General features: G+C 46.4%; 3 protein-coding genes across 3 annotated transcripts in view; 1 reads left to right on the top strand and 2 right to left on the bottom strand.

Annotated features, from left to right (window-relative positions):
* The window catches only part of PIGM (phosphatidylinositol glycan anchor biosynthesis class M), a 5,018-nt gene extending 2,108 nt beyond the window's left edge, over window positions 1-2,910 (bottom strand). Inside the window, exon 1 of the mRNA XM_039839987.1 lies at window positions 1-2,910. This exon is cut by the window's left edge and continues 2,108 nt beyond it. Within this exon, the coding sequence (XP_039695921.1) occupies window positions 1,423-2,694 (1,272 nt within the window). The 5' untranslated portion in view covers window positions 2,695-2,910 and the 3' untranslated portion in view covers window positions 1-1,422.
* Window positions 2,911-10,865: 7,955 nt separating this feature from the next.
* KCNJ10 (potassium inwardly rectifying channel subfamily J member 10) lies at window positions 10,866-38,864 on the bottom strand. The gene is made up of 2 exons (XM_039839986.1): window positions 38,652-38,864; window positions 10,866-13,314 (listed from the first exon to the last, which is right to left on the bottom strand). The coding sequence occupies exon 2, from the start codon at window positions 13,312-13,314 to the stop codon at window positions 12,175-12,177; it is 1,140 nt and encodes a 379-aa protein (XP_039695920.1). The 5' UTR covers window positions 38,652-38,864; the 3' UTR covers window positions 10,866-12,174.
* An 8,804-nt stretch (window positions 38,865-47,668) lies between these two features.
* KCNJ9 (potassium inwardly rectifying channel subfamily J member 9) lies at window positions 47,669-51,946 on the top strand. Its single transcript, XM_039839985.1, has 2 exons — window positions 47,669-48,518; window positions 51,098-51,946. The coding sequence occupies exons 1-2, from the start codon at window positions 47,669-47,671 to the stop codon at window positions 51,427-51,429; spliced, it is 1,182 nt and encodes a 393-aa protein (XP_039695919.1). The 3' UTR covers window positions 51,430-51,946.
* The last annotated feature ends 1,691 nt before the right edge of the window (window positions 51,947-53,637 follow it).

Below are 53,637 nucleotides of genomic sequence, written 5' to 3'. Positions count from 1 at the left end.
TAGAAGAAAGGTCACTACTGTACTCAACAATTAATTCTCTGCCATTTTCACCCAAACAGCAACCCATGCAAAGCCACCCATTCTTCCCTTCTAATGGCAGGTCTCAAAGATATCCATCTAAATGGTGTCAGTAACAGCATTCTTAATTATGACCAGCCTACAGACATCTTGTTCTCAAAGGCTTTTGTAGGTCTTACCCAACGTGAAACATACTTCTCTGGAGTTTTTTTTGTTTCGGTTTGGTTTTTCACTGTGAAAGAACAATGTTATTAAATTACTCAACTTTAAAAATCACAACCATAAAATCAAACTCACATATTGCTATTACAGTTTAGAGTTAGGGAGTCCCCAATCTAATGGGCAAGATTTTAAAAATTTTTTTAGGTTGTTTGGTTGAAAGCACTTTTTCCCAGAAATATTATAGTAATAAGGGAAATGAATCTGCAAAGCCTTATTTCCACAATCTCTCCCTCAATTTCCTGGTCTAGAAGACTAATGCATACTTAGGATGCCTCATGTTTTCCAGGGGCCTCCCAAATAAGTCTTCATTTCTACCATGAAATTTTTTAAGTGGGGTAATTTTAAGCTGTGAAATGCCTAACAATTTGATTTTTTTATCACCTAAAATCTGCTAACATTCACTTTTACAACACAAGTAACACCTGATGGGCTTAAATTCAAGATGAAAAATATTTTTTTAACAACCAGAAAATTAAAAACAATGGGGTATAACATGAAAATGTCCTAATCGTTTGTGGACCTCAAATATCAAAAGCGAGACGCTATTTTAAAATATCTAATAACTCAAGTTTAAAGATGGATGAATTTAATCTTTTTATAAAACCAAATGTTAGTCTAATTCCACTGGGACTAAGTGCTGAAGAACTAAATTATAAAGCAAATACATGAAACATGATTACAATTTAAATTCTTTGGATTCTTTATCTATGCCTCCGCTTTTAATACAGAATTAACTTTCTCAACCTAAGCACAGTAGTATTATTTAACACTTTATATCTAAAAGCTGTACTTTAGGAATATTTTGCGTCTTCATAGCTATCAGGAAAACTTTAAAAAGATAAGAGCTTCAGACAGTAGCATACCATAAATGGAACAAATACTGGCTTAGACCTTATGTCTCTGACTATATTGCTGTATTTTCCTACAAAAACCTTTTAGCATCTGACAGCTTCATCAGCTCTTCCACTTTCAAACAAGTAAGCTTTACTTCCCACCATTCCCAGATAAATGGGTCCTAAAATTTCCTAAAGGATGGACCTCAATTATTAAGTCCTCTTTGTGAGGCAAATACTCATTTTAATTTTCGTCAGAAGTTAAATAAAATTTTTTCCAAGCATTCTTCTGGTCCATTAAGAACAATCAGAATGTAATAGAAGTGGCAGAAGAACTGGAGTATATATATTAGTCATATTTGAGTCTCTCTGTCAGGGGTTCCTCCTTGTAATGGGAAATAATTTGAATTAGGATGGAACAGTTGATAAGAAGGAAGAACAAACCAGCTAACCAGATAAACAGAAAGGTATTCTTTCCTTGAAACTCAAGAACATATGCAGGAGCCAGCCATAAGGCCTGCCCTATAAACCACAACATCAGGAGAACTACAGCTCTTTTCCAAGGCATTCTCACTCGTGGCATCACAATGGGCAGTAGGCAGAGGTACCAAAGAAAGTACTGGGACGTGCAAACTTTGTTAAAAGTCACAAAAATGGAGGTATGAAGAAAACAACAAAAGACAAGGTCTCTATAATAGGCGAAAGACACAGCTGAAAGCAAGATGAACTGTGGTAGGAATGCAGCAATTCCCAGGGAAAAACTCCACTTGCTCTCTGCGGTCAAATACAGCATGTAGAAGTATGGAGAAAAGTTGTGACGGATATCCCGCCTAGTCAAGTGATAAAGGTAAGTGTGCTCTAGAAATTCCCAACCATATTTATGGTAAAAACCGAAACTCAGGGCAAAAAATGTGAGTCCAGCAACTGCTACAAAGAGCAGCACAGCCCGATTACACAGCCTCTTCAGGAATTCGTAAAAACGAGCCTGGAAGCAATACCGGGATCGACAGAGGCTTTCGTCATTGTCGCGTTCCGGAAGCAAGTGGAGAGCTATGGGAAGGATATAGGTCACTGGATACATCTTCATATGCACTGCGAAACCGTAGAATACAGCGGCACACGCGACGAGTCTTTTTTCTATTAGGTACAGGGCCATAAGCACCAGGGAGGCGACGATCGAGTCCGCATTGCCTCGGCTGGATACCGCCATAGGGAGGGGGTTAAGAAGCCAAAAGACACAGTAACCGCAAGCCTGGCGTCGACCCAGCTCCTTAAGAAGCAGCAGACGGTATAAGAGAAAAGCGGTGAAGAGGTCGCAGCTGATGAAGAGAAACTTTCCAAAGAGTTCACTGAGGTAGATGTTAGGAGTGAGTAGCCACGCCAACAGTGGAGTGTAACGATAGGTCGCCCTGAGATAAGGGGAGCGCCCCTCGGTGACGAAACGCGCGGCGTCCGTGAAGACTTGATAGTCGATGTCTGTGTACCTCACGAGAAGAGTCCGGTCCTGGAAGACCCCATAGAAGACCAAGGCGACTCGGGCAAGAAAGGCCACACCAAATACCCCGGCGGGGGGCACCCGCAGGCTCAAGAACCATTCTCCCCAGTGCTTGGTCGAGCCCATGATCTGGCTGCGAGGCAGCCGCAACGCCCCAGCACCAAACTGCCTTCGAAACGCAAACTTTCACTCCGTTTCCGAGCCTCAGGTGGACGGGGCATCTCCCACCAGCCACGCTGCCAACAGAAACAACAGCCTACAAGCACTTCCGGCATGAAGTCCCGCCCCCGCACTGCTTCCGGTCGCGGGCTCCACAGTGGGTTCTCAATCACCCGAGCCAGAAAATTACATTCCTCTGTATTGGCTGTCTCGCTTTCGCTCCGCCTCCGAAGGGGCGAATTTCCGGTCGTTTTCTGGAAGTGCCGCAATGACTGGCGTTTTACCGAGGGAGGAGAGATTTTCCCGTGTGAATGAACCCTTCATTCTCCCGCCCCAACTTCAGTCAGTGGAGCCAGAGCCCTGAACGCAGGGAGCTTCGAGTTATATCCCTCAGGGCTGGGAAGCAGACCAAAGCGTGAAAAATGTAGAAGTGAAGGAAAACTAAACCTTTGATAGTCTCTCATGCTTTACTCACCGCTCGCGGGTAATCCTGGGGAGTTGTAGGCCCCAGGGCCGACTGGAATGAGTTTAAGGGAGCCCAGAGTGTAAACGTTCCGTGCAATATTTGGGACATAGTTATACGTACTTTGAAATTATTAGTTGTATATCTAAATTCGAATTTACGCAACCCTAGGTGGAGGGGTGGGAAGGAGGACCGGGAAGCTTCATAACGTCCCTAAACTGCGTTGGGCCTTTAAGCCGCTGTGCCATTGTTTTTTGCTGTTCTGCCGAGGTTGCCTTCCCCTCCCCAGTCCCTACTTAACCCTTAAGGCCTCGGCTCAGGCGTTAACTATGTCTTAGATACCAGCGACAAATAGGCTCTAAGCTCTGGCAAGTCATTCACACAGAAGACCCTACCTTGCTACATGAAAGTCCTGTCCAGCTCCCGCTGTCCCAGTGCTGCAAAACTACCTCTTGGAATGACCATCCTTTTATTATAGCATTTGTCACAACTGATTTTTTTTGTTTGTTTCTCTCTTCTAGTGTCCCATCAGGACACTTTGAGCTCTTTAAGAAAAGAGCTAATCCTTTTCTGTACCTCAGCATCTAACACATTACCAGACCTATAGTAGGCATTCAATAATAGTTGAATAGATTTTAGATGTTCCCGTTACCAAAATACCTCTGGAGTGGCATCCTTGGAATGCCCCCAACTCCCAATCCTTTTTTCTTTCAAATATCCTTTACCTGCCTCAAGTTCTGCCCCCTTCAGCCACCCCACTCCAACCCTACTTCCATGCATTTTTCACCAAGGACTCTAACCTATTAGTTCTTTCCCTTCTATGGGCACTTAGTGCACTTACAGTCTACATTGTAGAATTTTATATTTTATTTTAGATTGTAGGGTTTTTGAGGTAGAGATTATATCTTATCCTTATTTTTTTTTTAATTACTCATATTTATTGCAGTCTTAGGCACAGAGCGAATGGTCAGCAAATACTAATTTACTTGGTTTTACAGATGGATCTTATTTCCTAGGAGGAGTCTTCTAAACTAGCATAAGGAGAGTAGGAGATTCATCCAATCTGAACATGCAGCTCCCAAGACTACCCTCCATTATCCATCATACAATTTATAGTTAGTTATCCTTTGGAGGAACTATGTTAATCTTTTACATTCCTTATTCATATCCTGATATCTTTTCCCTTTTATATGCCTTGGTGTAATTATATGCCTTATATTGATAATTCCTTTCAACCTTTTTTTTGGCAGTGTGATAGCCATGTATGCAATGGCAGCACATCACCATTTAATGAATAATAATGCTGGTGTTGATTTCTTAATAGCCAGCTTTGTCAAGGAATTATTTGCAATGTGCCAGGCATTGTGCTAAATATCATGGATGGTTGATAGTCTGACCTTTACAAATGAAGAAATCAAGGCTAATGGATATTAAGTAATGTTTCTAAGTCATATAGTGAACTAGTGATAGGTGGAACTCAAAAGCAGGTCTCCAGCCCAGAGCATTCTTTTTATTTATTTATGTATGTTTGTTTATTTATTTACTTGTTTGTTTAAATTTGTTTCAAGTATACAGTACATTGGTTAGACATTTATATAGTTTATAAAATGATCCCCTTAATTGCTCTTTCTCTCCTCTGGTTTTCCACCTAGCCAATATATTAATGGTAACTGCATTCCCTATGCTGTGCTCCCCATCCCCGTGACTATCTATCAACTACTAATTTGTACTTCTTTTATCCTTAACCCCATTGTCCCAGCCTCCAACCTCCCTCCCCTCTGTCCATCACCAAATTGTCCTCTATATTTGTGAGTCTGTTTTTGATTAGTTTTTTGTTCCTTAGATTCCTCATATAAGTGAAATCATATGGTATTTATCTTTCTCTGTCGACTTATTTCACTCAGCATTAGAACCTCTAGTCATCCATGTCATTGCAAATGGTAGGATTTCATTTTTTCTAATCAGCCCAGAATATTCTTAACCACTATGTGACAAACCTACAAATAAAATGTTGATGATGAATTCTAATTTCTGCCTCCTCTCATTGATCTCTTATCCGAATCTTTCTGATAGTCTCTCTGTGACTCTATCTCTGACTTATTCTTTTCCTCTGCCATAAAAGTGAGATTTAGTCCCAGAAGGTAGAGGATGTGGGAGATAAATGTCTGAGGATTAACTAAGAGTACCCTTGGCTGGGTTAGTTTAGGTGTTATGGCAGAAAGGCCTCAGCCAATTTGTCCCTGTAGAGCCGACCTAGTAAAGAAGGGAGAGGCACCTAATTTGAACAGATAAAAAAACAACTAAACAAGAAACTAAGTTTGAGTCACTGAAGTCAAATGAGTGAGATGTAGATAGTAGTTGCGGGAATGAAGAAGGGACTTAAGTCCAGTAAAATAAATTGGACAGGGAGGTCTGATTTTCTTTACTTTCTAGGTGATACAGAAGTACCACAGAGTCTACGGACCCCATATTGAGCTTTTTGCATTGAGCTTAGGAATTCTACTGACCTTTCCCTGAAAGGGCTACTTCGTTTCATATGCTCAACTGTTCATTACCTCTTGAACTATTACAGTCCTAATTTCCCCTTTCTCTGTCTACCTCTAGGTTTCCATCCTTTTAGAGCCAGTGACTAGGGAAGCACATGTGAATAGCTCATCCTTAGCTAGCAACCTCACCTAGGACCTTGATCTTGGTCACTGCTATATATGCTCTCATTACGTTTCCAGATCCACTGTCCATGTCTATGCTCTACGTGGTTAACTTCTATGGGCAACATCACATGGTCTCCCTTGCCCTGGGCCTTCACATTAGAATAGACCGATGGGAGGCACTAGCAGGTCTTTGTTAGTGGCTGAGTTCCTCTACCTAAGGCCATGACTTCCACTGAAGCCGTAACCCTCTCCCTTGTCGACAATTCCCACCAGAGTCCAATAACTGTCCCAGTCGGTTTAAGACTTGTAAAGGTTTCCTACCGTTTAGAGTTCCTGGATGCTTTACTATCCCTTGTTGATTTATTAACCCAAGCCACACCTTTGTACATAATCTCTTCATTAAACCATGTCCAGTTAGCCCTTTGAGTGTGCCATCTGTTTCCTGCTGGAGCCCTGACTAATTCAATCACTTCTTTTTTTTTTTTTCTAGATCTTGCTTATATTTCCTGTAATTTCCTTTGACTCTACTTCTAATTCTTTTCATTCTCAGCATCGTTAGTCCAGACCTTCGACAACTCAATTTAATAGGTATTGAGCACTTATACTATACTAGGATCTGTGACAATTACCTTTCCCACAAACTTTTGCAAGTCTCTTAACTGGTTCAGTGTCTCCTGTCTCTGAATTCCACTGCCAGATTGATATTCATAAATAATACTTTAATTAGATTCTATCCTTCCTCATACATCTTCAATAGTTCCCAAGTGCCTATAAAAAACAATAAACTATTTAGACTGATATTTAATCCCTCCACTACCCTATCTTTTCAATCTATAGATGAACAACCTATAAAGCCCTTAATTCTACATTTATTAACCATCCCTTAAATTTGCCTTGTGTTTTCTTCCTACAGTACTTTTGCTCATGCTTACCACCTACAAGTTATTGTATTTCTCTGCATTTATTCAAATATTATTTGTCCTTTAATGCTGAGCTTAGATCTCAACTCTGTAAATTCTTTCCAGACCTTAACAAGTAGAAATGATCTCTCCCTCCCCAAAATGGTGTTTATTGTCTGTTCTATTTTTTAACATTTAATGATGTCATGCCTTATGAAATATATTCTCTAAACTTTTTATGGTTATTTAACAATTATACAAACTCTGCTGCATACTAGCTGTGTGAACTTTCGGCAAGTTCCTTCCCTCTCTCTTTTCCTTTTGTTGTATTTATTGAGCATCATACATGCCAGGTGCTTGGTATTTAGCTTGGTCACCTTGTCGCTGGGTCCCTGGTGACCAGACATTGACATGAATCCTATTCACATGACCTTAAGTGCCATGAGACACTTACTGTCTGAGCAAGACAGACATTAGTCAGATGCACAAGTAATATAAAATTGCAGCTGTGGTAAGTACTATGAAAGAGGAATATGGGTACATTCATAGCTTTTAACAGGGGTTTGCTCAAAGATAGGCATAGTAAGAGTTGGGGATTGGCAAGTAGTAGAGAGAGTTTCACAGAACAGCAGGTGCAAAGCCCAATAAGTCTCTATGTCCCTTTATGGTATGTATCATGTCTTCTATATCTGTTACCTGAATTGTACCTTCCACCTAATAGGAACTCAGTATTTGCTGATTTTTCTTGATTCTCATGTCAAATGTGTTCAAACCAGAGTACTTAGATTGAAACCATCCCTTGCTTAATGCCTATCCCTATAAAATATTTTCCAAAGAGATCTCACTCATTGAAACATGTTAATGGTCTATCTCTCCCTTAGTGTATGCTGCTTGTTATTTTATCTTGTTTTCTTCACAGATTCGTAAGTTTCTTCAAACTTTAAAGGACTACATATTTCATGTATCTTATATATCTCACATGTCTTATGACTCAAACTAAACTAGTGTTTCCCACATACTATAGATAAGTATTTACTGATGATGATGAGAGCCCCTATTTTCTCCCCCATCCTACCTCAGTCCTTCCATTTCTGGGAAACAAGAGTCGGTGACTGGAATCTGTTGCTTCTTGTCTGAGATAATTCAGGGCTAGATACTGACAACCAGGGCTTTTTCAGGCTAGTGACAGATATGAATAGAAGACAAATCCATTTATTTGAGAGTTGGGGAAATAAACACCCAACAATGAAATGAGTAGGCTTGTAGAGCCTTGAGGATAATAAATAAGGAACGTCTACATGATAGCATGGAAGAGAAACTGGCCATGCAATCACTGGCCACAAGGGACAATGCGTGGGATCCAAAGAAACTTGACTTTCCTGGATTAACTTGAGCCAGTTTTCGGATTTCTGGGTCTTAATTTTTTTTCTCCATAAATCTTGTCCTTTTAAAACTGAGTTTGAAAGGTTTTTGTTAAAGGATCCTAAAATTAATGAAAGGAGGTATGGGAAAGGAGTAAAGGGAATGGATGATAACAGTAAAGGGAAGGCTGGCCCCAAGATCAGAGTTTCTTCCAGCACAGCCTCCTTTCCCATACATAGGCCTATGAGTTCAGGTCTTAATAATAGGACTGGTTTGGATTTCTGAAAGAAGCTAGAGTGAAGGACAGATTCATTCATTTTATTTAGTAGCTCGTTCTGAACAGACTAAAATAAACCAAAAAATCTCACACGTCTTTTTCCTAGGTAAATTTGACCTGGTTTAGTCTTTAATGCAAGGCATGGGAAAACTATCCTTAACTGCTTTTGCTTCAGTAGATTTGGCCATTACCTGAGTCTGGGGGCCAATGCTAACTTTATAGCAAAGGTAGAGTGTTATTTTACAAATAAATTAGGTTAACTAGCAGGACCAGGGTAGCAGCCTTGGAGAAGGGACAGTGTCCTGGCTTGTAGCAATAGTAAAACTGGCTTCCTTTGCTCAGGCCTCATAGAGAAATCCCCAGATGATCTTATTAACTGACAGAGGTCAGAGAATAATGAGGTGAAGCATAGAATAGGGATTTTAGAAGCCTCTCATATAACTGCACCATCTCCTAGGGCATCTCATTTTCATACAGAAGCATCAAAGCCAAAGCACCGTGCCCCATGCCCAAATGCCAGGATTAGGACCCCTCTAACACAGACAGCATTCACTTTGGGCTGCTCACAGCCACACTGAGAGCTGGGCCTCTGCCTCTCTTTGGCTCAACATCACTTTCATCCTGGTCTTTGCTTTCTAGGGTCGAGGCTCCTTTTTAGTGCCTCCACACACCAAAGTGTTCAGCTTCTCAGTTGAATAGCCATTACTTCCAGGGGCTGGAGCTGCAGTTGCCCCTACCCCCGTGGAAGAAGGAAAATACAATGTACTTCAGGAGGGAAACAGAAGGGTGCTTTTATTTAACATTTTTAAAAAGTGCTACAGTGACAGGACATTTCTGGGGATGGGAGCACACAGAATAAGTAGGGCTTCTCCTAGATTTCCATGGATGAAGTGTCTCCCTTTTCCTCCCATCTTCCTGGTCCTATCAGCAGCACAGGGTTTATAGAAAGCCTCATGAATGCCTCTTTATTTCTGAAGCTTCCACCACTCACTTTCCCATTATCAAACCTGAAAGCCTTCATCAAGTATCTCACTTCCATTTTGAAACCAGGATCACTGGTTGTAAGTTTGGAAATCTGGGGAGCCCTACCCTGAAACCATATCTGCCCCCATGCTAAGATCTCTGAACACTTCCTTTCTGTACATTCAGTATATTTGGTCCTATATACATCTCTCTAAATATATATATTATGTTTCTTTCTTCTTAGATAAACTTTTTCATATATATCATATTCTAAGTCCCCAAGCTTCTACCTACCTTCTTGTTTGCTAGCCAAGTAAAACTCGGGATGTCATCATTTTCACTAAGTTCCTCAGTAGTGGCCTTTCTCATCTTTTGTTTTGCCTTTATCAGTTGTTTTGCCCATCCTCTGAAATCTACCCCCTGAACATCTGTGCCTAGTGCTCTCCTGACATGCCAAGTCCCTGGTTGGTATTGTCAGGGGCCCCATTTCTCACTAGACCTGGCTGCTTCTGAAGCCCATCTGATAGCCTAAAAGAGGATTTCAGTTCAGAGGAGATGTGGGCTACAGTCTAAAGAGCCATTTGGGTTGGGGGGATAGGCGGGTTATGGGAGAATAAGCCAAGCTGGATTAAAAGGACAGTATGATTTAAAATGCAATTTAGAGCAAAGTCTGGGATCGTGGTGGAGAATCAGAAAGGGTAAGTCAGAAAATGTTTTAATTTTGTCATCCAAGAATGTGAGGAGAATCTGGGGGCTTAGAATAGACATCAGAGGGTGGGAAGAGTAATTCCCTCAGGAGGGAAGCCGCTGTGTACAGAAGAAACTAGATGGAGGATAACTTGCTAATAGATAAGAATACATACACACACACTGCAGTGCTTTTTGCCCTTGCACATTGAAAGAAATCAGGTAAGTTTAACAAACAAAGTTAAGAAACCAGAAGCTGGCTCTTTGCCTTCTGTTCTCTGTTTCAAGGTTTCAAGTTTTTCCGGTTTTTGTTTTCTTACAGCTAGGGAGTAATGGTGGGGTTTACAGTAAGTGGAGAATAAAGGGTCTTCATTTTCAAGGTATAATTAGAGTTCAAAGAGAGATCAATATAAGAGGATCTTGTGCCATTGTAGTAAGTGGTAACCGTGGTTTCAGCCTCAGAATTTTGTGATTTTCTCTGCATGGCTCTGCACACTGATGCAGCACACATTCTAAGTAAGTGTGTAGCTTATAACAATTGGCTGAGTCCACCTTAAACTGCCACTTGATTCATACAGGGATTCTATGCCAAACCACTTTGGGGCATGGGAGGTATTTCCCTGGTTTATAAATGAGACTGGGAAATACTCTTGGGATTTGAGGTGTTAGAGAAAGTTCTAGTACCCATATACCCTTCCTGACCCCTACTCCAGTCCCCAAGGAGAAAAAGGAACGGCCTGAGTCTGATCTTTTAAAGTATGCCTTTAACTTGCCTGAAACTGGCCTTATGGCAAAGGAGAGATGATACTGCTACTCATTTTATACTAAATCTCGGAAATAGCCAAGGGAGACCATAGTTATTTGATCAGGAGGTTTAATTTCCTTCCCTCTCAGCATTGCCAAATGAAATAGCTGGCACTTTTCAGAGGGCACTGTAAGAGGTAACAGGGAGAATAGTGTCTGCCGGCCACAGAGCCCTGCCTCTGCCCAAACCTTAACAAAGCATTCCCAATTCCCAGAGGCTCTATAGAGCAGTCTGGAAATCTGAGAATTTACTCATTCCCAGTGGGGTTGGTTTAACTTTCCTGGGAACTTTGTGCCCTGTGAGTCTAGTTTTAGTCAAACATCAGTATTAAGAGGGAGATGCCCTTGCATTTTCACTCCTTCCCTCTGAAGTTTTGGGGTTAAGGGAAGAATAGACTGAGCAAAAGAGAAGCCAGGGGGAGTGTAATCTGGAACACCATTTCCAGAGCTTTCCATGGGGTCTAGGTGCTGGACTCTTTCCAGGGAAACATATTGACGAGGAGCATCCCATTCACAGGACACAGGGAAACCAATCTTCCCAGGGCAGCCTGGAGGACAGGTTTAAGGATTTGGACAACAGCTCTGCACTGGTCACTCCACATTGAAGAGTTCAGAATCCAAGATGGATGCAGGTGTGGTTGTGACTATCAGTTTTCTATTTCCTGGGTCAACCTAATTCTCTGAGAGCACAGGAATCTGTGAGAGAACTGGGTATCCTAAGAGAGGGTTCACTTTAGAAAGAGGAGAACAGAGGTAACCAGGGTCCTAGGTTATAGTCAGGAGGTCCCAACAGAAATTCGCCATGAAAAACCCTGACTTCTTTCAACAGGTTGGCAGAGACCCCAGGATAAGTTGATTGCAGATTCCTATATTTCTGAGGACACAAACCCCAAAGGGACCATCAGAGAATCTTGCCTTAAGGAACTTGCTAGATGGAAAGTTAGAGAGGGAGGGGGCTTCATCCTCAAGTCAGCAAACTTTCTGCTGGTGGTGGGAGGTGGGGGGAGTCTCTCCATCCAACTGCATGGTCCTCCTAACATGAGTCTCCAAGCATGGCTGAGGCCTCTAAACCACTTCAGCCTAATCTTCCCTCTCCTTCCCCCATCCTGGCTTAGGAGAGGTGTGTATAATGCGGTGGAAGTGGGGTACAGTGAAAGGAGAGAATGGGAGGAAAATTTGGACTCCAGTTGGCCTAGACTACCCACAGGCCACTGGGTTAAAGGAGAGGGAGTAGGGAATGAGTGCTTCTGGAACTCTCCAGTAAGCCTGGGTAATATCCTCACCCAGCGTACCAAAAGGGGAAATGAAACCAGAGGGATAGGGAGGTAGGAAACCAAGCTATCAGACGTTGCTGATACGCACACTAAGGGCACTGCCCTCCTTCTCAGCTTGTTCCCTTAATGACTCCTCCAGCTTGAGCTTTTCGGGGTCTCCATAGCGTACAGTGCTGTCACGGAGGCCACTAGGAGGGGCCACTTTCACAACTTGGTCAAAAAGGCTAAAGTCAGCTACGTATTTGCCACTGGCTGACAGTGAGATGGCAGGTGTGAACTCATAGCCCCAAAGGATCTCCTCTGGCAGGTAAGAAGTACGCACTTGGCAAGTTGCACTGGTGGATTCCACTGTCCCACTTAGGATTAGCACCAGCTCAAAGTCACCCTCACCACTGCGAAGCGGGAGGTCTTTTAAGGGACTGGTTTCATCTACCACATGGTAGAAGGTAAGGGGTAAAATGAGGAAGGGGCTGTCAGAGGCCGTGTCTACTTGGAAAGTCACGTTGACCTGGTTGAGCCGGATATTCTCGCCCTCCTTGGTCTGGTGTGTCTGAAGCAGTTTGCCTGTCACCTGGCAGCCAATGAGGAGGCTCTTACGCATATTGGCAACTCGGATCATAAGGCAGGGCTTCCCATTGTGGGCTGCTACGACTGCGTGCTGGCTGAAACGAATGGTCTCAGCCCGCTTCTTGGGACGAGCAATCTTTGCCAGGAAGGTACCTGTGATGAAGATTTCCAGGATGGTGGTGAGTACCAGCTGGGCAATCAGAAGCACAATGGCCAGTGGGCACTCCTCACTGATGTAGCGGAAACCATAACCAATGGTGGTCTGGGATTCGAGGGAGAAGAGGAAGGCCCCAGTGAGTGTGTGTACCTGTACCACACAGGGGGTATGGTTGGCTGGGGGGCCCAGCTCCAGCAGGTCTCCATGAGCTACAGCTACCAGATACCACACCACGCCAAAGAGGAACCAGGTGCCTGCAAAAGTTGCAGAGAAGAGCAGAAGCTTGTAGCGCCACTGCATGTCGATGAAGGTTGTCCACAGGTCCTTGAGGTAGAGGAAGCGTTTGTCAGCAATATGCTCCATTCTCACATTGCTGCGACCATCTTTTGTCAGGACTCTCCGCCGTCGTATCCCTGGGCCCATCAGGGGCCGACTTTCTGTCTGAGTGGTCTGACTGTAATATACCTTGGCAACTGATGTCATCTAGAGGGAAGAAGACAGTATAATGGTGGTTATTGCAGAAATCCAGCCAACTCCTAGCCTCCACTCCATGGAAAGGAAGAAGTAACATTCATTTTGGTACCACTGACTTGTTCTTTTATTAGCAAATATTTATTGAGCATTTGCTATATGCCAGGCACTGTACAAGATGGTGGTAAGTCAAAGATGAAAATGACATCCTTGCTTTCCAAGAACTCACAGCCTAGTGAGAAAGAGGTATTCAATAAGCAAATAATTGCAATGCAGTCTAATATTTGTAATTCTTAGGAGAGGCTGAGAGAAAAGATTAATAAATTCATAGTTTCTTGAATGTGGGGCCAGAGTAAAGAAGGCTCTACTGATTTCCATTTACCACAAAACAAATTCTGTGAAGATCTCTAATTCTGAAGTAGGGTTCCTCCCTACCCTCATTAATGGCATCAGCAAGAAAGACTATTCTGTTACCAATCCCCATTAACACATACATACCCTTTCTCCATGTTTTCTCCTAACTGCAAGTCTATACTATTGGTGATACTAAGATATTCATCTGGCTCAGAAAATAACAGAAACTGCCCATTCTACTTTTCAAAATGTTCTCTAAGCACCCAGCCCATTTCACTACGTATCAGTATCATCATCATCATCATCATCATCATCATCATCATCATCACTATCATCTGGAGAACTTTGGTCTAAGTTAAGTTCTAGGGTGGTGTTAGGAAGAGCACAGACAGGACAAAAAGAGCAAGAAGAAATAAGCAATGGCAAAAGGAGAGGCAACATGCTGAAGCTTTCTGGCAGCACTAGAATATTTTCCCAAGGACTGGGAGAAATTCCAGATTGGAGGTGGCAAAATTGTTTTGAGTAAAGTAGGAAGGTTAGTAGTGTATGTTAGTGGCTATGTCTGCATAAACAAATTCAGGATTGCTATTTGTCCTGATAGTAGAAAGTAGGACAAGTCTCTGAAATAGGAGACAGATCACTTAATACAAGGTGCCTGGTATCCCTGCCCAAGGAGTAACTTGTACTTTTCCAGCAGAGAAAGAATTTTAATCACTTGAGCCCTTTGACTCTGGATATGATGGCCGGATCTTCTGCGAAGGAGCAGGGTGTTCTCAGGGGTGTTTGATCCTTGGGGGACAGAGGCTCATCACATTCTCCTTTCCGAGAAGTCTGAGCCATTGCATTTTGTCATTCTTCTTCACACTGCCCCTACTCCACCTTCTCCACAGCCTGGAAAACTCAAAATTGTTTGGGTCCATTCATATATCCACCTAAGAAGGCACTAAAGTGGCGATTACCAAAGGGTGAGAATCTCAGAATGTTCAGAATCAACCAGGAGCTCATTTTACTAGCCCCTACCCACTTGGGACATTTGCCCCAAGTGAGACTACTTGGCCAAATAGGGATTCCATCTGCTGCCCAATATCCTTAGCTACTTCGGAGCAAAAGGGAAGCTCTGTAATTCTGAAGTTTGAAGAATTCTTATTTAGATCCCAAGTAAAGACCCATTCACTACTCAGTAGTAAGAAACCACCACCATGATGCCTGCATATATATACCATTTTAAAGTTTACACATTAACATGCCTTTTCTTTTGATCCTCAAACTCTTGAAAAGTAAAACCTCCATAAGAGATTTTTGAGGAACTGTTAGAGAACAGAGGAAGTGCTAAAAAGTTGTGGATGAGTGAACATAATTTTAATTTTCCATAAGAAAAATGAGGTACATTTCACAAACTACAGACAAACAGGTGAGATATTGATCCTAGGCAAAATTCTAGAATGGAATATTAAGATTGTGGTATGTGGGCAGAGTGAGGGAAAGGCAGTTATCGGTAGAACCCAGAATGAGGTTACTAAGAACATGTCATACCAAACTAACCTTATTTCCTTCTACAACAAGGTTACCAAAGTGGCAAATCAGAGAAATGAAGCAGCTAAGCAAGAATTTTGACCAGATCTCTCATTATGTCCTTGGGGATACATCGGAGGGAGTGGGGGGGGGGGGGAGCCGGGATGAACAGAATACCACTCTAATTGAAAAAAAATCAGTGGTACAGGTGAGAGGATCGTGACAGCCTGCAATCAGTTTTCTAGTGATGTACCAGAGCTTTATCTTTGGCCTTGCCCTATTCAATGTCCTTAACACTAATTTTATTCAAAGTATGGAACACATGGCCATCAATTATGTGGATGACACAAAGTTGAGGTGGATCACAAATGCAAGGTCGGGGGCAGAACTGGGATCCAAAAGGAGACAGATGAGTGGGCCAAATCTAACAAAAAAGATAAATGTTGGGTTACGTATTTGGGTCCAAAAAATTACCTGAGCAAGTTCTGGATTGGAAAGATGTGATTTAGTAAGTAGAACCAAGAAAATAAATTTTAGCAGGAAATAATCATGTATGAGTTACCTATGTGTTTGGGTTGCCAGAAAAGCAATACAGTCTTAGACTAGTTGAATTAAAGTATATAGAATAAGGAAGGAGATGATTCTGCTCTGCTCTGTTTATCTCACACCTACGATATTGAGTATCAAGGAACAATCAGGATATGAGAGGATTCAGAACCAGATCATATAAGAAATGGTTGAAGGAAATGGAATTTGGTCAGGAAAAAAAAAAAAAGATTATCTGAAAGATATGATGGCTGTGTGCAAATATTTGGTTTGAAGGGCTGTCAAGTGAACAGGTTTGGACTTTACTTTGAGCTCCAAAAGGAACAACCAGGAATAGTGAGTTCAAACCACAGAGAAAAAGAGTCCAGACTGTTATGACAACACTGTAACAATCAGGACATCCAAATGTGAAGAGAGCTTCTCAAAAGGTAGAGAGTTCCCTCTCCCTGGAAGTGTTCAAGGACAAGTTGGACTAGCACTCAGCTTTAATCTCTAGAAGAGATTAAAGCTGAGACAGAGAATGCAGAGCCTGGAGCTTCTAGAGCCCAATGTTAAGGCTGCAGACTCGTGGGCACTGGAGATTTGGGTTACTGGCTAAAACTGTCGTGATTGCCGCCCTCCAGCTGTGTACTCCGCTGTTGCCAGCCTTTATATCTGCCTCCCCAAGCTGTTGTGCCACCACCCACAGCCAAGCAGTTTTGTTCTCCGTGGTGGTGAGAGTCAGAAGCAGATAAACATTCAGCTACACTACACCCCTTGCTGGCCAGGCCAGCGGGGAAGGGAGCAGGCCAAAGTTCCGGAAATGATGGTTGCTGCCCCACCTGAAACACATACTCTTTCCTCTAGAGGGTGCTGTTTTCCCCAAAACAGTCCCTGCCAGATGCAGGGACAGAATCTGAAGAATTCTGAAGATCAGATTCTGAGTGCTAAAAAGAGACAGAAACAGAGACAATCACCTTCTTTCTCTTCCAAAAATTGAACTAATGATTCTTTCCTTGAAACAAAGGCCAGTCATGCCTACAGTGATGTTCCCTCAGCAAATACCATTCTCACCTACTGCTTCTTGTCTGTAGAGCAACTAACTCGGGGCGTGATTTTTTTTAACCTGAAGCTCATGAATGATTTATTCTCCAGAATGAATGGATTTATCAGAGCTTTCTTGAGTACAGGACTGCTCTGGAGTAAAAGCACTGCTCTGGTGCCTCTCGTAACTAAAACTGATCCACAGCTTCCTGCTGCTTTGAGGAGAAGCTCCAAGCCTCTGAGCAAAGTATTCAAAGCCCTTCTTGATTTGGTCTCTGCAGACATTTTGGCTTTAGTCTTGCCACTCTTCTACACAGACTCTGGACTCCAAGCCCCATAAAAAGCCTCACTGTTCCATCCTTTCTGCCTTTGGGCATGCTTTCACATTGCCCTGCTCCATGCCTATCCGACTTATCTTTCAAAATTCAAGTGTTAGTTGCCCCCTTCAAAGTTTTCTCCAATGATCAAAGAAGTAGTTCATCTTCTCAATTTGCCTCACTCCCCATGAGTTTACTAGGCATGGTCTTGTACACATTCCGATTTTAAAATATAGTGCTTTGCAGTGGTTTGTTACCATTGTTCTCCATCTGTGAGCTCTCAATTTAAGGCCATAGACTGTGACTTTCATCTGTTTCCCCAGTACCAAGTAGAGTTTGTTAAGAGAAACTGAGTAAAGGAATGACTGAAAGCTTGGTCTTGATGGATGGAAGCCTGAGTCAAGGCTATAGCCTTAATCTACCTCGTAAGAGATGCTGAGTTTATGGAGTCCTTCAGGTGGCACCATGGCAGATTGGGAGGAACTCAAGTTTACACAGGTTCCACTAACCCTGCAGATATCTACAAATCCTTTTTTCAAAAGGTAGGAGGAAGCATACCCCAAGACATCATGCCCAGCTTTCCTCTGGATCAGCTGTTCCCTTTGCAAGTGGATGGAGAGGGAGAGTAATCCTTGAAAGTAGTCGTGGGCATTGGAGTGGACTATGTCAGATTAAGTGACTAGAAAGGATGCTTCAACCCCCTCCATGGGCAATGGCAGAGTGGGCAGGGAAGAGCTGTGCACCTTCTCCTAAAACCCACAGGTTAGAAGGGCAGAGACATGACCCTGAGCACAGAATTTTATGTTTTCTCTAAGGCAAGAGCAACTTGACTGGAAGGAACTTTGAGTACTAATACTAAATGCATTCATTTCCAAATGTTAATGAATCCTCTTTCTCCTCCTACCTTTTTAGTTTCCGAAACAGTTAATGGTGCCATCATCCTCTGCGTTACTACATTGAAAATCTTGAGATCATCTCAAATTCTCCTTTTGCATCTCGATCTTCCTCAATTATCTTAATGTCTTTAAGCTGAATCACTTCATTAGCTTCCTACTCATCTCTTGTCTCCATTCTTTCTCTCAAATCCATCCTATACTGTTCCTGGATTATTCTTCCTCAATTACACTTCTGATCATGAACCAATGAGCATGTATCCAGTACTTTACAAAGCACTTCATCCTCTTGGCATTCCTATAAGGTATTAAGATTATAATCTTTATTTTATGAATGAGAAAACATGACTTGGTAAATTGTAGAACTGAACTCATGTTCAGGTCCTCTGTCTCCCAAACCCATCCACTTTCATTATAGTATAACTGTCTCAATTCATTCCCCAGCTCAAGAGATAATGCAATGTCTCTGTATTATCTACCAGAGAGGCCAGACTCAGTCTGGCATATATGGCCTTCCTTGATTTGCTTCGAAACCTCCTTTCCAGCCTTATTTTCCACCTATTCTCTTGTATTGCAAGCTTCAAGCCAACCAACTATTCCCTGTGTCCTGTTGTACACACCTTGTTGTACACCTGCTCTTCTCTCTTCCTGGTCTCCCCTTCCTTTTTGTCTCTACATATCCAAGATCTCTTTCAGAGGCCATTTCAGTTCAAATGATCCCTCTGCCATAAAGCCTTTTCTTATCACTACAGCCTTAATACCTCCCTTCTCTGAATATGTATAAATATATACACACATACAGTTAACCCTTGAACAGTGTGGTGCTTAGGGGTGCCAAACACCTGTGAAGTCAAAAACTTGGGTCAGCTCTCCACATAGATTCCCAACTGTGGTTCAGAAGTACAGTTGACACTTGAACATGGAAGGCTTGAACTGCATGAGTCCACCCATATGCAGATTTTAATCAATAAATACTGTAAATGTATTTTTCTTATGATTTTCTTAACATTCTCTCTCTGGTTTACTTTATTGTAAGAATATAATATATAACATATAACATACAAAATATGTGTTAATCAATGTTTACATTATCAGTAAGGCTTCCAGTCAATAGTAGACTATTAGTAGTTAGTTTTGGAGAAAGTCAAAAGTTATATGTGGATTTTCGACTATGTAGGCAGGTGGGGATCAGTGCCCCTAACCCCCACATAGTTCGAGGGTCAAGTGTATATTCAGCTATACCATTTATTGCGCATCTATTTGGCACAACATGTGTCTTCTACTACAAATAAGCTTATCGAAATAAAGATTCAGGTGTATGTTTTAATTAGTCTGATGTACAATTAACACAGTGTATGACACACATAGTAGGTGCTCAAGAAGTATTTTATGAGTGAATGAATGAGCTGAAGGGGCCTTCCAAACCACTCTCTTTGTAGGGACCAATCTAAGAGAACTGTGAATGGACTTCATCCCCACACTAGGGCTAAGAAGGTGTGGAAGCTCTTTTCCTGGGTAGGACGGATCAAACTTCCCTCTGGTCCAGGGCCTCTTTCACTTTGGGGCCTTCTCATTCCCCCTTTTTGCTTGTGTCTTCTCTTGATTTTTCTTATAATGTTTTCTCTTTTTCCAAATACACGAAACTCAATAACTGATTATCAACTCTAACAGATATGCAAATGAACCAAATGTTCTCATTTGTAATGTTGTTGCCCACCACACAGAAAAACCCATGCAGTTCCAGCTGCATTTTCATGCATTCATGAACATTTTTCAAACATCTACTAGTGCCAGATTTGAAACAAGACACTGGACTATGGAGATGAATTAGATGTAGATTCTGACAATGAGGACCTTATAATCTAATAAGGGAGGCAACCATAAAACAGGCAGGAAGTGATAAGTGCCATAAAAGAGGTATCCTGAAGTGCTGGGGAAGTTTATGAAGGGAAAAGTGACATCTAGCTTAAGAGAGCAGAGCTGGGAAAGAAACTAACATGTACTGATTGAGTGCCTCTTATGTGCTAGGCACTGGACAAGGTTTCTGGGGATTTTTTCATGCTAGCTCATATAATTCCCCAAACAACCCTATCAAAATGCTATTATCCTCATTTATATCAGGAAACAATCAGTAAGTAACCAGGAGTTTAATTTTTTCCTGCATATATGACTGTCTCACTCAGGTAAGACTTTACAGAGGAAGGTGGCAATGGGACTGGGCCTAAAGAATAGGCAAGATTTAGACCCTTGGAGATTAGGGTTTGGGGGGTCAAAGAGAAGGCCTTTCCAGGAAAGGGAGCAGTATGAGCAAAAGATATAACACTGAGGAAATTCAGAGCCAGCCGGCAGGCAGGAGCCATTCGTTTTGGTTGAAGTGTTAGGAGCACATGAGAGAATAAAACAAACTGGGAAAACAATAATGTGCTCTGATCCCTAACACCTTCCCCTCCTGCTGCATGTGTTTAGAAGTCAGATTGCTAGAATGAGGGGCAACAGCAACCCCTCGTGGGAGTGGAGACCTCTTCCCTATGGTGTTCTGGCCCGCTGGACATCCTTTCCTAGGTGATTTCTCTTTTTTAGACTGTAGGGTCCTTCTTCTTCCTAGCATTCTGTTCAGGGAAATGGAAGGAGAGAGGGAGAGGGGACCACCATTTACTGAAAGGACTGCTTGAGACCAGTACTTTATATTTCGTCTCTGCGAGGCCTCTGTAAAATGAAGTTTTCTCTTCATGTTTACTGATGAAACTGAGGTTCAGAGAGCCCAGGTGACATAGCTTACGAGTAACAGAGCTGAAATTAGTACCTAGTTCTGGCTGTGTTCCAAAGTCCATTCCACTATGCTTTCAGGTGAATCTTATAGTGATTTTGCCTTCACTGAGCAAATCCAACGCCAGAGAAGATGACACCTAGAACATGCTAGGCAGTGAGCAGGAGCCCACCTGGTGTGAAAACTCCCCAGCAATGCCACCTGGGGTGTGTTTGATGGTTGGTAGTGAGCTCTTTTTGTCATTGCCTTGTCCTAAGTTTCAACTCCTGGGTTTGCATGGCATGTCTTTATTCTCCCCATTTCCTTCTCTTGGGCTGTGCTTGCAGCTCTCTTCCCATTTCTTCTGTCTGTGCTGCCCTGCTTGCCTCCTCTTGTATTTCATGCTAACTCTTACTAAAGTGTTTCTACCTCTGTCTTCCTTCGCATCTTCCTCTTTGTATTTTCATTCCCTACACATCTGTCTGGACCATCCTTCTTCTCCTCATAGTTTCTTCAGTTTCCTGTATCCCATCCCGAAGAGCTGATTTTTAAAGATGGTGATATGGAGGAATAGTATGCTATCCATCTAATCACAAATCTGACCTAATTCTGTACCACGCTGTATCTCCATTGACATGTCCACATCAATAGAGGTATTCTAAGCCCTAAAGCCTCCTTCTTCTCCCTACTTTTTCCCTCCAGAAAACAGCCTCTTGATTTAGGGATTTGGAATTGGGGTCAGAAAGGGAGGCAGTTTCCACTATAGGTATTAACTAATCTAGTTATTTTAAGTTTGAAGGTATTCCTGAACCAATCACTGTAGGGTTTAGATAAATGAGTAGGTGTATAGAAATAGGGAGTGGTGGTACCAGTTTGTTCTATCCCAAAATCTGCCCATCATGCTTAAGTGCTATGTGTTGAGAGAGCCCTGTATACAGAGGGGTTTGGAGCACTATCAGCCTTCGAAGCTGAGGCTAGGCTGGTCTCTAAGTCCACACTCATCTTAGCTGAGCTAGGTATGTACCCAGCATAAAATTCGGAGTTGGAGTGAGAGAATCAGGTACAAGGGTATTTGAGGATCCTGCCGAGAACTAAGAGGCAGCATTGCCTGGTGGAAAGTAGGTTGGGCCGGGAAGCAAGAGACCTAGGAACCAGTCTCAATTCTGCCATGGACTAGTGGTGACCTTGGGCACATCTCTATACCTCACAGGCCTTTATTTACTTATTTGTGGAATAAGGGTGTTGTTTTAGTTCCACATGTCTCAAACAAGCACATGATTCAAAGCCACATGATTAAATTCAATGTATTTTCCTGAGATATCAATTTTACTCAAAGATTTTGAAGTAAAATCTTATTTTAGTATTAAGCTAATGATGCGCGATAGAGTAAAATAAAAATTTACATAATGTAAAAGACAAAACAAATTTCAAGGATGTCCAATGTGTGGTTCATCCCTGTATCTTTAGGAGTATAATTCTCTATCCTCTGCCTTTCAGAATGAGTTGCTGAGTCAGTTTGGGAGGTGCTGCATTTGAAGACTATCAAGGTCACTTCCTGCTTCAAAATTCTACGTCCAACTTGAGTCCCTCCCACTGCAGTTTGGTCCCATCCCTTCCAGTGGCCTCGGTGGAGAGAGAAAACAGCTACTCACTCAGCCTCCTCTCACCAACCATGTATCTCTTTTGAATACAAAGCCCAACTTGAATAGCAACCTTGGAGGCCTCCAGAAGGAGATCAGCTTGCACTGGGGACTGAAAAGAAGCATTTCTGAGTTTCCAAGTGTTCTTAATGAGAAAGAGAGGGGAAGAGATGAGAAAGGAAAGGGGTATAAGAGGAAGGCCAGTAAGAAAAGCACAGCAGGATTATGTAAGCCCTCAAGGGTAGAAGAGGAATGGAGTTAGGTTTGGGGTTCTTTCCAAACTTGATGTCTTTATTCATTAATCTCCCTCCTGTCCTTCCCCCAAAGAGAAATAAACACTTAGAAATAAAGCCAGATGCACACAAATCTTAAGGTGGGGAAAAAGAGGGCCATGTGTGCGTCCAAGGCCTGCCTTGCCAGCTTAGTCACTGTTGCCTCTGTCCCCCACCCTCAGGTCTCCATCCCCTTCCCTCCCATCCACTAGCCTCAGCCTGACACCAAGGCCTTGGCCCAGGGAAGAATAGGCTTTTCTTCCCTTGTGTCAACATTTGGAAAGTTCTCATAGTCTGATCAAAAGAAAGGATAAAAGCTTTCAGAGCATTTCCTGGGAGCCTGTGACCTCTGTCTGGCCCTTCTGACCACCCTATGTATTTTCTAGCCAAGAGAGGGAGGGACACAGAGATGGGGCCATGTCAGATGTTCTCCTCTGTCCAGACACCAAGCCTGCCTGTCAGTATGGGCTGATCAGATCAGGACTACTGCCCCTTCCTTCACCCCAATCCTCAGGCAGTGCCTTCTGCCCCCTGCAGGTAGGGAACAGTGTTCTCACAGAAAGCGGGCACCTCAAAGACCCCCTCTTCCCAGCTGGAGAGGAAAAATACCTTCCTGGCACATGCCGCAAATGAGCACTGCCTCTTTGATGCATTTGCCCCTACCCCCCACCCCACACTCATAGCACCCCTGACTCCAAGTCATTACCAAGTCTGCTCCTACCTGCTGTCTGGTCCTGCCCATCCTGGTCCTGAGTGAGGAGCTTGGCACTGGGCAGAGTTCAGCTGAGGACAAAGGATGCACCACTGCCTCCCCAGCCCCAGCTCTAGGAATCTCAAGAGCCTCTTGGCCTGGCTCCATCTGGGTCCTCAGAAAAACATCTACTTGGAGATGTTAACCCATACTTCCTCACCTCCACTGAAGAGTCAGAAAAATCAGTATCAATGCTAAGATACAGCTGGAAGCAATGACATTAATAGGAATAACTTCTATTGCCATGGTTATTCTATTATTATCAGTAAGACTTGAGACATTGAAGAGGTTCACAAGGACACTGGAAGAGATCTCAGAGGGTCTGGGCTGAGACAATGACTGAGATGTCTGTTCAGGAGATCTTGGTCATGTGCCAGCCTGCCTTGGCTCTCTAATCACTCATCATCTGGCCTCAGCTCCTGAGACTCCACAGTGAGATTCTATACCCAACTGATTCCCAAAGATACTGGTAGAGGGGCTCATACTAGTTTAGAGTTAGAGGTATTCTTCTGGACAGAGCCATCTCAGGAGAGTTCACCTCCACCCCAGCAGCACTTACATCAGAGGGGGCTGGCAAGATTACAGATGGGGACAGGGGAAGCCAGGCAGTGAGAGGGAACTCCTGCAAACTTTAAGCACCAGATAGATATCTGACCCTCTCTGCCCAGCACTGAAGATTTATCTCCCAGCCACCAGGGGGCAGGTCTTGCCAGCCCCTAGGGGCTACCCTCATCTCTGCAGCTTGCTTTCTCTCGTAGACTCTTCCTGCCCCATCCACACCCCAACCCATTCCTTTTACTATTAGGTTGAACCATATGAAATTGCCAATTTAAAAAATTGGGTCCCATGTCAGCAATATCAAATGATTCAATCTACTAATATTTAATAACAATAAGAGTATCAGCGACTTTCAGACCATGAGGCTCTGCAGTCTACAAAGCATATTAGAAACAATTCCACTTGACCCCACACTGCCAGCTGGGAGGCAGAGCAGCACGAAGCTCTCTCCAAGGTCACAGCTGACCTTCTAGTCATTAAATCCAAGGGCATTTTCTCAGTCTTTGACCCAAGCGGCCTCTCTGCAGCATTTGAAACAGATGACAAGCCCATCTGTTCTTGACACTTTTCCCTTTGGCTCTTCCTGTGATATAGTAGGAATCCACTGATTTCGTAGACCTTGATAGCCGTTCAGTAGCCCTGCCACATCTAGGCTTCATGATTTGGGGCAAATCACTTAAATTCTCTGAGTTTCCATTTTCTTTATCTGCAAAAAGGATCTAAAGAATACCTCCCTCACCATGGTGTTGGAAGAATGAGATGAAAGCAGATATGTGAGAGCATTTCATGGGTTGTGAAGCACTAAGTACTCACTGTTACTCTCTGACGTTGTGGTCCAGGTTCCCTCTCTGTTTACTTTTGATCTGCCTCTCTTGCTGTGGTCTCTCCTCTGCCCCTTAACTGTTGGTGTTTCTCAGGGACTCACCATTGGCTCTTATCCCTAACCACTCCACTCTCCCTTCCTGGGCTGTTTCAATCCCTCTCCTGGATTCCACTTCACCTCTGCCTGTCTGTCCAAGTACTGAAAGGTTTCTCCCATGTGGAGCATTCCAGTTTTAACATGTTCAGCCTCATGTCCTCTCTCCTCAAAAGGGAGTCTCTTCTGTTTCCCCTCTTGTTCAAAGCATTACTTACTATCCATTCAGTACCCTGGGTTTCTCTCTTGCCCCTCATCCAGTTTAGTCTCTAGGTCTTATCAATTCTGCCTTTGTGGACTCCTCTTGTGGAAATCTCCTTGGAGCCCACTCTAGTTCCACCTTGTATTCACTCTTACCTGAAATGTTGCAACAATCTCCTGTTCTTCCTGCCTCAGCCTCACCTTCCTCACCTCCACCTGCCTCAGCTGCCACAGGGCCTTTCCCATCACTCTTGCTTTAAATCCTTTAATGAGTTACACAGCTTTTGTAATGAAACCCAAATTTTTGACATAGCATTCAGAACCCTTCACCATCTGATTCCACCCTAATTTTCACAGCCTCTCCTTTGATATTTCCCCCTAGGTCCCCCATCTTCTAGTCACACAGCACTTCTGTTTGCTCTTCAAATATGGCTGCACTCCACTTCCATGTCCCATGCCTTTGCTCATGCAATTCCATCTGCCTAGAATACCCTCCAGAAGGACTTACTCTCCCTCTTTGTTCCTGGAACATTTTGACACATCAACAATATAGCACATCTTTGTCCTTCTTGAGAGATCTTGAGCTCTTTGAAGGCAGAAAGCTTCTCTTTTTAAACTAGTATCTAAATTTAACTTAATTGATTAGTTTAGAGGAAGAATTTGGACTTGAAGTCCCTGATCTGATTCTAGGCTAGGGATGTCAACCATACAGCATGGGGCCACCACTCACCCTGCCCCTCACCCTTAACGGATATCCCTAATTCATCATAGTACTTTTCTTCTCATTAAGTCTCAGAATCTTTCTCAACATGGTGATACAGAGAGCCATTTTCAATCAAATGGTGTTAGCCTAGCAAATGAAACCTGTTATCCTGGCATGTCTGGGTCACAGCCAATGTCCCTATCTGTTCTTCTTTCCCACTATTTGCCATCCTGGTCTGTGTCAGTTACTAGCTATGGGAACTTCGGTTAATCTCTTAAATTTCTAGGGCTCAGTTTTCTCACCTAAGGAGTCAGTAAAACCTTCCATTGTGTGGTCAGAGTTACATGAGATAAAGTATGTGAAATCTTTAAGGGCCTTAGGCAAATATAAGATATTATTATTATCCTACTTTGTAGGTGAAGGAAAGTATCTATTGAATTAGACAAACTAGGTCTCAGACAGGTGGAGTAACTTGCTGACATTTATTTAACAGCTGAGCCGGGAACCTCTGTCCCCAGTCCCATAAACTTTCAGTCACACCCTAGTGGGCTTGATGATGTTCAATGTAAACCCCTACCTTATTTCTCTTTTCTCTAGGTGAACAATGATTTGTGGGGTAGGATAGCCCCAGAACTGGAGGAGGCTTCCAACCCACCATGTTTATCCCACCTCCCTATAATCTCAAGAGTAGGCCCCTTCTACAACCCTCCCAACCTGCTGAAAGATAGGAGAGGTATGCAGTGAGGGATGCTGCATGGAGCCAAGTTCCTCAACTCCTTCCCTTTAGCTCTTTGCCCTCCTGCTTGTCCCTAGCCTTGGTGGCTCCAGGTAGCTAGAAGGCTTCTCAAAGCCCAGGTTGGCCAGGCCCCAGGAGATAAGATTTTTGGGGTGGTGGCCAGTGAGCCACTGAGCTGTCACCAGATCTGCCACCAGAGTCTGAGAAACTAGAGAGGGGCCAAGCTGATGGGGGGACCAGTATGGTTACCTACCTGAGAGAAAAGAGGCAGGCCAACTAGGTCCCAGCTGAAGGCCTCTTTTCTATACACTTTCTCGTCTGTGATTTTAGAGGTTGCATTGGCTAGCGACGAGGGAGGGCTTGGGCCTGGTTGATTGTGAGTCCAAGTGACAGTGCAGGCAGGGAGGCAGGAGTCACACTCCACAGTGTGGAAGCACCCTCAGGAGCAGCTCCCATAGGGGCCATTTTATCTCCCCACTTTTGCCAAGAAGGACCATGCCCACCTTCCCAAACAAGAGAATCTTTTCTGAACAGATTCTTAACCTGTGTTTTGTTCACCTTTATGTCCTCCTCATTGCCTAGTATAGAATTTTGGCTAAGTATTTATTGATTTAAAAGAGCCTATAGGATTGATTTCCATTCATTTTTCCTTCCTCTGTCCCCTTTTTGGTGTGTGACTTGCTTCTTCCTTGGGAAGTTCTCCCTTTAAGCTTCCCACTGAAGTTTCAACCTCCCAACAGTTCGAGGCACTGACTAGATCTCCCCACTGGCCTTCACTACAGGCCACAGAGCCATCTTTTCTCTAGTTTCCCTCAATCTTCACTCCACATTGCCCTCAGCCCACCTGCATCATTCTTCCAACTCTCTGTAATGAGGGGGCCAGATGAGGAAAACGAGGCCCAAAGGGGGTGCACAGTACTTAACAGGAGGGCCCTAATGCCAAAATCCAGTCTTCCACAGAAGGTTGGTTTCTCTTTCATGGTGGGAGAGAGGTAGAAAACTTCAGACCTGGGCCAAAATGGGTCCAGAGTCAGATAATTTTAGACATGAGCTTCCCCATGGATGAAACAGGTCCTTCTGGGAAGCCCAGGGCTTCCTTGTGTCCATACGACCAAGGACAAGAGAACTGAGACTTGGGACAAAGGGAGAAAAAAGACTACGGAAAAAAATGGAAGGGAAGCAGAGGGGTACCAGCTCCTAAGTCCCTAGAATTACAGGTGGAACAGAGGCCATAATAACCTGATGTCTGCTGACCTCGCCAATGTCAGTGTTCTCCACCCTCTACCCACCCCCTCACACACGCACTCCGCTCTCCAGCCACACACTAAGCTTCTCTTGACCAGGCTCTGCTTTCACTTACCAAGAACAGTTCTTGGCAAATAATGAAGCCTCTTCCATGGAGCACTCTTCCTCTCCTCTCTTTGCTTGGTTAATTTTGACGCCCCCTTCAGGCCTCAACTTAGATGTCACTTTCTCTGAGAAGCCTTTCTCGATGTCCACACACACCCAGTAGGAGTTGCGGCCCCTCCTTTGTGCTCTCACGGTGCTATGGACGTCCCCACCTGAGCCCCTACAATGAGCCAGGCCTTGAGCTGGGTGTTCGCACATCATATCATCCTATCCTTTCTGGGAGGCAGGTAGTTCCATTTCCTCATATTGATGGTGTGGAAATCAGACTCAGAAAGGGTATCTGACTTGCCCAGAAGGACGATTAGGAAGTAAAGGTTGACTACAAGTTGAATCTAAGCCTGCTTAAACTGGCGTTTGTACTTTTCACCTTGTCACTGTACTGTCATAGAATGTCCATGCTGGGAGGCCCTTGTGGTCATCCCATTCAATCCTCTCATTTCACCGAAGAAAAAACCCAGGCCTAGAAAAGCTGAGTAACTTTCCCATGACTAGACAGATGGCTAGTAGCACAAGTGGTTTTAATCAGAATCAGAGCAATAACCCTGGCCTTCTTTTCCATTCCAGCCTCCCTCTTCCTACAAGATCCTTTCTTGCCCCTGAGGTCCCAAAGGGCCAGGTGCTGTGGAGCCAACCTTGGAACATTGTCCACTGAGCTCTTTCTCTGTCCAACCACAGCCGCAGCCCAGGAAGTGTCCGGTGTGACATCAGCAGATGTCAGGAATCCTCCTCATCCCTGCAGCAGCTGACCCAAAAATACACCAACAAGAAAATCAAGAAAAAACAGCAAATAGCAGGCCCATGGCAGGAGATGGGTTCAATGATGCTCTCTGCTAGGGGTGTGAAAATGGGCAAGGAACTTTGAGACAGCTGCAAATCTCATGCCCCACAGGGGCTCTGAGTGTCCTTGGAACTATCTCCCCTCCCTGGCCACCAACCTTTCTTCAGTAGAAGATCTCTCTCATCAGGAGGTGTAAGTTCTCCACCTTTTTCCATCCTTTCCCTTTGCCTAGTACTACCTTATACCACGGGTATACTTCCTGTTAAGTCAAAATTTACTTGCTGCTGCCTAAGCAGTTTATTCTTATTTGTACCTTCAGTAGAGATGAAGACCCATAGATACCCTGGACTTAGGATGCACATTCAGGGAACTGAGCCACCTTCCCCAACAGAAGTCCTGTCAACTCCCTTTCCTTCTCAGGGGTCATTGTTCCATGTATGGAGAGCAACTTCGACCCTCACACAGAGAAGTCTAAGGGGGTCACCCCAGAAGTGATCCCTCTACCCCTTCCCCAATTTTCCACTTATTCCTTATCCACTTTCCTCGTTTGAAGAGAAGGATGGGGTAGGGGTGGCATGAAGACCCTGACTAGATGCAGAACTAGATTCAGAGGTGGCTATGTCCCAGTTCTCTCTCTTGCAGTAGCTAACTGCCTGAGTATAGCTGGAGGGGTTGAAATTCTACCGGGGTGGGCCTCTTTCTCCAACAGGGGACATTGGAAGGGGCATTTGGAGGCAGAAGAACCATACCAGGGTATAAGGGTAGGGGAAGTGTGCTCTAGATGAGGCAGCTTTAGCAGAATCCCGCAGCCAGAGGCGGGGCATTCTAGGTGAGGAGCAGGGTTAAGAAATAGAAAGCTTCTGCAAAGGTGTGTGCCATTCTGATGTAAGGAAACATCATGGAGGTCAGAATTTGATAATATCTGCAGTTAAGCAAACCAATGCTCTCCATCTGACGGAGCTGTGACTCCATCTACCACCCTAGGTCCCAGCACAGCATCGAGCAAGCAGCTCTCAAATCCTTGGGGACCTGGTGAGTCCTCCACTTACTCCCCTTTTAAGGTTCCTGCTCCAAGCTTCTAGAAGATGCCCCAGACCAGAATAGTAGCAGAGGCATAGAACTCCTACAGATCCTTGTATAGACATAGGATATTAGTAGGGAGGGTCAGAGTCAGGCATCATAAAAGACTTGTAATCAATAGAGATCTCAAACTCCGAACCCTAGTAAGAAGCCATGGGGCTTCTCTCTCCAGCCATCCAGAGTCAGAGGGGAGGAGAGGGAATGAAAGGAGGTAGGCTCCCCTGCCTAGAGGCAGTGGACAGGTCAAGGTGACCTTTTGAGGTTCTTTCTAGACTCAGAATCCTAGTTAAGGTCTCTGTACCTGTTATTCACACCTCCCCACCTCCCTACCATGCCCCTACTCTTTCCCAAAAAAGGTGGGTAAAAGATAGCTCTGTGGAAATTCCACATGCCTGTGGGTCATCTGAGTGAAGCAAGGAGGCAGATAATGACTCTCAAAAAAAAACAAAACACCTAGAGGCAAGAAACCTCCATTCTCACCCTAGCTCTGCCACCTGGATATATCATGTCAGCTTTCACAAGGGAAATAATAACTGTCCCATCTACCTCACAGGGCCATGAGGGGCTGTGACATACCTGAGTTCACGGGACAAATGCAAGGATCGTCCCCCTGGGCCTCTGCGGCAGCAGGCCAGGGTTTGGTCATTCACACAGAGCTCCTGCAGCGTGCATGGCTCAGCTCTGGGAGTGGTGGTCCTGGCCTACCCAACTTCTCCATGGTTGGCGACATGGGGGCGCCATGTTCGGAGTTCAGCAGAGGCCCTGTCTGTGGTTAACATATAAGCAGGTGGGTCTGGGGCAGCGGGACATTCCCTGCCTCAGGGCTACATTCTTGAGGTCACAACAAGTGCAAACTTGTTATAACCTGTGTTAGAGCAGCAGGGGGCAGCGAGGGCATGGAGTGGGGGATGGTGCTGAGCTGGCTGAGGCTGGCAGTTGGGGTGCCAGGGGTAAAGGGGGGCTGGGCCAAGGGCAGGTGTTCAGGGGCATCTGCGAGTGGATGGTGGCAATCATGGGGGTCTGTGTGCCTAGGGAGGCCACTCCCTGTGCGGTGTGTGGGGCTGCATAGATGAGTGTGTGCCTGTATGTCTCTGCATATATGAATCCTGTGGTAGGAGGAGGAAGAGAGGCGGCAGCCAGGCCCAGCTGGGCAAGTTGAACCGAGGAGTGGGCAGGCTGTACCCCTTCCCCTTCTCTGCTGGCTGCACAGAACCTACATTCCAAATCCATCCACAGCTGCCCCGCCCTGCCAGCTGGTGCCTCTCCCCTCCGCGTGCCCATTTCCTCAGGCCACTCAGGGAGTCGGTGGGGGTGGGCTCCTGCCCATCCCCCCTGGCCCTGGGCCCACTCCCTCACGCTCTCTGGGCCCTCCGGACACTGGGGCGGGTGGAGGGTGGTGGTGGGGGGAGGCTCTGAAAGCAGGTGACTGTTTGGGGGAACTTGGGGACAGAGCCCCCATTGTGCCCGCCCCTGAGCCGCCTCAATGGAGCTCTTTGGCACAAAGGGGCTTTGACAATGGGCAGGACATTAGTATGCAGAGCCAGCCCCTCAGCCCTCTCCCTGTCCCACAGCCCAGGAGGGGGAAGTAAGGGGCTGCTGGCTGCTCCAGTGAAGGCAGGGGGTGGGGCAGGGCTAGTCTGAAGCCATATCGGCCCACAGGGGCTCCCTGGGGGACACTGCCCAGGAGTCAGGGCAGGGAGACTAGACTAGGGCCCCCAAACCTGCCACTCGCCAGAAAGAACTTTTCAAGTGGAAAAGGCCACGGGGGACTGGCAGGGGTAGGGGAGGAGGGGCTGTGGGAGGCCAGGCAGGTTCTGGAAAGAAGCAGTGGCAGTCTGAGCCCACCCACTTTTTGCCTCAGTTTTACCCTTTATTCAAGAGAATTGTGTGGGCAGGAGAAGAAAAACGGAGCAACAGACAGCAAGATCTTAAACCGAAGCCCGCAGCATCTGAGTTGTCTTGGGGCCTGCGGGTGGGATCTGAACCTCTGGAATGCAGAAAGGGCGTGCCCTCAGGACTGGGGTAGTTGGGCTTCTGAGGAAGGCAGCTCCTGCAGCCCAGCTCAGAGGAATTTGGCTGATGGGCCCAAGAGCCGGAACTAGCTGTTCCCTGGTGTGTCTGCCTGTCTCCCCATCTGCCTCATCCTCTTCCTCATGCTGTGGGGAGAGGCTTCTCTTCTCCTGCCCAAGGACACCCCAGCCCCTCCCCCACCCCCACTAACACCCTCAGCTACCAGCTGCCTTTCCTAAGGTGCAGTGCCCTGTCCTAGGGCACCTCAGAGCAAAGGGCAGGTCAGGAAAGCCTGGGAAAAGGAGCGGGGCGTGGAGTGATGGAAGTGCTGAGAGTAGGCTCTAAGGAAGGGGCTGCAGGTACCACAGGAGAGGCAGCGCTGCCCACTCACAGACTTCCTCTGCCCTGGGCCAGGAACCCCCAGGAAAGAGGGCTGCTTTACAGAACTATTCCCCACAAGGCAAGACAGAACGATCTTCTGGGCTTAGGAATGTCTTCTCCTGGCGTTCTTTCTCCTCTTTTTAGTTGCTGTGATGTCAGGAAGTCCTCCCTGCGATCTGCCCTGAAGGCTTCCTGCTATACTACCGTGGGCCCTGAATGGCTCACCTGGATTGCTGAGGGAAAGGTAAGGTCTGCTTCCTTACCCCTCTCAGGACCTTGGGTTTTCTTCCCACTGGAAAAGTCTGGTGAGGAGAGCATAGGGCTAGGAGTAAGAGCTCCTAGGTTCAGAGCCCAACAACCTTGTTAACTTTCCCTGGGACTTTGCACAAGTGCTTTCCCTCCCTGAGCCAAGAAGTCCCCATCTGTAAAGCGGAAAGAATCAACTCTGTGGCTCCCTGCCTTCTGGGCTGATGGGCAGTGACCCTGGGGACAAGGGTGTGGAATTTAATAAAAGCTCACATTATTCAGCACTATGCTAAGCCCTTTCTAGTTTATGTCATTTAGTTCTCAGCAACTCAAAAAGCAGGCACTTTTTTAAAGCCTTGTATTATAGATGAGGAAACTGAAACACAGAGATGTTAATAATTTGCCCAAGGTCACACAGCTAGTGAGTGGTAGGCCTGAGATTCAAGCTCAGATAGGTAGTCTGTTTCCAGAACTGACATGATTAACCATGGCCCCGTACTTCTTCCCTCATGAAAACATTCAAAAGACCATGGGAGACTGGGGGAAATCAGTCAGGATATCCAGATTGGCCCAGTGTGTTTTGAAATCATTTCCTGAGGTTCCTCTAGACTGGTAATTCTAAGTGTGGTCTGGGGTCCCTGAGGGTTCCTGAGACCCTTTCAGAGGCTCTCTGAGGTCAAATCTATCTTCATAATAATGCTAATATGTTCTTTGCTTTTCTTACTTTAATTCTCTCATGAGTGTTCAGAGTTCTCCAGAAGCTGTGGGACACATGATATTGCAACGTGTTAAATGCAGGCACAGCCACGAGAAATCAACTGTCTTCTATTAAGCCAGACCTAGATAAGCTCTGTGAAAATGTGAGACAATGCCACTCTTCTTACTAAACTTTTCGTTTGTTTTTAAAATATAGCTATTTTTTATTAAAAATATCATTCATATTGACAGGCAATGGGTTTAATGTTTTTAAATGAATTAAGAACTATTTAAGTCTTCTCAGTTCTCATTTCTAACATATCAGTAACAATAACCCACATAAGCAAAAGCTCTTTGATACCTTCAATAATTTTAAGAGTGTAAAGGGGTCCCGAAATCAAAAAGTTTGAGAACCACTGCCCTAGACTAAGACATACTCTATCTCTCTTTTTGCAAGTTGCCCATGTCTTTTTTATCAAAGGGTCAAACAGGGAGGTTTACACGTGGGGAGGAGATGTGTGCCAGGGTCTCATGGTTGGGACTAGCTGATGGGCTAGTGAGGGGACAGTCCCTGGAGGAATGTAAGACTAAGAGGTCAGGCCTAGGCCTCACTTGGAAGGTGTCCCAGCTTACAATCCCCTGCTCAGATGTATGCTCAGGACAATGGGACTGTCCCAGGTTGGACTCTCATCTTTGCCCTTGTTCCACCTTGTATGCCTGCTGACAAGCCGCATCAGGTGGAGTAGCCCTTCCTGGTGAGGAGAGAAAGGCTCTGTGGGGCCCAGATACCCAAATGGATTTTTATGTTTGGGCCAACAATGTTTAAAGGACTGTAAATTGGGGGTTCTGGGGTCTGCTGCTTATAATCTTCAGCTACACTGTCTCCACAGGATGGGGAGTTGGTAGAAGAGGGATTTCTCTTGAGGTTCCCTAGAGAGTTGGAAAATAGGGTCTTACATATACCCTACTCCAGGACACTTGGCCTCTAAAACCAGGGTCCTGGCCCCAGAATCAGCAATCAGAAAGGTCTCCTAGCTAGAGCTAAACTGGTTAGCAGGCACTCTCGGGCTGAGGGCTTGGGGCAGAAAGAGATACCTTCATTTCAGGAAGTTCACATTCTGACACAGGCAGAGCCCCGACCCTAGAGGAGCCCCCATGCAACAGGGAAGACAGGATATCACCTTCAACATCGCCACTGCATTGGCATCTTGGGAAAAGTCAGACACAAGGGACAAGGGACAAGCAGGATGCTGAGGAGAAGGGAGCACAAGATGACAGAGCAGATAGGAAAATGGGAATGAAGCTTGGCAGTAGGGGTAGGACTCAGACTGTGAAGGCCCAGAGTGGGAGAGTTTGGCACAATTGCCATCGAATATGTCCCCTGGAACAAAGTTTGAATGGGAGAGTCCCAAAGTATGGGGGTGCTGGAGGGAATGAGGAAAGGCTTATATAAAGTATCTTGAAGACTATGGGAATTTTCATCTGAAAACTAATGAGGATGTCTGGGTAGGAAAGGAGCAAGATAAAACTGATGCTTCATGGAGACAATTTTAATGATAATTTGTGGTAGAGAGGGAATCTAGGAAAGACAGGCTGGACGTCTTTCCTAGAGAGGTCATTATGTGGGTATCCAGGCTGATGACATGGACAAGCTGACCAGGGGACAGAAGAAGAGAAAGGCACATACACCTGAGAGAAGGTGGCAGGGGGATACCTGGTCAGGGAGAGGGACAGGCAGGGTCATGGAGGGAGGGGACAGAGATGAGAAGGGGGTAGAGAGAAGCTGAAAGAGAAAAGCTGCTCAAAATGGGGAAAGAGACTATCTGGGGGAAGCTCAAAACCTCAGTTATTGAATCTAAGTTGAAGACAGGACATCCACTTGGTCAAAACTACAAGAGGAAGGTGACCCAGGCCCTGGTGCTGGCCTTCCTATTGGAATAAAGAGAGGAACCTCATCTTAAACTATGTGATAATTCTCCCACCATCCCAAAGTTTAGAAGGGCAGAGGGATAGAGATCTAGGAGAGAACCTCAGAAAAACCACAGTGAAAGGCTGGGGCAAGGCCCAGGAACCAGGAAAGATAACAGTAGAAAGAGTCAGAGCACTTTCTCCAGGCCAAGCACCATTTCAAACCCTTTACAAATATTGACTCTTTCCATCCACAACTATTATTAGCCCCATTGTAAGGATGAGGAGATTTGTGTAGCTAAGTGGTGAAACCACGATTTAAACCCCAGGAAGTCTGACTTCAAGGCTGTGCCCTTAACCACTACGCCTACTGTCTCTCAGAAAAAGCCAGAACAGAAAGGAGCCCAGGGACAGCACTGTGGCATGGGACAGCCATCTAGGAGAGGTCTCTTGATAGTTGCCACAAAAATCCCTGCGCTTACCTGAGCTTCACAGCTCCCCTCAGAAGTCTTCACGATGGGCTCTTTTGTTTTGGGATTTTTGTTTTTGTTTTATTTTTTGGTCCAGAGGGTGGTCTCCCTTTCTTTCCCAATCTTCATTTCAGATTTCTTTCTTTTTATGGTATGTGCTTCCTGAAATTTAACTTAAGTTCTTCTGGCTGCAGCCTCGCCCCTTTCCCAGATTTTCTGCCATTGGAAGAGAAGGAAATGGCCATATACACCCTTCCTATGTTACATCTTTTTAGAGGCCTAAGTGCTAATTCAGTTGTCTCAGGGTCCTGCTTCTCCAGCCTCTTTCTCCAGACCACGCATTTCAGTTTTTACTTCTCTCCCACATTCCAGAGCAAGTCCCTCCCTATTCCCCACCACCTCAAATCCAGCGCCAAGCTGGCAAACACCCATAGGAGAGTTTTTCTCACAATCCTTTTCTCTTTGCCCTTTCAAGGTTCTGATGGGAGAGGTGATGAAGAGGGGCCACCTAAATGCACTGTCTCCATAAAAAAAGGGTGACAACATGTATATTAAACTCAGATGAAGAAAGAAAGATAAGCATTGAATTTAGGCTGTGATAGAGTGGGGTGATGCGGTAAACTCAAAGAGTTCTGATTCCTGGCCAACTACCCTTCATTGGGTGCTAAAACACTTGGATTCCAATCTTCCCTCTCTCTCCAGTCTTTCTGCTATTTCATTTCAATGGTGTGCCTTGGATTATCCCTTCTCTCTGCCCTCTTCCAGGGCCTCACCTCTCTCCTGGACAGCTTGGTCTCAGCCTGGACAGTAGCACTGACCAGTCAGGAAAGAGAAGAATCTAGGCCAGAAAGGGGAGGGAGAGTGGAGGTTTTCCCTTCTGTCCTAAATAACCCTTGTCAGGAAAGTTGAGGGGCTCCATTGCCCAATGTCTCTTTCCCTCACCACCAATGCCTATCTTCCATCTTGTGTGCATTTTGCTAAAAGGCCCAGGAGGCCTTTTCTCCTTTGAGGAAGTGGGTGTTGCTACATGACTCATGCCCCAGAGCCCTAAACCCCTTATCCCACCACTCCGAGGATGACCCCAGAAGACTTTAGTTGTGCCCACCCAGATCCTAGTGTCCTAGCCTCTCTGGTCTCTAGGGAGAGCAAGAAAAGGAGTCCTCTGGGTCTTCTGCCAGGCCTTTCCCTTATAGCCCAAGCCAACAAAACTGGAGCTATAAATGAGCTCATGCACAGAAATGCAGGTGTAGGGCACAGGGAGCAGGTGGGGGATGCCAGAGGGCAGACAACGAATCCTCCCACACAAACATATGTGTCAATAGACTGGATGTGGGGTGGATGTTGAGGGATAGATTTTTTCTTCCTCAGAGTAGGGGGCAGTAGTGGGATTCTTCATTACAACCACAGAAGGAATGGGACCATAACCCTGACCCCCACCCCCACTCAGTGGAGTCACTGCCATTTGATATCCAGAGACAAGTTGGCTGCTGGGCTCCGGGTGGGGGTTGGGGGGATGGCTCAGAAAACAGCAGCTCCTTTCAGGACCCAGGTTGGCAAGGGCTTTGGGAGGCTGGACTGGCCCAGATCACCCCCAAACACCCCCTCTCTCCTTCACTACCACCACCAAAGAACTGGGGTAGGGCGGAGGAAAGAAGTTGGCACTGCCTGGGCCATGCCTATTGCCTCCGCAGACCAGCCCTGGCCCCTCTCCCAGGCGTGGCATCTTCCCTCCCCCTCTTCCCTCATTTCTTCCTCCCCAAAAAACTAGCTATGAGCCAGGACACCTGCTTCCTTCTATACTTGGTCCCCTATACCCATCCTATACCTTGAGGAATTAACAAGCCCTACCCCTCAGCACAGAATGGTTCCCTCCATCACGCCAGGAATGAGTTCAGAAATTTTTGGAGATTAGAGAGAGGGTTTTGGGATGAAACTAAAAGGAACCCAGTTGTGGTTGCTGGCCCCTCTCAGGCTGGTCTCTTGATACCCACTCCAGGCCCTCTTCAGCACCCATGGCAAGTGTCACCCCTCACAGAAAGGCACCAACTCTCTCACATCATCTCCATCTCCATCCAGAACTGCCTAAAGCAGTCCTGGTGAGGAAAAAATTCAAACCCCACAACCAAAGGCAGACTGGCCAAAAATCTTTAGGCAGAATTCATATTGATAAGCAACATAACCAGGCTTTAAGCCTTGGCTCCCTTTGGGTCCAAATTTGTACTGCTACCAGTCTCCCCCTGCCCCCCCCTGAGACACCCCACTGCCTCCTGATGATGAATGTTCCCTCACTCCTCAATGGGGCACTTCATTAACAGGAATGAAATCTCAAGATAACAGAAGCCCTACTCCAACTTTTGCCAGTTTTATCCTTTTATCCATTCTAGGGTTCAGCTCTCCTCCCTCAAATCAGGAAGTTCCTACCCTCACTTCTTTCCTATTACAGGTGCCCTTGGTTAGTTCTTGATGGGGAGAAGGGATGGGATGGGAAGGTCATCACCATCTGAAAGTAAATGCTAGAGCCCAATCTGTCCTTCATCCTCTAGCAGGAGTAGCCCTGCTGCTTTCCTCCTGGGGATCTCAGTGTGAAACAGCCAGGGGAGGAGAGCGGTAATGGGGAGGGGTGTCCTGAAGTGGAGGGCAAGTCAGAATGGAAAGAAGAGACTGAGTGGGAAGGGATCTCAGGCACACCAGGCTACTGAGGCTAACCTAAGCTATATGTGTTTTTCTTTCCATATGTGAACTAGTGATCAGTGGGCGTCGCTATGTGAGTGTCACTTTATGGGGAGGGGGGAAGGGGCTGAGAGTGGGAGGAGAAGTAACCTGACATTCTGGGAAGAGAAGGCACTGTCTGGAGTGCCAGTGTGGGGGATGCATGGTTACAGGTGGTGGTTACTATATTTGTTGGAGGAGCTATGATCTAACTGCAGGTCTGTCCAGTGGGAAGGGGCATCAGGAAAGCCCCTTCCTTCGCCTACAAGGCTGAGGTAACCAGCTTGGGTAAAGTTACCTTTTGGGGGAGCCCTTCCGAGGAGGGCCTAAGGCAGGAGGCTGGGGAACAGTGCCACACTGCTGAGGCCAGCGAGGGTAGGGAACGGCGGGGGGCGGGGCGGGGGGGGCCAGGTCCCTATGTACTGGAGAGGAGCAAAGTGGACAGGACTCCGGAGGAAGCGGCAGCACTCCCTCATCAGGGCCGGGGACTTACCTTGGGTCCGGGTGGAGTAGCCCCTCGGATGGGTAGTGGTACAGACAGACAGACGGGGCGGGCAGGAGTGAGGAAACGAGCTGTGTGACGGTCAGGGCCAGGACTCTTAAACCGGAGCTGGGATCAGATAAGGACTGGTCCTGGGCCAGCCGGGTCGGGCCGGCTAGGGGTAGAGCTGGGCCGGGCCGGGCCGCCCCCTCCCTCCGCAACTCCGGAGCCAAACTTTGTGTGAATGGAGGGCCTGGAGGAGGGAGCCAAGCGGGCGGGGCGGGGGGGCGCTCTCCGGACCGGCCAATGGGAGCGTGGAGCGCCAGGCCCGCGCTGCCGGGATTGGAGGGGCTCGGGCAAGGGGCGGGGCGTAGGGCGCTCCGGAGCGGAGCCTAAACGGAGAGAGACGCAGGGCAGAGCTCGACACCCGAAGACAGAGACGCAGACAGGCTCCGGGGAAAGAGAAACGATGAGACGATCCGCGAAGCGATAGAAGCTGCTCTGGCAAGATGACAGGGAAGAGAGAAGGAGGCGGTCGTTTCAGAGTGGGGAACAGAGCGGGAGCCGGCGGGGGCAGGCCTGGGCCAAGTTAATGAGTTGGAAATGCATTCAGGGCAGCCCAGTGGGGTGGACAGGGGCTGGGCTCCGAGGGCTACAGGGTTATATCGTTCAGCACAATTTCCATGTTGTTCACCATTCCCTAAGTACTGGGTGAGGTCCTAGATGCGAGATGTAACACTCGAAAGAGAGATAGGGAGCTGGAGGCTGCAGTGAGAGAAAGATCACTCTACTTAGGGGGTCCTCCGAGATGTGGGAGGACACAGGTGACATCTCATAAGGGCCCTTATCAGAATGCAGAAGACTTAGGTACTGGGAGATGGTGGGAAGGGCATTTAAGGCAGAGGGACTGCATTCACAAAGTCTTAGGGGGGAAATGAAAATATAAGTCTGCTTGGAAAACTGCAGCAAGCTGGTCCATTGGACTAGAGGACAGGGTGGTGGTGTTTGTCAACCTTTTCACCACCAAGGACTTCATCATCATCAGAATCCATGTTTTGAGAGGTGTTTATTCACAATCTCCAACCCTTGGCATCTATTAATGAAGAAAATAATTATTTCCTCATGTTTGTTCATCATAGATATTTAACTACTAATCAGTATTATCATATTGGGTTGATATATATCTTGAAAAAAAGCAAAGAAACTTGACGTTTTTAGCTTAGGTCAGCCTCTAAAAGCCATATGACGGATAAATGTACATTTCAAATTGCACCTAAGGGGGGAGGTACTGGGCTACAGATCAGGCACCACCTGCAGAGTGTGTTATGGGGAAGACTTGCAGTAAATATTGAGCTGTGCCAGTTCCTGGGCAGCCCTGAGCCTCTGAAGGCAATGGACAGCAATTGCACATTCTCAAGGGGGACGGGGGATGGGGGTGAGGGGGGAACATAGTGGAATTTTAGAAAAATTAATCAGGAGGTAAGCAAGATGGTTTGAATGAAGGGAAAATATGACAGCAATCCCTAGTTTCTTCATTCCTCCTCACCTCATCTCCCTTATCTAAACAGTGTCTCTATTTTTCTAAATCACCTAAATCTTGTTCCTTTCCTCTCAATCTCATCATCATGGCTGTGGTCCAGAGCACCATCACCTCTCACCAGAGTTACTACCAGTATGTCAGTCCCTGTGCCCTTGTAGCAAAACTCCAAACAGGTGCCATTTGCTTACTGGTCACAGTTCAAACTCCTTAACTCAACACTTGGGGTACTCCTCTGAGAGGGCAAAGGAAGAATCAAAGGCAGGGAGCACAAAGAGATACCTTGTGGTGAAGAAGAAGTCTCTCGGGAAGTTCCTTCCAAATGGTCTTTACCTTTTCTGTAGAGCAGAAGAGTCATTTACTAAAACTCGGGGTGGGGGGTGCGGCTGGGCAATTAGAAAGAGTTTAGACATTCTAGAAGTGCAGGGGTAAGAGATTGTAGAAAAGTGCACAGATAGCTTGAATGGCACTATAGCTTTCTAATTGTAAAAGTAATTCTAATTGTAAAAGTAATTTGAGTTTTTGTCCTTAAATTATGTTTTATAACATATATACATCCATCCATCATGTATCATGTACAAAGGAATATACTTTGTACATATCAAATGTCAGTTTTTAATTTTTAGAGTTTTCTGCAAAAGAGAAGTCCTAGAATAGTCACTAGGGTCCCAATAGGGAATCAATGATAAAAGAGCATAGGAAATTAGTATTTGTGAGTGTTTACTATGCATGATAAATATATTACTTGTGATGGGAAAACTGAGGTTCAGAGAGAGTAAGTGGCTTGTCTATGTAACATAGGTAGAAATTTGTTAGATTCGGAACTTGAATCCATGTGTGTTTGGCTCCAAAGCTTGTCTCAGTGTAATACTAGGGTGAATCTGCATGGTTTAAACATAATCATCGTCAACATGAGCATATGTGGCATGAAAAATTTGCCAGGATTGTGATGTCCAGTGTCCACCACACAAAATGGCAGTCAGGGGAACCATCTTTCTTTGAGGCCCTCCCTCTCTTCTCTCAGTTTAGAAAGTTATGTCTTTCTTATTCTTGGCCGCTTCTTTCAAACTCATTCTTTCCAACTTTGGCCTCATCTCTTCTTTCACCTTGTTTGTAATGCGGCAGGTTCCCTCAGAGCATGTGGGAGGGGAGCAGGGGTGAGTAACCTGTTCTGGAAGGAAAATCCACAAGAGGGGCTTCTGCTGGGAGAAGCAGGTGTGGGCAAAGGGATGAGGGAAGCTTTGGATCAGGAAGCATGACGAGGCTCAGAACAGGCAACATTTCACAGTCAGAGGAGTTGGCTGGAAAGAGTAGAGACCCTGACAATGCTCACCACAGGATTCCAAGTGATATTTTAGTGTTCAGGCCCCACAAGGCTGAATAATTTCCATGAATATTGGGGTGCCTCATAGCTAGATGATTCATGATTCATACTACAGAGGAGAAATCTAAGAGATGGGCTGAACTACAACCCCCACCCCCCAGTCACTGAAGATCATTATTTAGGTATTCTGCCTCTTTTCAGTAAATGCAACCTACACAAACTCACATTTATAAGACATAAATCAAGGTATGCCTAATCACATTACTAAAGGATTCTTTCCAGAATATCTTCAACTAGGTGGTTCCTCTAACAACTTTCCAATTGAGTCTGATGGATAAAATTCCATTAACACCCAATGCACTGAGGTAGGAAAAAGGCAACAAGAAATAAACAACAAGGGACCAGGACCCAGGAGTCCTGAGTCTTAGTCCTGTCTGTTTTCTTGGGACACATCTCTTGCCTGTAAAGTGAGGACTAATTCTGGACTACCTCTAAAAGCCATGGCTTGTAAATCCTGGTCTACCACCATGCAATCCTATAAAGCAAGATAGAGCCATGTATGAGAAGTCTTCTCATCTTCTAGCTCTGCTGAAAACACCAGAAAGCCAGCAAGCCCCCCGGCTCAGGAGCTCAGTGGGGTTCCATCTGTCTTGGAGTTGTCCCCTGCTTCTCTCATTTCACTCTAATCTCCTCTGGCCACATCCACTCCTTCAGCCATATCCTCTCTCTGCTTGGAGTTTTCTAGGGTCTCAACTCCCTTGAATTTATAGATATTGTTATAATCTACCAGATAGGCCTCCCTGCTCCATTATACTCATATCCTCAACCATCTGCTGTTTTCCTCATCATGTTTCCTCCCCACCTCCAAGCTTTTACCCAAGGAGTCTCATGATCTTGTTCAAGAAAAGCTTCACAGATTGGTTGATTCCAGGGCTTCCATACACAGTTGTACAGTTTGTGGACTGCACAAGGTCACCCGCTGAGGGGGCAAGTTGAGAACTGAACTGCATTTACTTACCAATTCTTGTGCTGTGGCTCAGAGCTATGTCAACTGGAATGAGTCCTATTATTATCATCATCAGTAGTAGTAGCAGTAGTAGTAGTAGTAGTAGTAATAGTAGTAGTATTGCCTCAAAGTACCACCTTCTCTCCAAGCTACATGCCATAAGGAACACATCTGCCCAAAGAAGTCTGTACCAAGGGTCTTCATAAACCAGTTATGTGGCCCCAGCTGTGCCCTCCTGCCCTCAGTATTCCCCAGTTCCAAACCCAATCTCCCAGCATCACAACTGTACTGATATATTATATTGATTCCTTATAAAGTTACTTTCTTTATTTCATAATATCTGAAAGCTGGGATCTTGCCCATTTTTCTGCGTACTGGTACCTAAGAAAACTTTCTTTTCCCTCCTCTCTTCGAGCTCAATGATAAACAGGAATTGAGGTTATATACCAGGTAAAATCTAGAATCTGCCGGATCAGTAAATCAGGGGAGAGGGTGGTGGCCTTCTTCCTTGTCAGTTAGGCTAGGCTCAGGACTGAGGCAGAGGGCTGGTTGATCTACCTTCTGGAAGGCCCTGCCAGTCCTGTGATGCCCCCCTTCAGGAAATGGGGCCAGTTCTATGCAAATGCGTTCTTGCCCAGGAGTTTGGTTTCTTCTCTCTGAGCTCCTGGCACAGCGGAACCAACGTGAGCAGCTGCTTGGCAGGACAGAGAGGAGCAGACTAGAAGTCCCAAGGCTCAGGTGACAGGACCAGGACCAGAAGACGGGGATGTTGACTGGGGCTTTAACAGCCCTCTTGATGCCAGTCTCGGCTGAAAACTCAATATTTCCACTTGGAACAAGGAACACCGGCAAGAGGGCTGAGGAGAGGAAGGCCATGTACCAGGAGTGCCCCCTGCAGGTCTCCTTGGGTGGTACCAGGACAGAGAAAGGCAACGCAGGCTGGATGGAGATTTCAGGAGATGCCTGGGATGATGAGCATGATGACAAGGAGAAGGATGAAGATGTAGTGAACATTTACAGAGCACTTACAATGTGCCAGGCATTGCCTCATGTAATCCTCACGACAACCCCAAGAGATGAGTAATACAGTTAGTCTCAATTCTTAGGTAAAGAAACTGTTTAAAGAGGTTAAATAGCTTGCTCAAAGTCACCCAGCTGGTAATAGACAGAAATGGGATTTGATCCCAGGTCACTGCCTCCAGAAATCGTATTATTCAGTACCACCTATCCCATCTTGGGAGTTCATTTCAGGAACTTCTAACCCTCTGGTGTCCATTTCTATCTCTTCCTGCTCTTCTCTAGCTCATATCTTCTTGTTTTTGACTTCAAGGAATCTGGAGAAGAATAGATCAAAATCTTGGGTATAATAACACTGATAATAATACCTGGCATTTGTATACCACTTTCTGCTTTTAATTACTTCCCTGGAGAAAATGAACACCGAAGTATTTCCAGTCACCTAAATTTTCCCCTGGTTTTTATCATTGTTCCTGCAGCTATTTTTATGAAGTTAGGCTCGATTTATAAGAATATTTTTATGTTCTGCTTTTTCATATATCAGTGTACCTACATGCACATATGCATAGTATCCTATTATATTGATATGCCACAAATATTACATTACTGAGGCAGTATAACTAGAAACAGCATGGGGGGGGGATGACAAAGATGTGTGAGTTTGACTACTATCTCTGCCATTATCTAAATTCTGAGATATCTGATAAATCACTTAACCTTTCTCAGTCTTAGTTTTCTCAATGAAGAAAATAATATCTGTCTCATAGGGCATCTCATAGGGTTTTTGAATGAGGTGTATATCTACATCATAGCTGATGATCAACAAATGATTAGTGGTCATGTTAATATTATGTGTTTCGGTGTCTTTCTCCTCATTGGACTGTGAGCTCCTCCAGGCAGAGACTTATTCATTTCTGTAACCACTCCTACTTAGAACATTGCTTGGCACTTGGACTCCGTAAATGTTTGTTGAATGAATAGTTAGTGAGCCCTAAACTAGCCTTTTCCCTCTATTGGAGATTTGGATTATTTCTAGACTTTTTGTTATTAATAAAATACACTTCAAAGCCCTTCTATTTATATTACCTCATTTGATCTGCACACCTGTAAAGTAGGCAGAAGGGGGCTATTTGCACATATCCAAACCCTGTAATAGATACAATTGTGGTTAAGGGAAGTTAAGTGACTCCTATGGGTCACATCACAGATTAGTGACAAAGATTAAAACTCCTTACCCTGCATCCCTTCCTTGGTGGATCTCTTTTCCCTGTAAGTACCTCTTTCTGGGTCAGGGTAGTCTTCCCAAAAATGGAGACCATGATGGTGGACCTGACCCAAGAACAGCACCTGCACCCAGATGCCCCTGTTGGAGGTGATGAGCTGCCAGCTTCCAGATGGCCTTTGAATCCCCAGGAACCAAACACCTTATTCCCAAACATATTGGAGCCTATATTTTCCCAGAGCAAGGAGCTTCCTAGGAAAGAGTCAGCATGCTGGCTTTTTCTTTCTTTTTCTGAGGGAGTGAGGAGGCAAGCTCTGAGTTGTCCAAGAGGAGGGACTTTGGCTAAAAATAGCGATGGCATGTGGCTCAGCCTCTAGTGGTACCCAGGACTGGGGAGGGGAGGGGGATGCTCTAGAGCTGTCACCAGACTGGTTGCTGTGGAAACAGGAGAGGAGCAGGGGAGCCTGGGAAGTGGGGATGACACAGATAGCAAGTCCTAGTCAGAGCTGCTGCTACATTTAGGAGAAACAGCAGTGTCTGCGGCTCCCACCCTCCAAGGGGGCCTGGGGTTGAGGGCGGTGTCAGGGGCATGGACGTTCCCCTCCAGGGGTCTCTGCTGCCGGCTGCTCTCCTCTCCATACACTGTGAGTTGAGTTGTGGGGGACTTGGGTTTGGGCCCCTATATCCAAGGCAATGGGGGCTTGAGATGAGCTGGTTCCTGAGGGAGATTTCCCCAGATCCTCTTCCAAAAAATAAGCCCCCTTGCTAGCCAGCACTTCATAGAAGGAGAAAGGGAGATCCAGGAAAATGTGGCACTGGGATCTTGGGGAAACAGGTCAGAGCATGCACAAGAAATAAAGAAGAATAGGCTGGAGGAACAGGACTCTTTGAGGGGAAGGTGCAAAAATCAAATCTTTGATCCTGGGATAGAGGTAACAATTTCACACTTTTTCCCCCATTGATAAAAATGCAGCCCCCACTGAGGAAGGCAGGAGAGGAGACACAATCAAAGTAAGGCTCACCCAGACCCCCAGGGGCATTAGAGAGCAAGAGAGTTCTGGGAGTGATCAGATCTGGGGTTCCTTCTCCACCCCTAGGCAAAGAGGTCTGTAGGCTGACTAGAGGTCAGATTGCCCGATACCCCAAGAAAACATCTGGAAGCCCAAATATGAGGCTGAAACTAGGATAAGTGGGATCCAGGTACTTTTCGGCAAAACCTGGGGTCTCTGAGCCTGTCAGTACTTAGAAATCACTTTTTGAGGACATCATGGGCTGCAGGGAGAGAAAGGGAAGCCCATTGTCTGGGGAGGGAAAGACCCTAATCTGCCATTGCACTGGGGCTCCTGGACCCTGGGTCCCCTGACTCCTCCTAGAAAATAAATGTGGGGGTGCCTCTAAGGTTTAAATCATCTCTTCTTGGTTTCTCCTCCTGCCCCAATCTACACTCACACAGCCTGCAAAGGTCTAGCTGCAGAGCACCTGACTCTAGAATTTGAATTCTGGAGCACTGGGTTTGGGGTTACATATTCAGGTAGTTTCTTCCCACATACCACCCTGGCCAGTGCAGGTTTCCTTGAAATGTGGGGAGAGGATGATTCCCAGGAAGAAGGGAAGGTTGGAAAGTCTGGAATCCTTTTCCTAAATCTTTCCTTATATGGTCCACATCTCCTGGGGCGGCGGGGGCCTACGTGCCTGGGAGGGCTCTGGATTTCTCTCTCTGAGCAATTCAGAGAGCTCCTCCTTGGGAAGAATTTGAGGCAAAATCAGGTGGACTTCCCTTGGAATGTGAGCTTTGGTGCACATGGGAGGTAAGGTTGTTAGGAAAATCAGTGGGAAATAGGATGCTAGGGGGAAAGAACTGGAGGGAAGGGGGAGGTAAATGTGAGTGCTTAGTGCTCCGCTGGATCTGATTTACTAGATCTCATTAAGAATAAAATAGTAGAGGGATACAAGCCTAACTCCTGAGGAACTCAGTGCTACCTTTGCACGCAGGTAGGTGTCTGTGTTGATGGCACAGCCCTCTAGACAATTTTCAGATTGTCTCCACTGTAGAAGGAACCCAGGGAAAATGGGGGCGATTTTACAGCAGCAATGAGCATGATTAGCCCTCAGGGAAGGTTTCCAGTGGGAATTTCCTAGCGTGGGAATTTTCGATCTTTGCCCATTGGAATTTTTCCTGTTACTCTACACCACTTCCATTTCTCCTTTGTAAGCTTGATAAGAGGAGGAAGATGCAGGTGGGCATAGAGTAAGCGAGGACCAGGGAGGGAGGAATGGTAAAGATTTTCTGTATGTCAGTCTTGGGGTGAACTTCAGAAGAGCCTGGTTAGGCTCATCAGGTTGGACTGTGGAGAACACGATTAGGGGACTGCGCTGGCAATAGCCAGAGAGTAGGTGTAGTAGAGGAAGATAAACTGCCTGCCTCCATGAAGCTCACAATCTAATGATTTCAGGAAACCGTCCCCTGCCTGGGCCTCTTGCCTATGGAGTGCTGCACACCCCATTTAGAGGTGGTAGGGACAAGATCTCTGGCACCGCCTTCCCCTAAAAATAATCTTCAAATGCATAGTGCTATCCAGTTCAAATACATTATACCATTTAATCCTAACGATTCTGTGAGCTAGCAGGGCAGCGAGAGTTGTATATATTGTTCCCATAATAGTGATGCAGAAACTGAGGTCGAGAGGCTCCAAAGGGTGGCCTCACGCGGGGTTGCCCAACCCCTGGGTGCTGGCCTGGCTCTGCCTCTTCAGCAGGTCGGTTAATTTGGCCAATCTTAAGTCCCTGCAGGAGTTACGAGGCCGCGGAGGAGCCGAGCGAGGGGCGGCGGGCGGCGGCGACGCAATCCCCCGCGCGCTTGCGGGCGCGGGCCCCGACCCTGACCGTGACCCATTCCGCTGCCGCCGCCGCCGCCGCCGCCGCCATGGCGCAGGAGAACGCCGCCTTCGCCGCCGGCCCCGAGGAGCCGTCGCGGCGCCGCGGCCGCCAGCGATACGTGGAGAAGGACGGCCGGTGCAACGTGCAGCAGGGCAACGTGCGCGAGACGTACCGCTACCTGACGGACCTGTTCACCACTCTGGTGGACCTGCAGTGGCGCCTCAGCCTGCTCTTCTTCGTCCTCGCCTACGCACTCACCTGGCTCTTCTTCGGCGCCATCTGGTGGCTCATCGCCTACGGCCGCGGGGACCTGGAGCACCTGGAGGACACGACCTGGACGCCATGCGTCAACAACCTCAACGGCTTCGTGGCCGCCTTCCTCTTCTCCATCGAGACGGAGACCACCATCGGCTACGGGCACCGCGTCATCACCGACCAGTGCCCCGAGGGCATCGTGCTGCTGCTGCTGCAGGCCATCCTGGGCTCTATGGTGAACGCCTTCATGGTGGGCTGCATGTTCGTCAAGATCTCGCAGCCCAACAAGCGTGCCGCCACGCTCGTCTTCTCCTCACACGCGGTGGTGTCACTGCGCGACGGCCGCCTCTGTCTCATGTTCCGCGTGGGCGACTTGCGCTCTTCTCACATCGTCGAGGCCTCCATCCGCGCTAAGCTCATCCGCTCGCGCCAGACGCTCGAGGGCGAGTTCATCCCGCTGCACCAGACCGACCTCAGCGTGGGCTTCGAGACTGGCGACGACCGCCTCTTCCTTGTCTCGCCTCTCGTCATCAGCCACGAGATCGATGCTGCCAGCCCCTTCTGGGAGGCGTCGCGCCGCGCCCTCGAGAGGGACGACTTCGAGATCGTTGTCATCCTCGAGGGCATGGTGGAAGCCACGGGTGCGGGCGGACCCGAGGAAGGGAATGGGGCGGGCTGGGAATTGGACTTAGAAGGGCACGGGTGGAGGTGGGCAGGGCTGAGAAAGGCAGGGGCAAGAGAAGGGGCCAGGGGTAGGAGAGAGGCTAGACAGAGAGGCTGATGGAGAGTGCGAAGATGGGATATCTGAGTTGGAAAGGGCATGTGAGCATAGTGACCCCGCAGAGAGTCCAGAGAAAGCATGGGGGATCCTCTGAAGTGGCCTTTGCCTGGGGCCCTGGGCTGAGAGGTCTGTGTCACTGGGAATAGGGCAGAGGACTGATCATAGCTACTCTGTCCTGCACAGCTCCAAAGGATCTTACCTTTCTCAGTTCATCTTAACGAGAACCCCATGAAGGTAACTTCTTGGTATTGTGTTCATTTTTTTTCAGAAAAGAGATTGCCCTCAAAGTAGGGTTAAGTGAGTTGTCCACAGCCGTAAGCTATTAAGTGGCCATGCCTGGATGGGACACAGGCAGTCTGGCTTCAGTGTTTAGTGGTATGGAGTTGGAAGTGAGGGTTAGGTTCATGGTTTTTGTCATTCTGAGAAGTCCAGGTCCCTGGACTTTAGTGGGGAGGGTTATCTGTGACTTGAATTAGTCCTAGTCTGGACTTTAGAAAAAAGTTGATACCTCGTCTCACTTCTGCCTCTGTTTCACCATCCATCAAGATTCTCAGCCTCTACTGACAAAGGAGACAGTTGATCTTAGCATTTCTAGTGGCTTCCCAGAAGGAACTGATAATACACCTGTAATGTCAGTACCTCCAACTCAGGCCTGCACAGTGAAGGGCTTGGGAGCAGGCAGGAAAAGGCCAGCGCCGGGGCAGCAAACGAGGTACTTTACGACTTGGAATCTAGGAGTGGAGAAGAATTAAAACACTACAGGTGGATAACCGGAGGCCCATGAGTGGGCCACAGTTCCTGTTGTCCCAGCTGTTGCCCTCTTCTGGCTTCTCCCACAAGCTGGGGCCCTCAGACTCCTTCCTGGCTCCTTCATGCTGAGCCTCTATGCACCACCATCTGCCTCAGTGTTCCCTGTTCCTTCTTTACCAACCCCAGACTCCCTCGCTCCAGCTCTTTCCCTCACTTACCTCACCCCTTTTCCGCTCTGTTACTTCCTTTCAGTACCTGAGGCAGCCCCTCCCCTTACCTAGAAGACCCTGCCTACTCCTGTTCTCCCTTTGTAACCCCAGCCCCTGCTCTCTTTCTCTCATCTTCTCTCTCCCCAGGGTCCTTTTTGCCTCTTTTTCCACTCCCTCACTGGACACTTCCTCTTCCAGCCTTCATCAAAGGAATAAAGGGTACCAGTGACCCTAAGATGTCTCAGGGTGGAGCTTGCATGGTGAGAGCCAGTCTCTGGTTAGCTGATGTTCACTCTTCTGTCACCCTTTGTTCTGAGGTGGACATGGGCTAAGGTGGCTAGAAGAGACCCTGGGGTAGTGGGAGGAAAATCACTTGCCCTGGGAGGTATGCCCACCCAAAGAGAGGACAGGACACAGGCCAGGGCAAGGAGGGTAAGGTGAAGAAGATAGGGAGGGAGCTTATCTGACTTTTCTAGAGAAACGAAGCTGGAAAGGAAAGTAATATTTTGGGTGAGAGCAAGGATAATGAGCCAAAACCGAACAAGATGACATTTAAAGGGAATAAATATAAAAGTCTGCATTTAGGCTTTTAAAAAAATCACTTATGTAAGCACAGCATGGAAGAGCTCTGGTGAAAAAGAACTGAGGGTTTTAGTTGGCCACGGGCTTAATGTCGTAGCAATGTGACACAGCTTCCAAAATGTTTATGTAATCTTGGGCCCTATTAGCTAAAGCATCATGGACAGAAGAGAGAGGTGGTGTGCTCCCTCTTATGCAAGGATCAGGCCATGATTGGAGTATTTATCACAAAGTGCTTAAAGGATCCTCCTTTGTCATTCTGGTTTATACTCAAGAAAGTAAAATTTTGGGAAGCCAGGTCACATGAGGAATGGTGAAGGGTGACAAGGACGTTCAGCCTAAGAAGAGAAAATATGATGGAATCTGAGACTCCAGTTTTCAGATACTTGAAAGGGTGCCATATGTAGGGGAGTGAAACCAAAGGGTCGAAATCCCGGGAAGCAGATTTTAGCTCTATATAAAGAAGAACCACTCAACTATTAGAGCCATCATGCAAAGGAGTAGACGTCTTGTGAGACGGTGAGCTCTCAATTATGGGAGATAATCAAGTACAAGCCAGAAGCCCATAACTGGGAATGCTCTAGTGGGATGCCCTGTATGGAGAGAGAAGTTGGACTTGATGATTCCCAAGGCCAATTTCAAGGTTAAGCTCTGATTGGCATCTTCAGCACAGAGGAGGAGAGAGAATGGGCTGGAGATGAAGAAGAGTTGGGCAGTTGGAGGAAAGGTGGGAGACTGAGCAAGTACAGGAGAAGGGATGGGGGAGAAAGTAGGCTGGAACAAGGGGTGGGGCCCTTGGGGAGGGATTTAGAGAAGAGTGCTAGGAACGGAGCTATGGAACAAGAGGCAGGAGAGGGAAGCCTGGGGCTGGGATTCCCCTTACCCATACCCCTCCCCCCAGGAATGACATGCCAAGCTCGGAGCTCCTACCTGGTGGATGAGGTGCTGTGGGGCCACCGCTTCACATCAGTTCTGACCCTGGAGGATGGTTTCTACGAGGTGGACTATGCCAGCTTCCACCAGACCTTTGAGGTGCCCACGCCCTCGTGCAGCGCCCGGGAGCTGGCTGAGGCAGCAGCCCGCCTTGATGCCCATCTCTACTGGTCCATCCCCAGTCGGCTGGATGAGAAGGTGGAGGAGGAGGGGGCTGGGGAGGGGGCTGGGGGAGAAGTTGGGGCTGACAAGGAACAGAATGGCTGCCTGCCTCCCCCAGAGAGTGAGTCCAAGGTGTGACCAATTTCCTCCAGACCCCTGCGGCAGGGCCAGACACAAGTACCTGGGAAGCTGGATATTGGAGGTGGAGAAGGAGGCAGGCGAGGTCCCTGGGAATGCACTAAAGCTGGAGAGGGCCCTCAGAACCTCGAGTCCAGGATCCAATGTGGAAGGGAGGGATCCTGATTTCAGGAGAATGGAGGGTGGGGATGGATGAACTTACCAGCCTGTCTGTGTCTGACCTTCACATCTGTTCATGGGTAGATGGATGGACAGAAGGATAGACTTATGTGGGTTGGATGGGAAGGTGGAAGCAGATAGAGACACCAGGTGGATAGGTAAATGGACCTACAGACAGGTAGTGCACTCAGGGCTGCTACTAATTCATAAAGCATCTTTGTGCAAATTCTGAAAAAGCACCCTTTTCCTCCAGACTGATGCCCCCCCACAAACCAGGGGAGCAACCACAGTGTGGGCTGGAATTTAGTCCCCATTCACCTCTTCAGCCAGCCTCCCTGTGTATGGCACACCTGTCTCACTGAACACAGTAGCCCCAGCTGACCCAGAGGAGAGAAAGCTGGATGGAAGTGGGCAGAGATGAGGAAGGTGCCCTCCCAGCTTCACCCCCACCACTGTGACAGGCTCAGCAGAGGAAAAAAAAGGCTTTGGGGCAGATCAGCAGGGTGTGAATGACCTTGTCTACTGGACAGGGAAACAGGAAGTAGGGAGCTGCCAGAGCAGTGGCCCTGGGAAAGGACAGCCCTTTTCTGACAGTGGAGTGAGATTTCATAAGTACCTCTGCAAATGTTGGAGGGAAGAGAGATTCTGAGGAGGAGGAGGGCCTGGGTGAGATAGAAAGAGTGAGTTCAATAGACCTGGAACACTGGGGCCTTGGGAAAGCAGAATTAGTCTTGGGGTCATTCAGATCGTTCATTCAGTGCACTGAACCAGGCACATGAGGGGTGGACAATCAGAGGCCCATTTCCTATCTTAGAATACAGTGCACATGGGAGAAACACAGAACTAGGTAATTGTTTCAAATTGAAAACCTGGGCAGTCTCTCCCAATAGAGGTGGGAAGTTTTGGTGATCAGAAAGCTAAGGATTTAGCAAGGCACAGAGAATGAGCTAAACTAGCAGCTCTAACACTTGAGTTTGCATCAAGAATCACCTGGAGGGCTTGTGGAAACACAGACTGCTAGCCTCACTCCCAGAGCTTCTGAATAAATAGGTCTAGGGTGGAGACCAAACATTTGAATTTCTATTAAGTTCCCAGGTAATGCTGACTATGCTGGAATGGGCGCCACAGTTTGAGAACCATTGCTCTAAACAAAGATCTAGAGGTCTTATCAGGAGGTGAGGCATACAGCTGTGGAGAAGCTGAGGATCCTAGGGGTGGAGACTGAAATATAAAGGGTGGAGTCTAGTGTGTAGAGAAAAGGTACCCTGAAACCCAGGCTGATGAGTTTAATTCTGGGCCCAGGGACTCACCCATCAGTGAACACAGGGCAATGACAACTAGAGATGGTGTTTGGGGAAGATAAGTAGGCAAGAGAGATAGGAGGCAGTAAAGAGGCCTTGAGGGGATTCCTGTGGAGGTGGTGGGGAGCTGGGGCAGGAAGTAGCAACTGGGGTTAAGGGGGACTTCCTTATAGGTTCTTACTCTCACAGTAGCATCTATGCCACAAACATTTTCGCCACAAACTAATTGGCTATAAGGCAATTTAGCCATAAAAAGGGGCATAATTAAAGACTTTAGTGTGAAATACAAAGTATTTGAATATATTTTAAAAGTGTGTAGATTCATGGCAATACTGCACAAATACCTGATTTTATTTTATGGTTGTACCTAAGCATTTGTCTTAATTCTATAGGAAATGTGGGTTCAATTCTGTGACCTCAGAGAGGACCCTAGGCCTCTCTCCTCCCAATATGGTGTGTTTTAAAATAAGAAACCAACTCTTGGGGCAAATCATCATCATATGGAAAAATGCTAACTATTTTAAGACTACCACCACCACATCTCCTTATCACTATAGGCCATTACGAGAACTAGCTAAGATTTATATATAATGTAAAAATGGGAGTAACTGCAGGAACTTCGTCAGTAGAGAAATGAAACCACACACACACACACACACACACACACACACACATGCACACGTCAACCAGTTATTTTATCTCTGTCACAGTAAAATTGCCTTACAGCCAGTTAGTTATGTGATGAAGA

This window comes from Pteropus medius, unplaced genomic scaffold (assembly GCF_902729225.1).
Source record: "Pteropus medius unplaced genomic scaffold, Ma_sr-lr_union100, whole genome shotgun sequence".
Classification (NCBI taxonomy): domain Eukaryota; kingdom Metazoa; phylum Chordata; class Mammalia; order Chiroptera; family Pteropodidae; genus Pteropus; species Pteropus medius.
The sequence above is the reverse complement of the archived record's forward strand: the minus strand, read 5'-3'. Positions and strand labels throughout refer to the sequence as shown.

Coding starts and splice junctions, on each gene's coding strand:
- KCNJ10 (XM_039839986.1), bottom strand. CDS start 13,314: ATGACATCAGTTGCCAAGGTATATTACAGTCAGACCACTCAGACAGAA.
- KCNJ9 (XM_039839985.1), top strand. CDS start 47,669: ATGGCGCAGGAGAACGCCGCCTTCGCCGCCGGCCCCGAGGAGCCGTCG. Junction 48,519..51,097: donor GGGCATGGTGGAAGCCACGG/GTGCGGGCGGAC, acceptor CCCTCCCCCCAG/GAATGACATGCCAAGCTCGG.